General features: G+C 42.7%; 3 protein-coding genes across 9 annotated transcripts in view; 2 read left to right on the forward strand and 1 right to left on the reverse strand.

Moving 5' to 3' along the window:
• Positions 1 to 9,789: 9,789 nt before the first annotated feature.
• LOC135111753 (U5 small nuclear ribonucleoprotein 200 kDa helicase-like) lies at positions 9,790 to 23,580 on the forward strand. Its single transcript, XM_064025442.1, has 3 exons — positions 9,790 to 9,938; positions 11,468 to 11,619; positions 15,674 to 23,580. Exons 2-3 carry the CDS (start codon positions 11,575 to 11,577, stop codon positions 22,028 to 22,030), a joined length of 6,402 nt encoding a protein of 2,133 aa, XP_063881512.1. The 5' UTR covers positions 9,790 to 9,938; positions 11,468 to 11,574; the 3' UTR covers positions 22,031 to 23,580.
• A 2,181-nt stretch (positions 23,581 to 25,761) lies between these two features.
• LOC135111754 (myotubularin-related protein 10-B-like) lies at positions 25,762 to 43,891 on the forward strand. Of its 6 annotated transcripts, none has more exons than XM_064025443.1 (15): positions 25,762 to 25,950; positions 28,771 to 28,812; positions 29,724 to 29,790; positions 34,692 to 34,828; positions 35,148 to 35,321; positions 35,479 to 35,636; positions 36,388 to 36,480; positions 37,043 to 37,204; positions 37,913 to 38,041; positions 38,363 to 38,434; positions 40,133 to 40,278; positions 40,494 to 40,643; positions 40,787 to 40,959; positions 41,684 to 41,854; positions 42,066 to 43,891. In XM_064025443.1, exons 1-15 carry the CDS (start codon positions 25,888 to 25,890, stop codon positions 42,609 to 42,611), a joined length of 2,283 nt encoding a protein of 760 aa, XP_063881513.1. In that variant the 5' UTR covers positions 25,762 to 25,887; the 3' UTR covers positions 42,612 to 43,891. The 6 variants fall into 6 exon arrangements, with proteins under 6 accessions (XP_063881513.1, XP_063881514.1, XP_063881517.1 ...); XM_064025444.1 differs by having other exon boundaries at positions 38,369 to 38,434; XM_064025447.1 differs by lacking the exon at positions 38,363 to 38,434.
• A 10,297-nt stretch (positions 43,892 to 54,188) lies between these two features.
• The window catches only part of LOC135111755 (mucin-2-like), a 19,078-nt gene continuing 1,177 nt past the window's right edge, over positions 54,189 to 72,089 (reverse strand). For both annotated transcript variants that reach the window (XM_064025451.1, XM_064025450.1), the window contains 4 exons: positions 62,487 to 62,746; positions 56,670 to 56,804; positions 54,579 to 55,749; positions 54,189 to 54,340 (listed from right to left, as the gene is read on the reverse strand). In XM_064025451.1, coding sequence (XP_063881521.1) covers positions 54,709 to 55,749; positions 56,670 to 56,804; positions 62,487 to 62,690 — 1,380 coding nt within the window. In that variant the 5' untranslated portion in view covers positions 62,691 to 62,746 and the 3' untranslated portion in view covers positions 54,189 to 54,340; positions 54,579 to 54,708. The remainder of the gene's footprint in view (positions 54,341 to 54,578; positions 55,750 to 56,669; positions 56,805 to 62,486; positions 62,747 to 72,089) is intronic.

Genomic DNA, 72,089 nt, shown 5'->3' on the forward strand with positions numbered 1-72,089 from the left:
GCACTACGCGTGACCATGCACACAGGCGATACCTTGGGTGGCATAGGGTCAGGTGGGTTCCCATGGTTGGTCGAGGGAGCTGTTTGGCCTGGCATATTTTCCACCGTCACATTCCCTAACACCAGAGATACTCCATCCACTGGGATCTCGTCCACTATACCGGCAGTGATGTAACCAGACACCACAGGTGACTGCAGGTAAATCCGACACAGGGGTACCTCACCCTGAGAGAAGAGCCCTTTGACCCGTAAGGAACCTCCTACCTGGCACTGTGAGAGAGGAGGGACTACCTTCCGCAAAACAAAATTATGGAGAGCACCCGAATCCCTGAGTAGAGTAATAGGTATGGAAGGTTGGGAATCACCATGCAGAGACACTGAACCACTAAAACAGTATGGTTTATAATATTCATGAACATCAGAGGGGACATTATTACAAATATTCTGAAAATTATGGACCTTGCCCAAAGCAGGAATATCACCCGATGGGGACACCGGCTCCACCAAAGGATCATTAGTCTTGCTAACCAAGAGAGCGGGGCTGGCATTATACTTTCCTCTTTTGGGGCATTTATCTTTAAGGTGACCTGTCTGCTTGCAATAGGCGCAGCGGCTCACAAGAAAACATGTGGCAAGAGTATGATTGGGCTTCTTGCAGTAGGTGCAGCCAAGTTGATTGGTAGGGAGTTTGTTAGAAGTGGAACCAGCCGTATGCACATCTCGGTTAGCAGACTCACCTGAAGCAGATGGGGTGAACCTGGGTCGTCCGGACAGATGAGACGTGGAGGCCGATTCCCTGGATCCCATGACAGTGGAGTTAGGCTGGAGGGCTGACTGACTGAGGGGCACCTTGCGGCTGAAATGAACATTTGGGTTTAATATGAGATAGTGGTCAGAAGCTGGTCCAGCAGACTCCAGGTCATGCTTTCCCAGCCCCTCCAGATAAGATTGTAATTGAGGAGGCATGCTGGATTTCACTTCTTCATACACAAATAGCTCTAAAAGTTTCTTATAACTTCCCCCAACCCCCTCACTGTCTACCCAGCGTTTTGCTTGGGCCATTTTCTCCCTGAAGAATTCTACGCAAGTCTGGTTGGGTTGTTTGAGAGTGGATCTGAAGATTTTCCTGTAGTGCGAGGGGACACGCTCATAGGCCCTCAAAACAGTGGACTTGATTGTAGAGTAGTCACGGGATTCTTCGGCTGTCAATGCAGTGTACGCCTGTCTAGCTGCCCCGGTGAAGACATTGCTGAGGAGTGGGGCCCAGCGATGGAGAGGCCACTGATGTATGGAGGCATTCTTCTCGAATTGCGAAAAAAAATCCTCTGGGTCTTTCTCACAGAAGGGAGGGACGTACTTCTCAGCTTTATCATCCCGGGACATCTCCCGAGCCCTATTTTGCTCTCTCAGGAGTTCCAGACGGATCCGATCCCTCTCGATGCTGAGCTTGGCCCCCTCAGTATCCCCAATGAATGCAGGGAAGGCTTCTTCTACCTCCTCTTGGCTAAATATGTTTTCATCGACTAGATGCTCGAGGACGATATTTTGAAGATGAGCCTTGTTGAACGAAGCCCTGACTTCCAGCTGGAAGTGGGTAGCCAAGCGGGCCCACTGACTCTTTGGAAGGGGCACAAGAGCTCCAACTGAGGGATTCTCTATAAACTCCTCCAGATCCAACATGTTTGCTAATAAAGAATAGAATTCTAGAACAACTAACTAGCTAGCTAATGGAACAGCCACAAAGAAAGGAACACAAGTAGAAATCACGAAATGGTATCAATATGAAGTGATTTGGTCCCTAAAGGGATAAAACTTAAGCTGCACAGCCACCAGATGAGAGAAGCAGAATGATACAGCTAAAAAGTAAAATGCCAACAATACTAGAATACAGTTACTGAAAAACACTGGAGAACACAGATAAAGGAGCACTGCACCAAGTAGACTACCCCCCCAAAACACGTGGGATGATACAGTACAGCAACTCACAAAATCAGGAACAAGAAGACACTGATTTATATTATTCATCCATCAAGAAAATCACATCCCGGACAGGCCCCCATTTGTTGCGCCCCTACTCCTCCTCTAAGTCGACGAGACTTACCACTTGCTGTGTCGGGAGCTGACCTACCCTGACACCCTCCTTCTCCACCGTTCTATAGCTGATCTCCGTGGTAAATAAGGGGAAGAGACGAACAAGGATCACCACGATCTTCCACGCAGTGACAAGAAAAAATGTGTAGTTGGGAATGGATGATTGATGAGAAAAAACAACGACGATAGCTTAAGCAACACCGTCTATTCAGGGTAAAAGACACACAGATAACACAACACGATTAACACAACTGAAGGATGTCCTAAGAGGAGGAATTCGTCAAGAACACGAACCCACCTTCCTGACTATCACTATTAACCACGTGGTTACCAAAGCGGCTCTCTCGGCAAGCACAGGGAGGATGAGAGAGGAACGTCCTGCCCCGGCCGCAGCGAGTGAGAGAGAGAAGGAGCAAGCGCCCAGCCGCGCCTTTCCCGGGTCGGCGGCCACCCCACGTGACCCAGTTTAGTCCCGGCCAGAGTAGTCGAGAACTCAATGCAGTACAAGGGGAGAATATTATTACATATATATAAATACTATAGAACCAAGGATGATGTTACAATCGTTTTAAGGTCACAAGAAGTGAAGTGACATATAACTAGGTATGGGAATAGCAAACATGTAAAATAGTTGACTCTTCCGTGGGAGTGGGGATAGTCTCGGCTGCTCTTGCCTTAATGACTCATAACCTAGCTAGCTAACTTAAACTACTAACTTAACAATATATAGATACATTTTCACAATATATACAAGGTAAAATAATAAGGATTAATTTGAGATATACGTCTAGCTCAAAATAGGACTGCATCAAATAAGATATTATTAATATTATAGATGTCTCACGTGTCTGGCCAGGAGGGTATTGTCTATTAGAAAGTGGCGCGTAGGCCTATAAGAAGGGGTGACTAATTAAGTACATATATACACGTGACAGTTACCTAGTACATAAAAATGGTGGCCGCAGTGAAAGGAGTCGATGCTGCCAGTCCTCCACGCTCACGTGCCCTGCTCATCACCAGCTACTCCAGCTACCTTCATCGCCTCCGGGTTACCTGCTAAGCGGTCACCGATGCATTTCTGCTAAGCCGTCACCGACGCAAACTGCTACGCTACTATACGTCTGTGGAGCTTTCTTCAGCTACTTTCCAGGCCTCTTTTAAGCCTCTTATGCCAAGCCTGCCCCACCACCCCATTCCCGTACAACTTCAAGCCATCAATGACATTGTTTCTGTTTTAAGTCTGGACTTTTCAAGCTGTCACCGACGCAACTCGACTGCTTTGCTGCTGATCCTTTCGTTCCAAGACTTTGGATTTCTCAGCCATCAGTCTTCTGCTGCAAACTGTGGTATCTTCTTGTGGCCATCTCTTTACCCAATGTGGACCACTCATCCACCACACTCGACGAAGATTGTCGCCATCATGTGTTGACGTCACAGCTATGTGAGCTTTGTGATTGGCCACTGTGCACTCTCTTCTGATGCCACTGCTATGTGAGTTTTGTGATTCGCCAGTGCCATTCGCAGTGGTTCATACTGCCATTCGCTCAAACCCTCGCTAAAATCTCTACCTTAGACGATTCAGGGTTTGTTCCTCCCTCTCCTACACCCTCTGACTACTTCATGCTACCTATTAAAATTCTTCGCAATGATTTTTTTCCATGCCCTCGCTGGCCTTAACCCTTGGAAGGCTTATGGACCTGATGGGGTCCCTCCTACTGTTCTCCGAAACCTTGCCTCCGTGCTTGCACCTTGCCTAGTCAAACTCTTTCAACTCTGTGAACATCTACCTTTCCTTCTTGCTGGAAGTTTGCCTACATTCAGCCTGTTCCTAAAAAGGGTGACCGTTCTAATCCCTCAAACTACCATCCTATTGTTTTAATTTCCTGCCTATCTGAAGTTTCTGAATCTATCCTCAACAGGAATATTCTTAAACATCTATCACTTCACAACCTTCTATCTGATCGCCAGTATGGGTTTCGTCAAGGCCGCTCTACTGGTGATCTTCTGGTTTTCCTTAATGAGTCTTGGTCATCCTCTTTTAGAAATTTTGGTGAAACTCTTGGTGTTGCCTTAGACATATCAAAAGCTTTTGATAGAGTCTGGCACAAAGCTTTGATTTCCAAACTGCCCTCCTACAGCTTCTATCCTTCTCTCTGTAACTTATCTCAAGTTTCCTTTCTGACCGTTCTATTGCTGTTGTAGTAGACGGTCACTGTTCTTTTCCTAAATCTATTAACAGTGGTGTTCCTCAGGGTTCTGCCCTGTCACCCACTTCCTTCCTATTATTCATCAATGACCTAAACCAAACTTCTTGTCCTCTCCACTATTACGCTGATGATACCACCCTGAACTTTTCCACGTCTTTTCATAGACGTCCAACACTTCAGGAAGTAAACATTTCACGTAATGGAGCCACAGAACGCCTGACTTCTGATCTTTATAAAATTTCTGATTGGGGCAGAGCAAACTTGGTACAGTTCAATGCCTCAAAAACTCAATTCCTCCATCTATCAACTCGACACAACCTTCCAGACAACTATCCCATCTTCAATGACACTCAACTGTCCCTCTCTTCTACACTGAACATCCTCGGTCTGTCCTTTACTCATAATCTAAACTTGAAATTTCACATCTCATCTTCAGCTAAAACAGCTTCTATGAAGTTGGGTATTCTGAGACGTCTCCACCAGTTTTTCTCATTCTCCCCAGCTGCTAACTTTGTACAAGGGCCTTATCCGTCCATGCATGGAGTATGTATGGACATGCTTCACATGTCTGATGGGGTTCTCCTCATAACGCTCTTCTAGACATGTTGGAATCAAAAGCCTTTCGTTTCATCAACTCCTCTTCTCTAACTGACTGTCTTCAGCCTCTCTCTCATCGCCGCAGTGTTGCATCTCTAGCTGTCTTCTACCACTATTTTCATACTGCTCTGGCGAATAGATAGATAGATGTGATAGCAGTGGTGCCATCTAGATAAAATGAAGGAGGGAAAGAAAAAGAAGCAAAATTATTGGATATATTTTTGGCTAAATGTCAGAAGTCACGAGGGGAGTTAGATCTTGAAAGATTTTGATACTTTCTATTAATGAAGGAGTTTTTGGCTAGTTGGAGAACAGACTTGGCATGGTTCCAGGCAGAAATATAAAGCATACAAGATTCTGGTGATGGAAGGCTTAAGTACCTTTTCTGGGCCACCTTTTGTGGCCCACAAACTTTGTAGTTTTATTTTATTATATCAATATACGGCAGTTGATTTCTACTGCTGTTTTCCTGCCACGATCCATCACCACTACACAATAATTTCCTACTACTGTTAATAAAAATAACAATAATAATAATAATAATAATAATAATAATAATAATAATAATAATAATAATAATAATAATAATGATACTAATAATAATAACAATAATTATAATAATAATAATAATTATAATATTATTATCATTATTATTATTATTATTATTATTATTATTATTATTATTATTATTATTATTATTATTATTATTATTATTATTATTATCATGAATTATACCTACCTATTTCCACCCATCATCTCCAAGTTGTTGCTCTTATAACTTTTATTTTAAATAATAGTGATAATAATGAGAATAATAATTCTAACGATACTACTACTACTACTACTACTACTACTACTACTACTACTACTACTACTACTACTACTATTACTACTACTACTACCACTACCACTATTAATAACATTAATAATAATAATAATATTTATTATAAATACAATAATGTTATTTATAATAAATATAATAATATTTATAATATAAATAATATTTTTTTGCGGACATTAATAGCATGAATGAAACTAATCCCATGGTTGAACAGAGTTTTATTAGTACTCTGTCCAGCCTCCCTGGTGAACAATCACCCTGCGAAGGCGGTCTTGGACAGAGCTCACCAACTGGTGTGGCAACTCAGGCCGTCGCCGGAGCCTCTCCCACTCCCTTTGGGCGTGCCAACATAGGTCTTCTCTCTCTCTCTCTCTCTCTCTCTCTCTCTCTCTCTCTCTCTCTCTCTCTCTCTCTCTCTCTCTCTCTCTCTCTCCTACTCCCATGAACTGACAATGTTTGCCCAGACATGCTCAATGGTATTCAAATCGCAGGTTTTGATTGGCCAAGGGAGCAGCTGCTCAGCAAACCATCTCGTGATGTGTGCTGTGTGGGTAGGGGAACTGTCCTGCATGAATAGGGTTTTCTCCAGATATGGGAAAGCCATTTGCCGAACTGTGAGGATCATTACTTCTTCCAGTATCTCAAAATACTATTCAGAAGTAAATGTTCCTTCAATCCGGGCAAGCTCCCCTACACCGGTGAGATGCAGCCATCCCCAGGTGTTGCAGGTGACGTGGCCACTGCAAGTGGCCGAGTAGATGTTAGCCTCATCATATCTGGAGAAAAGATGAGAAATGATAATCAATATTCATATACAGTTTGTACTGTACCCATGTAGATTATATCTGCAACTTGTGCTCGTAACTAACTGATAGACACTCATTATCAAGCTTTATAATACCTTCACATTAACAAACTTTTTTTCCTTAAATAAATAGTGGATGCAAACCCAAACCAACACTGTGTTCCTGTATGATCAGATGATATACGATGTAACAGTAATTTTGTATATTAAATATACTACAAATGATAACAAACTACAAATATAGTATACTATATAAATATACTACAAATGATAACAAACAGGCAGTAGGTAGGAGGCAGTAGACACCTGCCGAAACGATAATTACTCCCAGTGAGGTCTAAAGCACTGTTCAGGGGGTGCTGTGAACTTATCATTAAACCCAGCTGTGACCTCACTGAACGTTTCCCTTTGTGTCTCACAACACAAGGGGGCAGTCACAGCCTGCCCTCTAAAGACAACTCTCTTCCTCCACACAAAACTACAAGCACCTAATAACACACACACCCTACACTCAAAAATTTTAAAATCATCATGGCCACTCCTACACCAGCCTCGGAGTCCCCATCTAGGGAGGGGACCATAAATGTCCCCAGGTCGGACTGCCTTTCTGTCGACGACCCTAAGTGTCTTGACACCCCCCTCAACTTTTTTTTTCATTAACTTCTGCAACATTCACGGTCTAAGATCTAATTTTCAATCTGTAGAACACCACCTCTCCTCTTCTAAACCTCATCTTCTTTTCCTCACTGAAACTCAGGTGTCTGAGGCAACTGACAGTAGCCCCTTTTCTGTTCCCTCCTACTTTCTCTATCCTCATTTTCGATCCAAAGCTGGATGCTGCGTGTACGAGTATGTGCGCAATGACTTAACCTGCTCTCGTGCCCACGCTCTTGAATCTTCCGAGTTTTCCACCATCTGGCTACGACTACAGAGTCACTCTCATACTAAATTTATCTGTGCTGTATACCTCTCACCTAACTCCTCTGACTATAAGAAATTCTTTGACTACTTAACTTCCAAAGTGGCGCACATTCTGACCCTCTTCCCTTTTGCAGAGATCTCCATTCTTGGAGACTTCAATGTTCACCACCAGCTTTGGCTTTCCTCTCCATTCACTGACCATCCTGGTGAACTAGCCTACAACTTTGCTATCCTCCATGACCTAGAGCAATTGGTGCAACACCCTACTCGTATTCCTGACCGTCTTGGAGATACACCCAACATTCTTGACCTTTTCCTGACCTCTGATCCTTCTGCTTATGCTGTCACCCTTTCTTCTCCGTTGGGCTCCTCCGATCACAATCTCATATCTTTATCTTGTCCTATCACTCCAATCCCTCCTCAGGATCCCCCTAAGCGAAGGTGCCTCTGGCGTTTTGCCTCTGCTAGTTGGGGGGACCTGAGGATCTGATGGGGAGTCATATGAAACGTAGTTTCAGTTGACTGGGGAGTACTGTCAAACTAGATTCAATTGACTGGGGAGTGCTTTCAAACTAGTTTCAAGTAACTCCGGGATTCATGTTTAGGGGGAGTGTCCTGAAACGTCTACACCGGCCGAGGCTAAGTTTATCAGGTCGGCAAAATATCTTCTCCCCATGCCATCCACTACCATCATCAGTGTTCTCTCTCTCTCTCTCCTCTCTCTCTCTCTCTCTCTCTCTCTCTCTCTCTCTCTCTCTCTCTCTCTCTCTCTGGCAGTAACAATCGTAGCGTAGCACAAGGGGAGTGTATTGTAGACGTCTTCTTAGCTTGTCAGCACAGGCGATAAGAATGCGGCAGACGGTCGCACTCTGCCTCTCCGGCGGCCTCTATCTTCATTACCACCCACCAGCTCATTACAGCGCTGCCAACGTCCAACTTCACTAATCGGTGGTACAGTGCCACCAACGTCACCCCAGCACCGCAACAGTATTATTCCTAGTTCTGCTGCCGCCTTGCTCCATTCGATACTGTCATTTCATTTGTAGGGTGGTGGAGCAGCGTCTGATGGATCAGATGAGAAGGGATGTTTATTTGTGCTCTCTCTCTCTCTCTCTCTCTCTCTCTCTCTCTCTCTCTCTCTCTCTCTCTCTCTCTCTCTCTCTCTCGTTCACGACTCGTACTGTAGTCTAAGCAAGGTCCATCTAGATGGACCTTGAGTCTAAGATACCTGACTTTGACGATTCAGAGAACGTATGGCTAGCGTATGGAAAACGGTGGCGTTCGTGCAGCATACGCTGAATAAGTTATGGGTACGCTGTTCCATCGTTAGGGGCACGTTGAAGTACGGTGCCTTACGTTGTCATACGCAGGGAGAGCCAGAATTTTTTGAGCATGCACAAAATTCTCGACGTACGCTAGCGTATGGCCAGTGCGTTATGCATATGCTGGGGATAAGTTAGAGACTCCTTAGGCGATCGTTATCATTCGTTCTCTGATCGTTCCTCACGCGCTGTATTCGTTGCTATGATGGCCAGCGTACCCAGAACGCATTGCTGTCGTGTTTGTAACGATCACTGGACGTGTAGCGAACATGCAACGCATACCAACGCGTTGGACGTGATGGCAGCGAATGCAAAACGTACATAACGTGTTGTAAACGTTCTCATTGGGTGAATACCGTTGTTACCGCCAAGCGGGTGAAAGAAGTTGTTGTGCAAGCGAGTTTGTTAATGAGAAAGGAAAGGACCTGGAGGTCAGGGCAAGGACCAAGATGAGGCCTAAGTCAGCGAATTCCTTGTACGGTCGGTGTTGAGGTAGTGTTGATGTAAGGAGATGAAGGATGCTTGTTGTGATATGAGGCTAAGATCGCCGTCGTTAATGAATAACGATGGACAGGGTAGGAACCCAGGCAGTAACTGAGAACGATAGGGACACTTGGCTGAGGACACTCGTGCAGGGAGGACGTGTGTTGGTGCAGAGACAGAAGTAGATAGACCTACCTAGAGCACCTGTCAGAAAAGGTGTGCTTTGCTTAACGATTACCCCAAAACTCAAACACGTAAGTGTAACAACTGTCTGTGTAAGAATACATTATCCTATAAGTGACGTGCAGAATCATACCTGTATTACACAAATTATTCATATAGAATATTGTCTATGATCATTAATGTATGTCTTCAGGCTTTGACCGGATTCAATCGGATTCAATAAATAATTCGTGTCATCGTGTGGGTTTGAAACAACCTTCGCCGCCTGCTGGCGGTGATAACCGTGTCTGGAACGTTTTAGAGGGGTTGGCTTATCTATAAAAAATGCCTCTTTTTCAGAGGAAACCTTCATTCTGTAGGTAGCATCCTCTGTGAAGAGGTGGTGTCCGGAAGTGTTGAGAAGAAAGTACCAGCTTGCTGTCCTATAACATCAGAATGATCTCATAGATTTGATACTTTATCAGCTGCAAAAAATTAGAAGAAATGCAGGTAGGTAGATACGTTTGTGTTTACGTTTACGTTTATTTGGGGTGGATGGTAGGGGAAAAATAAGAAGACAATAGGGGAAAGACAATAGGTTAGGTTAAGTGACGAAGGAAAACAGGAGAAAAGATGACGGGCAGACCGTCATGCCCCTATTTCAATGTTTTTATTTAATGTATCTATGATTTATTGTTTTTCTCCAATACTGTGTCCGTAATAAATTCTCCTCGCGTCCCCTGTCTGTACCGCATGGTGCTGCCTTGCAAGGCCGACACCTGTCTAGTTCCCCTCGTGGGTTGTGGGAGGGACCTGGATCCAGGCAACAACACGACCCAGTAGTAGCCTATCCCTCTCATGTGGGTATCCCGCTTAATGAAAAGGCAGACCGCCTTGCTCAGTGTGCCCTTCAGGACGACACAGTGGACCCTGGAGCTGAGTACACTCTGGGCTATGTTAAGAGTAGCATTAAGGACTTTGTACATAGTAGCATTAGTGATCATTTGGAGCTTTGTTGCCATAGGGGCAGTGACAGTAGTCTTCACTATGTACGTGTCTCCCACAGCTGTGCTTACACCTATGGGAGACACACTGCATCACACAACAGGGTGGCACTGAGGCTCAGATTAGGCTATAAATACTTTTGGGAAGTCAGTGCTTCTACTGGTGTATGCAGTGTGCTATGTGCTGCACCGAGGGGACACACTTTACGTCATTATGTCCCGGAATGTCCTCTCATTGCTAAATTTAGGCTGCAAGGTCAACATGACTTGTATACCCTCATTGACCATTTCTTAGACTCAGCCACTCTCAGGGATATACTCAAGAAATATCCTACGTTTGCTCCCAGACTGTAGGATATTTATGCAATAAGGTGTGCAATATCTAATTATTTACTTATATTCTTGTAATGTATACTATCTGTTTTTATATTTTTGATACTCTACCCTTAAGTCTTTGCCCAGGGGGTGAGTGGCAAGGTCCGTCCTCCTCCTTTGTTGTATTTCATTATTAATGCAACAATAAATGTATCAATCAGTCAATCAGTAATGTAATTCTTGTGTAGTTTTAGTGTATGGGTTTTTTTTGCCATGTGCAAAACGGAGTACTCGATCATACTCGTACTCGATGGTACTCGATCGAAAACGGGCTGAAAAACGAAGAGTTCAGTGTACGCCAACGTTTCACATACGCTAGGGCCGCTAGGCATTCGTTGTCTTAAAATCGTCAACGTGTGACAGGCACTTAACCCGGCGCTCTCTGTCTTTGGAGTGTGAGAGGTGTGAAACAGGAAAAAGATATTCGGGTGATTCTGAGTGAGTTGTGGCATAATAAGAAAGAATGAAAGAGTGGAGAAGACAGGAAGGGAATGGATGGTGCTGTTGTTGGGACTGTGTAGAGAGATGGATGAAAGGGTGATTGAGACAGTTCTTGGAGTGTGGTGATGGTGCCAGGCGTAGGAATTAGCTGTGTGGAGGATACTAATAGTTTTATATTTGTTTTGGTTGTTTTATTCTACTGGAGTCGCCGTTGTAAAGGCGAGACTTAGGAGCAAACAAGCAATCCCGAATCACCTGCAGCATCAAGATCAGCTAACCCTGCGCCCTCTGCCTCTCTCCATCACAACAACAACAACGTTTGCATCATGGCGGACCAGACCGCCCGCCAGCTTCAATATGAATACAAAGCGGTAAGTAAAGTTTCTCATGCCCTGTAAATACACTGAGAAGATCTAATTGGAGCCGCGAGGGAAGGCTGTGACGGAGAGAGACACACTCCCTGCCTGGAGTGGTTGGGCGCAGCCACTGAGGAGGCGGCGAGGCTGTGCTGCCTCACCGCAAAGTGTTGAACAGTCAGGGACGTTGTTGAGGTTTGAAGGAAATGCAACTATCATTATTTTGGAGTTTATCGAAATGAGCTTAGTTTATTCATTACCAAACACCGACCACTTATTTTTCAGCTAAACATGATGCCCTTTTCAAACCGCAGCCTACACATGGGGTTCCCAACCCAAGTTCATGCATGTATCCGGGAGCTTTTTGAGGAATTCATGTACCCTCGCGTCTAGGACGATTAGGTGCAAAGTAATTACATAAATGTTTTACGTTTTCTTTTAGAGTGAAGAAATAATTAAAAGTAGTAAGTTTTGTGTTTTAAAGATAGTAGTTTCTGTCCTAATTAACTTATTTTGGTGTTAAATGTATATTATAACAGAATGCCATATCTCAAATCCAGAAGGTACAAGTTGTGTTAATGTTATATGCAAACATTATACATAAATTTGTAATAATGATCTGAGTTGAAAATAATTTCTTACATGACACACAGTTTCTTCATAAAAACATCTTTTTGTACTGGCCATGATATGTTCCTCCCTCTCCTCGACCCTCTTAGCAATGATATTTTCCATGCCCTCGCTGGCCTAAACCCTCAGAAGGGTTATGAACCTGATGGGGTCCCTCCTATTGTTCTCCAAAACTGTGCCTCTGTGCTTGCACCTTGCCTAGTCAAACTCCTTTAACCCTGTCCATCAACATCTACCTTTCCTTCTTGCTGGAAGTTTGTCTACATTCAGCCTGTTCCTAAAAAGGGTGACCGTTCTAATCCCTATTGCTTTAATTTCCTGTCTATCTAAAGTTTTTTAATCTATCTTCAACAGGAAGATTCTTAAAAATCTATCACTTTACAACCTTCTATCTGATTGCCAGTATGGGTTCTGCCAAGGCTACTCTACTGGTGATCTGGTTTTCCTTAATGAGTCTTGGTCTCTTTTAGAAATTTTGGTGAAACTTTTGGTGTTGCCTTAGACATATCAAAAGCTTTTGATAGAGTCTGGCACAAATCTTTAATTTTCAGACTACCCTCCTATGGCTTCTATCTTTCTCTCTAACTTCATCTCAAGTTTCCTTTCTGACCGTTCTGTTGGTGTTCTAGTAGACGGTCACTGTTCTTCTAAACCTATTAACAGAGGTGTTCCTCAGGGTTCTGCCCTGTCACCCACTCTTCCTATTATTCATCAATGATCTTTTAAACCAAACTTCTTGTCCTATCCACTCCTACGCCAGTGATACCACCCTGCACTTTTCCTCATCTTTTCATAGACGTCCAACCCTTCAGGAAGTAAACATTTCATGCAGGGAAGCCACAGAATGCCTGATTTCTGATCTCTCTAAAATTTCTGATTTGGGCAGAGCAAACTTAGTATTGTTCAATGCCTCAAAAACTCAATTCTTCCATCTATCAACTCGACACAACCTTCCAGAGAACTATCCCCTCTTCTTCAGTGACACTAATCTGTCCCCCTCTTCAACACTGAATATCCTTGGTCTGTCCTTTTCTTATAATCTAAACTGGAAATTTCACATCTCATCTTTATCTAAAACAGCTTCTATGAAGTTAGGCATTCTGAGATGTCTCCTACAGTTTTTCTCACCCCCCCCCCCACACCAGCTGCTAACTCTGTACAAGGGCCTTATCTGTCCATTTATAGAGTATGCTTCACATGCCTTGGGGTTGGGGGTGGAGTTTCCACTTGTACCGCTCTTTTAGACAGGGTGGAATCAAAAAGCTTTTCATCTCATCAGCTCCTCCCCTATAACTGACTGTCTTCAGCCTCTTTCTCGTCACCGCATTGTTGCATCTCTAGCTATCTTCTATTGCAATTTTCATGCTAACTGCTCTTCTGATCTTTTTAATTGCATGCCTCCTCTCCTCCCACAGCCTCACTGCACCGGACTTTCTTCTTTCATCCCTATCCTGTCCACCTCTCTAATGCAAGAGTTAACCAGTATTCTCAATCATTCATCCCTCTCTCTGATAAACTGGAACTCCCTGCCTCTTTCTGTATTTCTACCTTCGTATGACTTGAATTCCTTCAAGAGGGAGGTTTCAAGACACTTATTGTTCAATATTTGACTTCACTTCAGACTCTGTTTGAGGACTGGCATCTCATTGGGCTTTTTTTTTTTTTTTTTTTTTTTCCCCTCATTGTATTTTTGTTGCCCTTGGCTGGTGTGCCTCCTACATAAATAAAAAAAAAAATGTACACCTCCATTTACCCCATTGTTTTCCCTTTGAAGAAATTCATTCACCTTGCAATGCACCATGCACCCACATTGACCATCACTCATCTGCACAGTGAAAAAATATGATGTGTAATTAATTAGCTGCATCAATCTAAACCTAACCTAACCTCATCTCACTAACAACTAATGCAACTAGATAAGTTTAGGTTTAGGAAAGAGATTGGTAGTAACTGGTTCACAGAGTGGTGAATGAGGAATAGGCTTAGTAGTGTTGTGGTCTGCACTAACATGCTAGATATTTTCAAGAGGTTAGGTGATTATATGGATTGGGAAGACAGGTGGCAGTAGGAAGGCTGACCATGAGGGGAGGATAAAAGACTTTCATGGTTAGTGCAGAAGCTGCTTGGTATAGGCCAGCTGGCCTTTTGCATTCTCCTTCATTTCTTGTGTTCTTGTGTTATGTTTTAACCTAGTCATCAGATAAAGACACTGATGTTATTTCAGTATTATCATAATTGGCATACACAGTACCCTGAGCAGCAGCAGCACCAGGCCCTCTCACCTGGTGCCCCATACGGTGTGTGGGCGATGGGACCACCTTCACTTCAGCACAGCAGCACTTGTAGCATTTTAAGCAAAGTGCAGAACTCCTTGAAATCTTTCCAAGCACTCTGGGTGAAGCGAGGGTGCCTGTGGTGGAGTGTAGGGTTCAAGGAAGGGAGGGCATTGCATTGCTGCTTCATTACATAGATTCTATCCATTGTTCTGAGTCCCTAGTATGATGTATTAGTTATTATGTAGCACTACTGTGGTGATCCTCAACAAATGTTCTGCTAACAAATGTCCTGCTTTATAGACTATTTTTATCAGGATATACAGACATGGTAGTTTTGGGATGTGGAGATGCAGTGATGGAGGCACCAGGCAAGCCTGCAGCTGTGCTTCACTGGGTGACCCATTATAGACTTCCAGGTTCAGTGTTTTCTCCACCATTAGATGCAAACCACTACTTCAAGAATCAAACCTTATTGTACATTTTGATGTGTATTGAATATATCCAACACTTTTTTATTTCAGGAAAATAATTTGTTAATGGGAGATTTTTCCCACCACAAATGTATAAATGAAATAGCATGCAGTTTCTCTCTCTCTCTCTCTCTCTCTCTCTCTCTCTCTCTCTCTCTCTCTCTCTCTCTCTCTCTCTCTCTCTCTCTCTCTCTCTCTCTCTCTCTCTCTCTCTCTCTCTCTCTCTCTCTCTCTCTCTCTCTCTCTCTCTCTCTCTCTCTCTCTCTCTCTCTCTCTCTCTCTCTCTCTCTCTCTCTCTCTCTCTCTCTCTCTCTCTCTCTCTCTCTCTCTCTCTCTCTCTCTGAAATAGCACTAAGTGAACAGCACAGAACCTCACTACCTTTCCCACCCTCCTTCCCTCCACCCCCTGCCTCCCTTCCCTCCCCTCCCTCACTTGCCCTCACCCACCCTCACCTCCACCCACCATAGCCTTCCACACCCTGAAGGATCCTGATTATATGATTAAAATGCATAAAACATCTATTTTTGTAATTACCAGCTATAAGAATAATCTTTATATATTGACTACTTACTTGCCTTCAATAGCTTCATAGCTCACAGTAGCTTAAAAACCATTGCATATGATTTAGTTCATCTCTAGTCTTCATCTGTCAAGTTGCTCATCACCACTAACTCCTTCTCACCTCCCAACAGAACTCCAACCTTGTGCTTCAAGCTGATGTTCGGCTCATTGAGCGGCGCAGCAAAGATGAAGCAACAGGCGAGGTCATGTCCCTCTCTGGCAAGCTGGAGGGGACCCGCATGGGTGACCGCTACCAGCGCACCAAGCCACAGCAGCCCAAGGAGGAGCAGCGGCGCTCCAAGAAACAGAAGCGTGAGGATGCACCCACTATTGCCGTCAAGAACATGAGCATTCTGGAGTTGGACGACATGGCCGACATCTTCTACCGTCCCAAAAGCACAGAAACCAAGCAGACGTACGAGGTGATCCTGTCCTTCATCCAGGAGGCACTGGGGGACCAGCCACGCGACGTGATGTGTGGTGCTGCTGACGAGGTTCTGGCAGTGCTCAAGAATGACAAATTGAAGGACCGGGAGCGTAAGAGAGAAACTGAGGAGCTCCTTGGCAGCCTGGCAGAAGAGAGGTTTGCTGTGCTTGTCAACCTTGGCAAGAAGATAACAGACTTCGGCCACGACACCAAGACAGTTGCCAGTGAGGCAGTGCTGGATGAGACCCATGGTGTCAATGTCCAGTTTGAGGACTCAGAGGAGGAGGAGGAGGAAGATGTGGCTGGGGAGGTGGGTGAAGAAGAAGAGGAGGAGGGTGAGAATGAAGATGGAGTGACAGGATCTCATGCCATTCATGCTGAGAACCTGGCTGGCCGGGAGCAGGGCGGGTCCAAGAAGGAGCGCACGCTGTCACCCCACGACATTGGGGCGCACTGGCTGCAGCGAGAGCTGAACCGCTTCTATAATGATCCCATCCAGGCACAGACCAAGGCCAGTGATGTCCTGGAGATCCTCAAGTCAGCCAAGGATGATCGTGAGTGTGAGAACAAGCTTGTCCTCAACCTGGGATATGACAAGTTTGAGTTCATCAAGGTGCTCAACAGGAACCGCCAGATGGTCCTGTACTGCACACTGCTCGCCTCAGCCCAGTCTGAGGGGGAGAAGGAGGATGTGCGGCGCATCATGTTGGCCGAGCCAAACCTCAAGCGCATTTTGGCTCTCCTGGAGAATGAAGAGGAGGCCATGGATGTATCCAAGGATGGAGAGGACATAGGAGGCTCCAGGCCCCGCAGAGTCAACACAGAGGCCATGGAGACAGATGACAAGACAGGTCAGGTTCCAGGCCACAGGGAGTTCATTGATCTGGAGAGCCTTGTGTTTGCTACCGGCTCCCACTACAACTCCAACAAAAAGTGCCACTTGCCTGAGGGCTCCACCCGACAGATGAAGAAGGGCTATGATGAGATACACGTTCCAGCTCTCAAGCCTAAGCCCTTTGCTCCTGATGAGACATTGGTGCCCATTGCTAACCTGCCTGCCTATGCCCAGCCAGCCTTTGATGGCTTCAAAAACCTGAACCGCATCCAGAGCAAGTTGAACCGAGCAGCCATGGAGAGTGACGAGAACCTGCTGTTGTGTGCCCCAACAGGCGCTGGTAAAACTAACGTGGCTCTTCTCACCATCTTGCGGGAGGTGGGCAAGAACACCAACGCCGATGGCACCATCAATTCAGATGCCTTCAAGATAATCTATGTGGCCCCCATGCGCTCCCTCGTAACAGAGATGACCCAGAACTTCTCCAAAAGGCTGGAGCCATATGGTCTCAAGGTTGGGGAGCTGACAGGAGACCACCAGCTCACTCGGGAACAGATCATGGAGACACAGATCATCGTGTGCACCCCAGAGAAGTGGGACGTCATCACACGTCGTGGGGGAGAGCGTGCCTACACTCAGCTGGTGCGGCTCATCATTTTTGACGAAATTCACCTCCTCCACGACGAGCGTGGCCCTGTTCTTGAGGCTCTGGTTGCCCGAACATTGCGCAACGCAGAAACCACCGGGGATGCCGTCAGACTGGTGGGACTGTCTGCCACACTGCCCAACTATGAAGACGTTGCTGCCTTCCTGAGGGTCAACCTGAAGACTGGCCTCTACTTCTTTGACAACAGTTTCCGGCCAGTTCCGCTCTCCCAGCAGTACATTGGCATCACGGAGAAGAAAGCCATCAAGCGGTACCAGGTGATGAACGATATCCTGTATGAGAAAGTGATGGAGCATGCTGGCAAGAACCAGATCCTGATCTTTGTGCACTCCAGGAAGGAGACAGCCAAGACAGCGAAGGCCATCCTTGACATGTGCCTGGAGAAAGACACACTTGGAAACTTCCTGCGTGAGGGCTCAGCCTCAACAGAGGTGCTGAGGACTGAGGCAGAGCAAGTGAAGAACAATGACCTCAAGGGACTCCTGCCTTATGGGTTTGCCATCCATCACGCCGGCATGAACCGTGTGGACCGTAACCTGGTGGAGGATCTGTTTGCCGACAGACACATCCAGGTGCTGGTGTCCACAGCCACCCTGGCCTGGGGTGTCAACCTGCCAGCCCACACCGTCATCATCAAGGGCACGCAGGTGTATGATGCCAGCAAGGGCCGCTGGGTGGAGCTGGGTGCCCTGGACATCCTGCAGATGCTTGGTCGAGCCGGTCGTCCACAGTATGATACCAAGGGCGAGGGCATCCTGATCACCAACCACTCTGAGCTGCAGTACTACCTCTCCCTCATGAACCAACAGCTGCCCATTGAATCTCAGCTGCTGTCCCGGCTGCCCGATTTGCTCAATGCCGAGATAGTGCTGGGGACAGTGCAGAGCGTACGGGAGGCAGTGGCCTGGCTGGGCTACACCTACCTCTATGTGCGCATGCTGAGGAGTGGCACGCAGTATGGAGTGCAGACTGAAGGCTCTGATAAGTACATGCAGCAACACAGGGCCAACCTGGTGCACTCTGCTGCCCTCAAGCTGGAGAAGAGTAATCTTATTAAGTATGACAAGAAGTCAGGCCACTTCCAGGTGACTGAGCTTGGTCGTATTGCCAGCTACTTCTACATAACCTGTGAGACCATGAGTGTCTACAACCAGCAGCTGAAGCCCACCTTGAGTGAAATTGAGTTGTTCCGTGTGTTCTCCCAGAGCTCAGAGTTCAAGAACATCATGGTGCGAGAGGAGGAGAAGCTGGAGCTGAAGAAATTGATGGAGCGTGTCCCCATCCCCATCAAGGAGAGTGTAGAGGAGCCAAGTGCCAAGGTCAACATCCTCCTCCAAGCTTACATCTCTCAGCTCAAGCTGGACGGCTTTGCCCTCATGTCTGACATGGTGTATGTCACCCAGAGTGCTGGCCGGCTCATGAGGGCCATGTTTGAGATCGTGCTGCACAGGGGCTGGGCACAGCTGGCTGACAAGACCCTCAACTTGTGCAAAATGGTGGACAAGCGCATGTGGCAGTCCATGTCTCCCCTGCGGCAGTTCAGGAAGATCCCAGAGGAGGCCATCAGGAAGCTGGAGAAGAAGAGTGTGCCGTGGGAGCGACTCTACGACCTGGGCCCCAACGAGATCGGTGAGCTGATCCGCATGCCCAAGGGTGGCAAGATGATCCATAAGTACATCCACCAGCTGCCCAAGCTGGATCTGGAGACCCACATCCAGCCCATCACCAGACAGATGCTTAAGGTGGAGCTCACCATCACACCAGACTTCAAGTGGGACGAGAAGGTCCACGGCCGCTCCGAGGCTTTCTGGGTGATGGTGGAAGACGTGGATGCTGAGAACATCCTCCACCATGAGTACTTCCTCCTCAAGCAGAAATTTGCAGAAGACGAGCATGTCATAAAGTTCTTTGTGCCGGTGTTTGAGCCACTACACCCCCACTACTTCATCCGCATCACCTCAGACAAGTGGCTCTCCGCAGAGACTCAGTTGCCTGTGTCCTTCCGCCACCTCATCCTGCCAGAAAAGTACCCTCCCCCTACAGAACTCCTGGATCTGCAGCCACTGCCCATCACTGCTTTGCGAAACCCCCAGTATGAGGCCCTTTATCGCTCCCTCAACAAGCAGCAGCAGTTCAACCCCATCCAGACACAGGTATTCAATGCCACCTACAACTCCGATGACAGCGTGTTCGTGGCGGCTCCAACAGGCTCTGGCAAGACCCTGTGTGCCGAGTTTGCCATCCTTCGCACATTCAGTCAAGACGAGAATGCACGTTGTGTGTACGTGGCCTCCAAGGATGAGATTGTGGAGAGCATGTACGAGCACTGGCAGGAGAGGTTCAGCAACCTGGATAAGCGTGTGGTGCTGCTGACAGGCGAGACTGGTGCTGACCTCAAGCTGCTGAACAAAGCAAACATTGTGGTGAGCACAGCTGAGAAGTGGGATGTGCTGTCACGTCGCTGGAAGCAGAGGAAGAACGTGCAGAACATCAGCCTGTTCATTGTAGACGAGCTGCAGCTGATGGGTGGCTCTGACGGGCCAACACTGGAGGTGGTCTGCTCCCGCATCCGCTACATTGCTTCCAAAATCAGCCGTCACATTCGTATTGTGGCCCTCAGCTCTTCCCTGGCCAATGCACGTGATGTGGCCCAGTGGCTTGGCTGCTCATCCAACTACACCTTCAACTTCCACCCCAATGTGCGACCACTGCCCCTTGAGCTCCACATCCAAGGGTTCAACAATCCCCACAATGCCTCCCGGCTATATGCCATGGCCAAACCAGCCTACCTGGCCATCCTCAGGCATAGCCCCCACAAGCCTGCCATGGTGTTTGTCCCATCACGCAAGCAGAGTATGATAACGGCCAGTGACTTACTCACCTTCGCTGCAGCAGACAAGGAGCCCCAGCGCTTCCTCCTGGTGGGACAAGAGGAGATGGCCGAGTTCCTTCCACAGATTGGAGATGAGATGTTGAGGGAGCTGGTGGGCCAGGGCGTTGGGTACCTACACGAGGGGCTGACAGCTCGGGACCGGCGGCTGGTGGAGCGGCTGTTTGAGGCTGAGGCCATCCAGGTGGTGGTGGTGAGCCGAGCGCTGTGCTGGGGCATTACAGCTCCAGCACACCTGGTGGTCATCACAGACACTCAGAGTTACAATGGCCGGCTGCACACCTACGAGGACTACCCCATCACTGACACCCTGCAGATGGTGGGCCGAGCCAACCGTCCCACAGAGGATGATGAGGCCAAGTGTGTCCTGATGTGCCACTCCTCCAAGAAGGACTACTTCAAGAAGTTTCTGTATGAGCCGCTGCCCATTGAGAGCCACCTTGACCATGCCCTCCACGACCACTTCAACGCCGAGATTGTCACCCGGACCATCGAGAACAAGCAGGAGGCCGTGGACTACATCACCTGGACTTTCCTGTACCGCCGCATGACCCAGAACCCCAACTACTATGGCCTGCAGGGCGTGTCCCATCGCCACCTTTCTGACCACCTGTCTGACTTGGTGGAGAGTACGCTCCATGATCTAGAGGAGTCCCGCTGCATCACCATCGAGGACGACATGGACACGGCACCGCTCAACCTGGGCATCATTGCGTCCTACTACTACATCAACTACACCACCATCGAATTGTTCAACAAGTCCCTCAACAGCAAGACCAAGATCCGCGGTCTCCTTGAGATCATCTCCAGTGCAGCAGAGTATGAGAGTGTTCCCATCCGCCACGGTGAGGAGGATGCTCTGCGCCGCCTTGCCCAGAAGGTCCCCAACAAGCCTGAAGGAAAGGTGTCTGATCCCCACACCAAGACTAACCTCCTCCTGCAGGCACATCTCTCTCGCCTCACTCTCAGTGCCGAACTGCAGCAGGACACTGAGCTGGTCCTTGGCCGTGCCCTGAGGCTCATCCAGGCCTGTGTGGATGTGCTGTCGTCCAATGGCTGGCTGGCTCCTGCCCTCTCTGCCATGACCCTCGCCCAGATGGTGACACAGGCCATGTGGTCCAAGGACTCCTACCTCAAGCAGCTACCACACTTTTCAGCCGAAATCATTGAGCGCTGCGAGGCAAAGGAGGTCACTTCCGTGTTTGACATCCTGGAGCTTGAGGATGATGACCGAAACCGCCTCCTGCAACTCTCCGATGCCCAGATGACCGATGTGGCGCGCTTCTGTAATCGCTACCCAAGCATCAACTTGGACTATGAAGTGATGGAGTCCGACCAGATCACCAGCGGGTCAATGGTGAATGTGGAGGTGGTGCTGGAGCGTGAGGATGAGCCAGGGCCTGTCATCGCCCCGCTGTTCCCACACAAGCGAGAAGAGGGCTGGTGGGTGATCATTGGAGACCCAAAGCCTAACTCCCTCATCTCCATCAAGCGTCTCACCCTCCAGCAGAAGGCGAAGGTGAAGCTGGACTTTGTGGCACCCAGTGAGGGAAGCTACGAGTACCGCCTCTACTTCATGAGCGACGCATACATGGGTTGTGACCAGGAGTACAAGGTGCCTCTGAGGGTCAGGGAAGCAGAGTCAGAGTCTGAATCAGATAGTGACTAAGACTCAGAGAAGTTACTTCCAGCACAACAAACCACTTCATTCTTTCTCCATTGTGTCAGAATGTGGAGGCTTGGAGTTTTGCTGGTGGCTATAAGTGGCTCCCTCTAACTTTAGGACTCTTCACTCTCAGTGGCATAGGATGGGCTGTCCAGTTTTATGGATACTTTATGTTAAGTAAGTGACTGATGTGTATCAGCATTTACTTGATGTGTGTTTTGTGATCATGTAGTGGAGAGCCAGTGATTTTCCATGGAATTGTTAATGAACATTTTCCAGGTGCACCAAGGTATTCCTGCAGTAGTAATGTGGTAGTCATGCAGATGTCCATATGTGTGCCAAGTCATCTGTAGCTCTTTTGCAGTCTTGTAAATTATGTTATTCCTTTTATGGTGGTTATGTGTATTACTGTATATTGTACAGTATACAGCCACATGCAGTTGATGTAGGGTTCAAACCTAAATCATGACTGTGACAGTACACAAATAAATCATGAATGTATATACATTTTATACATTCATTTACTGAAAAATATGAGATATAAATAGTTTTTTTTTCTTTTTTTTTTTTCTGGAATCTATATAATGAATACAGGAATACCTTGAGGAACAACTTGAGATTGTTTTGTCAGATATGAAACCTTTAAATGTGATGTCAATTATAGCAACAATATTTTTGCAAGTAGTTTACACTCACACCAGGAGACAGTTACCCACAGAAAGGTTTGGGCACTGATACACTGATATAGCCAGGAACACAGAATCCTTGGATATAGCATAGGTAACATTAGAAAGAAGAGTATTTTAGACTGAAAACTAAGTGTTGGTTAGTCTTCTGTATTGGAGGGAAAGGTCCATTTTGTGAACTTGAAAATTACCCTGTTGACTGCTAATATCACTCTTTATTTTGAATAAATCTAGAAGACTTAAGTGAACAAAAAATATATATAATTGCAGGTTGTAGGAAGATTCAACTACACAGTTACCCATATTATCATCATTGACATCTCTAAATTGTATTCTTGCACAAGAGCATTTTGTATAACTTGAGTACCTGATATCAGTCAAAAAGGAAGTAAAGTGGTGCCTGGGAGACATTTGTTAATCTAAGTACGTACCAGAAATATGTGGTTATTTCTGAAGTCACCTGAAGCATCTGGCATTAAAACCCTTTCACTGCCACTTGTCGCATCATTCTGTAATCAATAACCACTCCGAGACATATTTTCTTGTTCTGCCATTTCTAAACATTGTACTAGCCAGAAATTGCAAAAACCTGTTCTTTTTATCCGTTTTGTTGTAGATGCTTGTAAAGACTCCATAGATTGCCTTTTGTGCTGTGAATTGTTGCATACTGCAGTGAGAGGGTTAAGTGAGGCATGTTACAGATAGTGAATCAACATTCCCAGATGCACTCTGACCCACCTTGCTGTTCGAGATCTTTTACAAGGGAATATGATTTTGTACAGTTTTAGTGCCCCTCTTTTTTTTTTTTTTTTTTTTTTTTTTTATGTATTTTTTTTTCTTTTTTCAGAGATTAAAACTAGAAAGAAAGCAACAGTAGATGTCTTCCCTTGTATTATGTTTTCAATTTATCTGTCCACACTTGATTACTTTTTAAGTTACTGTTAAAGGAAATAGGTACCAATTCACCATTATACATATATATGAGGCCCATTCCTGATATCTTGTAGAATGAGGTGGCCGCAACAGTCTGTTTATTTCATTGAAAGGAAGATAAAGAACAAAAATCTTCAAGGTCTCTCATGACTCACAATATGGATATATGGCGTCTTATCTCTACTATTCAGAGGCACATTGTTGGTTTTTAAAGGTGCTGTCATGATTCTAGTAACTATTTAACGATTCTGCGTCGTTAACAAACTAGTGAAAGTTGATGTGGAATTTCCAAGAGGGATCGATGTTCATGATTCTAATGGTAGATTAACAAATATTCTGCACTATCTAAAAAGTGAAGCCCATGTAATCGCCTGAAAATTATCCCTACGAGACCCAAGAACGTTTCCAGAGTTCAGATACATCCGTCATAGGAAGGGAAAGATTATATAATGAAAGAATAAGATGGAAATACTTCTCCATTTGCCATAAGTAACAGGCACAGATATGAAGAATGCTGTTGATGATTGTACGGGTAAGTAAACGTGTTCTGCAGCCTCATCCAAGTTGATAAGAATTTCTCTCTCTCTCTCTCTCTCTCTCTCTCTCTCTCTCTTATCATCATCATCCATGAAGTCTTCATCTCTTCTTTGGTTTGCTTCGCCTTCCTCCATTCACGTCCATGCCCACCATTCTTATGTCTACATACTGTTCATCTCATAAAGTGTCCAATCCACGGGAAACAGTTGTATATCCACATAATATTAATTTACTTAAACATTACTTTTACTTGATAAGTCAGTAACATACAAGACTCAGAAATACACTAAACCACGTGCATATTTTATTGCCAGATTTGGGTTAGTAGGCAAGCTGGCAAGTACAGGATACAGGATATGTTGCTATTTCTGTCAGTTAATCACCGCTTTAATTAGCAAATAAATGAAAAGTAGAAGAAATAAGAGTAGTAAGCAAGGGACCTAGTAAACTTATGCAAAATTACTGTATATATGCGTTGATAGATTTTTTTAAGTAACCAGCATATACAGAATGTTGCCAGCCACCGTTTCGCAAATAAGTGAAAGAGAAAAAGAAAAAAAAAAAGTAATCGTGGCTAAAGGACGTTGTAGACTTGTGCAAAATTACTGTTGATGCGTTAATAGAGGAGTTCTTTAAAAAGTAACCAGCCTAAAAAGTTTCGGTCAGTTGTGTTCGAACGCCTCTCAATGGCTTAACATTTCACACGTAACTAAAAGCTTTCGTGATAAGTGATTAATTATACGGCTTCAAGAATGCTTACAGTTTCTTTTAATGTAGGCTATAACGAAAAAGAAATATATAAGATGGATACATATGCTGGGGCAAATGACAAGAGCAATTTATATAAATTGCAAAAGATTTTCTTAAGGGAAACCAGTTGATGTCCTGTCTGTCAAAACAATTTCCTGAACAAAGTTTGGTACTACTAGAGTTATTCACATATATGTTTCAATAGACAAAAAGACAAAGTATAGAAGCTCGAGAACAATACATAAGAACAATTTTGAAATTTTGTGATATTGTAAGTGATATAATTATTTGTATATACACTTACATAGGAGAAAGGGGATAATGCATTAATAAAAGAACAATAAATTACACAAGTGATCCTGTCTGTCCATGCCTGTCTGTCTGTCCTGTCAGTTACAGTTAGTAATTAATACAGTTATTTGTATTCATATTTACATAGAAAAAAAGGCAAGGAATAAATATGAGAACAGTAATAAATCAATATCCTGTATATCTGTCTGTATGTCTATTATTATATTTCGTGATATAGTTATTTGCATACGCATTTAAATAGAAAAAAAAATAAGGCATAACACAGTGAGTGACAGAAAAGGAATATCCTGTGTTTGTTTGTCTGTCTGTTAGAGTTAGTGGTACAGTTATTCTTTATACATATTTAAATAAAAAAAAAACAAGACTAGAGTCAGTGTGCCTGTCTGTTTGTCTATCTGTCTGTTATATTTAGTGATTTAAAAATATTCAAATAAAAAAATGACAAGCCATAAATATCACAATAGAAAACACAAGACAAGAGGAATTATTAGTCTCGTCTGTCTGTATGTATGTTTGTATGTCTACCTGTCTCCCCGTACAAGGAATCGGACGCGGTGTGTTTTGGGGCAGATGTGTCAAGATGAGACACACATAGAACATCATTTTTACCCTTGATTTACCAATTCCCCAGTCTCCTGCACCATGAATTCCCACAGGAAGAGCACGCCCTCGGCCAGATTCACGACTTACATAGACTTTGAGGAGGTGAGTGTTGTAAAATAAGGAGTTTTCATTCACGGCCCAGTAGATTTTCCTTGTATTTTTGAGTTATTTATTTTTTTTAGTATATATATTTTTTTATAGTATTTCTTGTGCATGGTGTGATTTTGCGAGCTTATTTTGCGTGCTTTGGAGATGATTTTCGTGTTTTATTAATTATTTCATGCATAACTCCAGTGCCTTGTTTACCAGTATGGCTAACTCACCGATTTTGTGTTCTCACCAGTACGGAATGACTGATTTGCTAGTGTTGCTAGTTCACCAATATAACTCAACAGAATGCACTGGTTTTGGCGTATTTTGTCAGTTATTTACCTGTATAATTCCCCATTAGCAAGTTTACCAGTATTGCTAACTCACCAGTTTACTTCATTCACTAGTAGTAATGACTAACTTGCAGGGGTTGACTGTTCACCAATATAACTCAACAGGATGTAATTGTTTTGGTGTATTTTATGAGTTATTTTTGTATATACACCTCCTCCCTGTACCTAGCTTACCAGTATTGCTAACTCAGTCTTGTTCATTCAACATTAGCAATGACTAACTTACTGGGGTTGCCTGTTTATCAGTGTACCATTATAATGCGACAGGATAAGTCACTAGTATCTCGTCAGAACCTAGTTAATTTACCAGTATTGCTAACTCACCAGTATACTGCATTCACCTCTACGGAATGACTAACTCACTAGTATGGCCTGTTCATCAGTTCACTAGTATAACCTAACAGGATAAATCACCAGTTTCTCACTAGTGTAACTCATTAGTATATATCACTTGTTTCTTTTTTCCACCAGTATAACTCACTAGTAAATCTTGCTGTTCTCCATTTCACCAAGTCTGTCTCAGTAATTTTACCAGTTAAGTTCACGGATCATGGTAACACTGCCACTAAAAGACTTGCTCCCATACTGACTGATCTACATATTCCCATCTTGCTTTGAAATGTGCTGAAAATGTACTTTATTCCGACAAATGCTGTGTTTTTATGTGCATAATAAAGAATCTTGTAACTGAGATGGAGTTTTGGTAGGAATACAGAGCTGGTTCACTACATATTTCAAAGCAAGGCAGGAATACATGAACTATTTAGTGAGTGATAGCATCACTCAGTGGTGGTGTTATCTTGCTTCTGTTTCCACAGGTAGCAAAATTACTATGACAGAGTTAGTGAAAGAGAGTGTAATATAACTCACTAGTAACTCACTATATAAATCGCAAAACTGCTTTTTTTTTTTACAATATTTTTGGCTTTTTCGTTTGTTCTTTTAGTTTTTCATTGTCAGTTTTCTGAGTACATTTAGTTTTTGGCCATGGATTTGAAGCTGGTCACGGCAGCATAAGCTGGTGTGTTGTGGCTCATGACTGCTTTCTTTCACTGTAGAGCAGTGGCTATATGTTCAAGGATTCCTAAGGCTTAAACTGTAAATTGGACTTTGTACTTAATTAGGAAATAATTAACTTTAAATTAAAATGAACAAAAAGTCCCTTCACACACTGCAAGAATAAAAAAAGAATAAAGAGATGCATTCCTTTATCTTCTGCAGTTGACAGTTTTCTTAATAATCAAGAAAAGACTACCAGATTAACTCTTTCACTGCAGCACGCAACAATTCACAATACTAAAAGCACTGTACAAAATCTTTACTGGTACGTAAGAAAAAAAGTTTTTAAAGAAATGATTTTCCAATTTCTTGCCAGCATCATGTTAAGGTGGCTGTAGAATGTAAAGAAATCTCTCAGAGTGGTTTGGGATGAAGGAGACATGTGTCAAATGGCAGTGAAAGTGTTAAGGCAAATAAGAACCAGCCTTATTGCTCCTGAGTTAGTCTTAACCTTCCATGAAATGAGGCTGTCTGTCACCAAACCCATGAGTGCTAGCTGAAGACAATGTAAACTAAAAAATAACCCTGCATTCTTTTGAGTCATGCAGAGCTGATAGTATTGTTTAGAGTACATTGTTTAGGAGTGTTGTGATAAGGGATGAGAATAGTACAACACCACATGCCTTTCTCTCCCTACACACACTGACTGGTCTTTAAGGCAACACTTGATATCTGCCACAAAGCTCACACATTTGCCTCCTTTGAAGCAGTGATGGTGTGAGGGCACTGCAGAATCTTCCCACAAGGACTCAGAACTTGGCATTGTCACTAGACCACATCCTAACATCATTTTAAAAGATTTTGAGTATGTAGTGTCAACCACTTAGGGCAAGCATAGGTTGAATATCCCTCATAGCCTATTTTGTGGTGACCAGCTACAGAACCAGGTGAAATTCAAGGAGCCTTTAATCCCCATAGTAGTTTCCTCTCAGTCTTCATAGTCCTGCCCACCACCATGTCATTTGAGTCTAATGAGGTAAGGAAGGAGTGACATTTAAAATACAAGGTGACCCAAAAGTAATATTACTTTTTATTTATTTATTTATTTTTTACAAATTAAATATGAGTTTGTCAAAAGAACAAATTGACTTGGTACTAGTGAGTGGGTGTGAGGGGTGATTGTAAAGGCAAATACCTATTATTGAATAGAAAATATTAAAAGATACACTTTCTCTGTGTGTCTGGACTTTTGGATCATCCTGTAGTTTACACCATGACTATTAGACACTCTGTTGAGTTGCTGCATGTTGAAGTAGATCAGTAAATGAGTAAGTGAGGCCAGTAAAGTAAATATTGCATCATTAGTAGCTTTGTGTGGCTAACCTCCTTGAATTTCACCCAGACCACTTACGTATTTGTTAATCCTTTGAATGTTTCTATAGATCTCCTTCTTTTCCTTTGCTCTTCCATAAATATCCAGATTAACAACGGACTCACTACAGTGGGCGAAACTGTCTCGCTGGTAAGTAGCATCATGTACTTCATTGTTGTGTGTCATCACTGTTGTCATGTTTTCCGGAATGAGTGGGGCAGGCCAGGTTAGCATTACCACAGTGTTTGAAGATGCCGTGTTCTACAGGGAGTCTTGTTATTTAGGTATAGAAGTCTTGTTTATTATCAGAAAGTCTTGTTTTGTTTTCTGCTGCCACTGGTATTTGACTCTCTCTCTCTCTCTCTCTCTCTCTCTCTCTCTCTCTCTCTCTCTCTCTCTCTCTCTCTCTCTCTCTCTCTCTCTCTCTCTCTCTCTCTCTCTCTCTCTCTCTCTCTCTCTCTCTCTCTCTCTCTCTCTCTCTCTCTCTCTCTCTCTCTCTCTCTCTCTCTCTCTCTCTCTCTCTCTCTCTCTCTCTCTCTCTCTGTGTGTGTGTGGAAATATAAATGTAGATGTACCAGTTTCACTAGTTGCATATGTGTGTAGTAATAATTCTTTGACATAAATGTCTGCATTTCTCTGTCTTATTATCATGATATATATGACTATATTTTAAGAACAATTCATATACCGCCTACTGAATTCAGCTAACTGCAACCTGTGATCCAAATTATATGTGTATCATTGGTATTTTAGTGTGATGATTAAACTCTCAGTGTGAATGATGTGTGTATGAGTGTATGGTGCTTTGTCTGGGCAACCTTGTATGGGGAATAGATAGAGGTTTAAAGAGTCAGTTATTTGAGGTTGAATATTTGAGCTTTGGGATTCTGCTGTACTGAAAGAAAAGAACAAGATACATTAAATCTGGACATGAAAGAGTCAGTCATTTAAAGTGTTCAGATAATTAGGTTTAGGGATTCTGCTGTACTGAAAGTAAAAAGAACGTGATCACTGCTTGAGTACAATGTTAATGGTCGTGTGTGTTTGTGTTGCTTCCACAGAGACCGATAGATGTTCCCGAAGAGACGAATGTGGATGAGGAGAAGATAGAGCCTCAACTTCTTCCAGGTGAGTGACATCTTTGCAGTCTGCCTCGTCTGTCTTGTGTCTTGTCCTTAAGTCTCCCTCCATGTATTGCCAAGTCTGTTTTCTTGCTGTCTTCTCTCAGACTTCATATCATTCTTCTTCTTTTCATATTGCTTTTCTATTTGTATCAATGCCTCTTTTCTCTCTCTCTCTCTCTCTCTCTCTCTCTCTCTCTCTCTCTCTCTCTCTCTCTCTCTCTCTCTCTCTCTCTCTCTCTCTCTCTCTCTCTCTCTCTCTCTCTCTCTCTCTCTCTCTCTCTCTCTCTCTCTCTCTCTATGTGTGTGTGGTGTTGCAGGAGTAGTTTTTGCCCTCACTGCTACCCAAACAAGGCCATAGGGTTTGAAAACATTATGGTAGTGTACTGAGGCAGTCTGTGGGAAGTTGTGTAATGCCTCTATCCTGTATAGGGCTTATGGGATTATGGGAGACTATTATTAGAAGGAGGGGCCAGGTGCAAGTTGTATTTGTGAGGTTTCACAAGAGGCTCTAGCAGTGTACCTCCTTCCCTCACTCACCTCCACTGCTGCTCCTGCCAACCCTGTATCAACACCTTGGAGATATTAAGAATTCCAGCCAACATAAGGACAGTGTAACCTGTGGCACCAGTATTCACCATGTTCCTGCACTCTCAGGGCTGCATTCGTGTCCCAAAATGTTTTGTGTTTACACCCTGACTGCCATGATCACCACAGCCATTGCGTTTGTTGCCTTCGTCTACATTGAGTACAAGCGCTTCCATGCCTTGGAGTGGTAATGCTTCTATGATTTGTGTGCAGGGAGAGGAAGACAGTGCTGGAAGTGGTGCAACTTGAAAGAGAAGTATGATGTTTGTTGGAAAAGAGAGATGGATGGTCACAGACACACTTGTAAAACACCCTCATGGATATGGGTCAGTCAGTGCACTGCAGAGGAGGCCCGTTCACTCATTCTTGTAGAAAGATGAAAGGAGAATAGTACAAGAAAATTGCAAGTTAATATTGTCACATTAGATCTGAATAAAGTATTGACACTGTAGTATCCCAAACATGACGTCTGTGGGGGAGCAGAAGAAGGTTGCCAAGACGGTGCGGAAGACGTCCTTGGAGGCCAACATCCCAAAGCCCAGCGATGTAGAGTCCAAGACTCTGCGCAGGGTGAGGAGTGACACCATGGCCCTTGTTGTCCCAACCTTCACCACAAAGTTGCTGACAGATGACAAGGATAACTCACCCAGGAATAAGAAAGTAAACCTAGATATTCCTGGTGCTGTGTCATATCAGGCTGAGAACTCAGCAAAGGTCCAGACCAAGAAGCCTTCGAGTGGCCGGAGACGTAAGAGCTCAGCACAACAAGGAATAGTGCTGGATGTTGCTGCTCTTCACAAGCTCAAAAAAAAGCAGGAGAGTAATGACAGGATCAGCATATGCAGCTCCATGCAATCTGTTAAAACCAGCCCATCCCCTGACCTTTCACTGACCCACCAGGACAGCGAGCAGGCCCGCATGAGTCCCAGCTTCCATATCACCTGCTCTTCAGACACTGAAGACCGTGCAAGCCTTGGGGACAGTGATGCATCCTCTGTGTACCACTCCTCTTGCATGTATCCACCAGAGGAGGGCCCCATTTTACTGGGGAATCTTCTGGAGGACCCAAGAAAGAGCCGGAACCAATACAAACGCCGCATGTCTTCTCCCATCATCCAGAGCTTAAAGCAACAGCAAGCACAGGATGCTAGCAGCACCCAGGCAAGGGCACGAACATATCCTGATGAAGATCGCTGCCAGTCCTCCCAGGGCAATGCCAACTTGTCCTTTGAACTTGCTGGATTGCCGTCAAAATCAAAGTTTTATTCCACTCAGGAAGACCTTGCTGCTGCCCCCATCCCAGTCCATCCAGCTTCAGTCCCAACCCAGCGTAGGGACATTCCAAACCCCCCCACCAGAGAAGATCTGTTGACTGCACCAAAGAAGGGATTCCGTGGCAGCATTGACAGTCAGATGCAAGATACAAAAAGAAAAGACTCTAACAAGGAACTTGCTGACCAACACTGCCGTTCCAACTTTGGCATAGTGCTGAGTGTGATCTGCTTCATTTTGTTCCTTTGGTACCTAGGCATGGTGTCCAGCAAGTTTATCAAGTCGGCCCTCTCATTCCAGTACTTCAGTAAAGCACCGTCAGTTGAACTGGGTTCAGTTCGTGAGGTTACTGTGTACATCAATGCTAAAGATGGGACTGGTGGAGACACATGAGGTGTTGTCAGAGATACAGGCATGACAGAGAGGTGGTGTGTTGTGTGCAGCATGTTGGCAATCACAGATGTAAAAGATGTGTTGTGCTGAATTAAACTAAAAAATCATTTAATGAAAAGCTTATTATTATTGATTACAGAAAAAAAGGTGCTATTCTAAATTAGTGCTGAGCAAAAAAAAAGTGTCATTGTGCCCAACAGAACACTTACTACATTGCTAAGATTTGATTTCAGTATATCTTTAAAGAATGCTTGGGGTGCAGTTGTGAGAGTGAGTGTGTGCATGCAGGCACCTTATCTTGGTTACCCCTTATGTGGGAGATGTCAGCCTGGTATACAGATGTCATAATAGAAGTGGTCTTTAAACTAATCAGTGTTGTAACCACAGGTCTACCTTTTCATGTGTAAGCTGAACATTGATACTTCAGCAATACATGTGGTGCTTGTCTTATTGGGAAGATCAACAAGAACATTTTATGAATTGAACTTCCTCAAGCTCAGTGATCACTGTTACAGAAAAGGTTACATATGTGTTCATATTAACTTGATCAGGATGCTACGGGTGCTGTTGTGTGTGAAACCTTTTACATGTTTTTTTTTTTTTTTTTTTTTTTTTTTTTTTTTTTTTTTTTTTCTTCTTCTTTTTTTGCCATTCAGTGTATGATTGTGAGAGCTGTTTGCAATGCCTTATTTTATATTAATTAGAGTCAACCAGGGATTTTGTATCTCTTGGTTGTGAAGCAAGCACATTAACTACTATGTTACCAGGTCAATGCAAATAACATATACATATCTGGAAGGCTGCATATATTTTCCAAGCCGTGATGTTTGAAAGAAGACAAAGTAAATGTTGCAAATAAAGGTCCTTTCCTTAGCCGTGTTTCTGTTGCCTCATTGCAGTCCCGCATCAGCAGAAGAGTGTATTCCTTGAGATTAGTTATGATGATCATCATCATCACCACCTTCATCATCATCATCATCATCATTTTTTTTTTCAAGGCAATTACTTTCTTTTTGTAATTCAGTGATTCAAAGTGGAATTAAATTCTACATCTTTGTGGAGGCTCCTTCTTGGAACCAGCACTACATATTTTTATCACCACCACCACCACCATTAAGCAGAAGTAGGACCCAGGCATCCCTCCTCCTCTTCCCTCTCTTAAACTTTTACCCTCCACAAATGATATGTAATGAGTATTGTACACCAGTAACAATATATTGTGTGTACAAAGGTAACAATTTCAGAAATATTAAGCTTTATCCATTCATTGAAGAGACCTTGTGTACAGATAGATAACATTAGTGTTCCTATAGATAACAGAAGTGTTTATCTTATCCTGGTAATTGATAGTGATGGGGAACAATAGAGGGGTTCCCTTGTTTGTCACTGTCTTTGCCAAGTCATTGCCTTCATTCATTCATATCTTAGCATCTGTACATGAAGGGGTGTTGTTATTAGAGAGATGAAAGGGATTTGATGTAGTAAAACTTCTCACTATTAGAATTTAGGGGTATTTTAATTTATGGATATGATAAAGTTGCATTAAAGTAGATTTTAAAGTCATTGCATTGTTCTAGGTATCATAAAGTTGTGTTTAGGAGATTTAGTGGATGTTTCATGAAACTGTTTTAAAGAAGTTAAATGTTATGTTTATTTTTCTATTCTGTTCATGGATCCAATCTTCTGTCTGTTAGTCTATCTATATAAAAGTTGAGGAGGTAAAGTGAGACAAGATATCGACTTACATTCATAAGCCACTCTTGTGGGTAGAGAAAAAATGGACAAATTACCCTGGTACTTGGTGTAGTTGAATGGTGAGGAGTAGGAGGAAGAGGAGGAGGAGGTGGAAGCCCTATAAAGTGGTGGCTGATTCCATGAACTGTGTCAGTGTGCCAGAACCAGGGCTCAGGCTGTTACATCACCTCCATTTTTTAACACTACTAATACACAATAATAATACCTACACATCATTGGGTCCAGGGTCGTGATGGGAGATTGTTGGATTACTGCAGGTTCTGTGTTAGATCATTTATGCTTGGGAACTTGTACTTTTATCCCTCTGATGCAGCAGTTATTAGTATTATTATTTATTTTTTGCATCATATCTTCCTTTGCATGATTCTATTTCCCTAGACTGTCTGTTAGTTCATACCTGGTAAGGACAGGGGGCTGGAGTGTGTCAGTGATGAGACAAGAATGAGAGGATTTGACCATGCAAGGAGGGAACACAAGGCCAGGAATAAATAGAGAATTTTGCATTTCATCTATCTGTTTTTTTATTTATTTGTATATTATGATTATTTACTTATTTATTTATTTATTTATTTACTTGTTTGTTTGTTTATTTATTTTCATTTTATTTTTATTTATTTATTTTTTATTTAATTAATTTATTAATTTTTCAACATAGAATCTGAAGCAGAGTATTCAGTATTTTTGTACATTTCACTGCAGGGCAGGACCACCAGTAATAAGGAAACAGGCTGACTTCTCCCCAGTTTGATAATAAGAAAAATTTGATTAAGCTTTGTGCATTTACAGAAACTCCATCATTAATCACAAAAATGGTAAATACCAGTAGTAATGTAATGACTAGAACAGCACCCCAGTAATGCCTCCAATAATCACTGCAACTCTAATTGTTTCCCTCCACAGGGGAGATCATGATAGCGAGGGCCAACAATGTCCTCAAGTTTGCACCTCTGAAAGCCAACCGAACCGGCATCTCCGGCACCTTGTTTGTCACCAACTTTAAGGTTTCTTTTGTCACCTCACTTCCAGTGGAGGCCAAGGTAAGGCAGGATTTTCTCCACATTCTAGACACAACTTATTTTATCTCCTCCTTATTTGTTGCACTTTTCACAGAAGATTAAGAGAAAAATTAGAGATTGGATTTTTGAGTCTGTTTTGTAGTCTCTGATGTCCCTCCTCCCACTTGCACCTCTCATTTATGTGCATTATGTAATACTCCTTACAATGTAAGTTATTATCTTTGAAGTGTGTAGGTTATAGGGTGTGCAGGTATGGTTAATGGCCAGCAAGGGCTTCACAACCCCTTATGGGTCACACAGTGCAATAGGAACCACAATAAGGCTTCCCCTCTAACTGCAGGAGAGAGAAATGCACAGCAAGAGCCTTCAGAATCGCTTCCTTGGCGTGCATGACGTGTGCCTCTCAGAAGTGGACATGGTCAATCAGTTTTCAGAAGACAATACCAAGAAGAAACGTTTGCTGTACAATGCCCAGATGCCTCCCAGACTCTCAGGACTGCAGCTGGTGCTTAAGGTGAACTGCAGCTGCATCACTTTGCTTTTAGAGTGTCAGAAGAGTCACTGTGGGAGAAAGGAATATGGCTTCTTCTTTTCTTGGATTCCTGTTATTTAACTAGGAGGACAATGAAAAGACTGATGAGATTAAATAAATTGTCTATTTTTCTTTTCAGAGTCTGCGTGTCATAAACTTCAGCTTTAAGTTCACCCCGACTGGCGAGGACATCCGAGTGGCCCAGGCATTGCTGCACCATGCATTCCCTACCTCTATAGACCACCTGTTCCTCTCCTGTGGCTACCCCCCCTCCTCACCTGGCATTCCTGACTTCTGGTGAGCCAGGCAGCATCTCACCTCATCATGAGCTTGCTACTCCAACTCTGTGAATTATTGGTGCTTGCTGAGTTTTGAGAGAGGGTTTGGGATTTGTGTTTTATTGAATTACTGCACTTATCACACATTTATTCATCTACAAGCTTGTGTGTTATTTACTACAAGTGGTGTTTATAATTGTGTGTGACCGACTCCATACTTCTTTTTTAGTACTCTCACAAGTTGAATTATTGAAGTTTCCTGAGTTTCGAAAAGTTTTTGTTTTTATTGGATTTTTATGTTGCATATAATATGTTCATACAGTACATTCATTTATGCTTATGTGTATATATTTTTTGTTATCACATTGAGTATTTATAGGCTGTGTAAGACTTACTGCTTTTCCCTCTTTTTTTCTGGCATTCTCACATCCATTATAAGATTATGTTGTTTTATAATGTGAGAACAATTAAGCAATCTCAATTTATCTGTTTATCTATTTGCAGTTAAACTATATAAATAATAAAGATATACCAAAGAGAGAAGCAAGTAGTACAAACAATTCACTCTACCCAAGGCACCCCTGCTTTGTTTCTGTTATCTTTTTTTGTACTTGTATATGTGTGTGCAGTAGTGTGCTCCACAGGACTCCTTTTTCACCAGGGTCCGGTGGGGCTAAGAGTGTGAATGATGTGTATCAGTCTGTTGGGCTTTTGTTTGAGCTACCCATTGTTTAGATAGTGTGTGTTGCTGAACTGAAATGTACCCACAGCAGAGCAGTAGACTGGGAACATGAGCTTCAAAGAACTCGGTGTCCCAACTGGAGGGTTTCCAAGCACAATGAGTTCTTCAACCTCTGTGCATCGTAAGTAATTCACAAGTCTGTCTCCAGTTTGTTTCCTCACCTGCTTTCCTTTCTTCCATCCTTTTTGAAATCCATGCAATTTAGTTTGCTTCTCTCTTCTTTCTTCTTTCTTCTCTGAAACCTCCACAACTCATTCTTCCACTTGATTTCCATCCTTCCTTTCTTCCTTCTTTCCTGAAACATGTACATTTTCCTTTATTGCTCAGTTTTCCTTTCCTCTCCCCTTTTTGAAGCCCCTACAATTTAATTGATTTCCCTTCTACACCAACAACACCCAACACCCTTGCATATTGACTACCTAAGTATCATGTATTGGGATTATTTAGTTGAATATTTGTATTGGTTCATCTGAGGTGTAGTGTTTTGTTTTTTCTGTTCATAGGGCACCATACAGAGAAGAGAGTTCTAGTCCCCTCCTTCCATCCCTTTTAATTGCCTCTTACAACATGCAGGGAATACAGTGGCAATATTCTTAGCCCCTGGCACAGAGCCTATGTGGGATTTCTAGCCTGGTATATAGATGAATCTAGGATGTGGTGTTGGCAACATCCCTTCCTTCCAGCTTACCAACAGTCCTAGTTGTGCCTCGAGACCTTCTGGATGCACAACTGGAGCAGGCAGCCCAGCACTTCCAGGGGACCCGGCCACCAGTATGGTGTTGGGGCACGCCAGCTGGTGCAGCTCTTGTCCGCATGGCCCAGATATCACCTAGCATCACTGACAAGTTGGTAGTCTTAATGCTCTTGATGCAGCCCAAGCTTTCTGTTCATCCTAACTCTTTGTGTCTCACAGCACCTGTTGTGTTTCTGTCTACCTCTGGTTGCCTATAAATTTTACTTCTATCTCACCTCCTCATACCCTACTTTTCATTTTCTTCTCTGTCTTCTCTTTTTTTTTTTTCTGTAATGGACTGCTTTTTCTTTTTCTGTCGCATTTTCATGTCCACACTTGTCCCTCCTTCAGGCTCACTAGATGTTAATAGTGTAATATAATAGTTGTGTGAAATTTTCTGGTGGCTGCTATGCTTGATTTATCTTGAAGCAAGTTTGAGGAGATTCAGGGAACATAACTATTTGCTGGCCACAAGTGAAATATTACAAGATATGATTTGTTATCATATTATCAAGGCCACTGCTTTGCACAGCATCAATATAATAATGAGTGAGGTTAAACCAGGGTGCTTTGCCATTATGTAAAGCAATACACACAGATTGTTGTAGGGTAAGGGATTGGCAACATACCTTTCTGTGGTAGACCAGACCACCCTCACTTTTATGATATGCACCTTGTCAGGACATCTAGGTGGAAACAGTTGATGGGGTGCAGTGTATCTTTACAAATCTTTTAGTGTTTTTATCTTTTATGTTTTATTGCTAAATTTTGTTGCATTTTAGTTTAATTTTTAATTCTGATTCAATTGTTACATTTTTAGCAATGACAATCCGGTGGCCCGTGTCCCTGTGCTAGCCTTGCAAGCTGCCAGTGGCTTCCTAGTGGGGAGGACAGGATGGCAATGGGCGGAGAGGGGGCTACATCTCGCCCTTGAGGAGGGGAAGCCTAGGTTGTTTGAGAGTTCCATCTCTTAATATAATTGGCATTAATGTTACACAGAGAAAAGGAAGTACATTACATAGAGTATTTACAAGAAATGTGACGAACATTAGATTTTCAGGAACATTTTTCATCAGATTTCAGTCAGGAGAGAATTCATTAACAACCTAATCCATATGCATGGCACCTCATGTAATACATGTAATACACCTGTGTGTATTTTTTGCAAGGAATAGCTTAACTGTGTGAGAAGGTAACACTTATAATCTTCCCATAGAAAGAAGCTATAATAGCCAAAATGCTTACCTGATGTTTTCATGTGTTCTCTAAGCCACAGTAGGTTGTCGGTGTCAAAGTCTGTTGGCAGCAACATGAAGAAAAGGAAAGTGGATGAAGCTTCCCAGTGAGTGAGTCAGTCCTGTGACTATGTGGTGCCCCCAGCTCTTGTAACCCAGCAGTAGCAGTAGTGGCTTCACACCAGTGGGCTGGCTGGCAGGCTGGCTTGCTGGTTGTCTGTCTCAGTAACTTCTGATCTAAACTGTCTGTGCTGTAAATCCTAATGCCACTTATTTTTCTAGACATGTAATGCAACCTTCCTGCCTCTGCTGGACTAAGGTGTAATGTACATGTCCTTGTTGAATTTGCTGTGATTTGATGCTTAGTAAATAATGAGAGCATCACTGACATGTCAACATTTGTGGTTTCCTCTTGAGTCGAGCAGTATGTTGAACACTGCAGGTGCTACTAAGTAAGATCTAAGCTTTGACATGCATCTTTACCCATACATTGAATCAGGCTTTGCAGGGCATCTTGTGGCTATGAAAAACAAATTAACTACTCTTGCATTCAGAAACATTGATTTCATTCTTGGCTTGTAATTAGAGGAATGTCATAAGTAGTTTATAGTTTCTCTTGCCATATCCACAAGTGTGTGAATATAATGTTGCTTGCACTCCTTGCCGGAAAAGGGCAGAGTGAAATAATCAGGCAGCTTTGTATTCCTGCCATAACAACCTTGTGTTTCACCACAAGACAGAGAGGAGATGCAGTTTGCTTCACCAAAGAGCTTTGTTGCCTTAGGATCTGGCTGAATGATATAGTACTAGAGAGCTTAGCTTGCTGGAACACATGAGCTCAAACACACCTAATGATCCATACCTGTGGATCACTACTAATCACTGCCAGTTGCAATGACAGTCTTGGGAAATGTGACAGATTTCATTGAAGTGCCTTTATAGTAAAATATAAGAGTAATCATTTTAATTTTGTTTTGTTAAATGTAAGGAATGAACTTTGTGAGTTTCTTATGTAGGATAAAGTTACCTATGCTGTTTTTATTTAAAAATCTCAAATATTATTCACAGTAAAGTACAAGTAAATACTATTTTTATTCTGTGGATTAACATTATAGTCTATGGATTCATCATACAATCTTTCCATGGTATTACTTTTTCCCCCCAAAAAAACCTGCATTATTAACATCACCATTGTAAGTAAGACTTCATTATGCTTCTACACAGTCACATAGCTAAATTTTTGTTTCTTTAACACTCCACAAACATTCCTCTGGTTTCCTGTACTTCTGGCAAGACACAGTGTAATCATGGTGTGTTGAAATGAGCATATCAGTTTGTCTGTATGTCAGTGCAGTGAAGGCATTCATTGAGTGTGGAAATGGTGCTTGGAATAGAGTGCATCAGGATAATGATGACAACAGGTAGACTGCAAAGATTGAGTCATGTGGAAGAAGATGAGGGTGACTAAGTGAAGCTTGTTAATACCCTGCTACAGGGTGTAGAGTCAAGAGTTTGACTAAGAAGAAATATAATTAAGGTCTGAGAATGGACTTGAAACCAGAGGGAAAACTTTGGAAACAGGTGACTGTGGAGACTATAACTGATTAATTCAAGGATGTTAAGTACAAGAAGGTTAATGTACTTTGTACTCTATAAAATTAAATGTTATGACTGCATTTTGCATTTCATAGCACATTTGTGTACAAAAACAATGCGTATCATCTCTTGTTCATATTACACATCCTTCATAACCTTCATAGTCACTAGCACATTATATACCGATCTGCTTCCCTGGTGTGTTTCAGGCAACAGGAGAACAGGATGATGGGATTGGTGCATCGCTGCCACCCCATGAGGCTGCAACCAAAGATCTTTGACCTTGACCAAATACTGCCTTCCCTCAAAGAGATCCAGATCTCATACATTAAATTAAGAGAGTTGCACACACCAGGTGAGTGAAGCTTAGTGCTGCTTTGTAACAGATAATTTTTGTTTGTCTTTTTGGCCTTTATTATAAACTTTCTGTCTCTGTTAATGTTAGTGTCTATACATCTTGCTCTCTGTTACTACTTTCCATTTGACTGTTTTACTTATCTGTATGCTTTTCTATCAGTTTGTTGTTGTTTTTCATCAATATCAAACATTTTCTATCCTGTCCTTTCTCAGATGACCCAACACAATTCTGGGAGCAGGATCGCCACTACTTCAGTCGCTTAGAATCCTCTCGCTGGCTCTCCCATATCAGCAAGTGCCTAGAGGTGGCCCAGAACGCTGCCACAGCCATCCTGCACCAGAACAGCTCTGTCATCCTCCAGGGTATGTTCATTGCTGCTCACTATTTGTCTGATTATTATTGGAGTGTAGGAATCCAGGAAAGCAATAACTGGTTATTGCTGACTCTAGGTGAGTAGTTTTGTAATCCCTACAGTAACAAGATCGTTCTCCCCTTTCCATCACAGACGCCACTGGATGTGACCTGAGTGCTGTCATTTCATCCCTAGTCCAGCTGTTGCTTGACCCACACATGCGCACTATCCGGGGTTTCCACTGCCTCATCCAGAAGGAGTGGGTTGCCCTCGGCCATCCCTTCACCAAGCGCCTCGGCCACACCAGGAACCAGCTGGAAGAGCAGGTAAAGTGCACTTGAGGGATTGATCATGCAGCATATCAGGAGTTACAATCAGTTCCTTTTTCTGTGAGATCTGTATTTGTGTACATGCCAGACCCACATACCACTGAGGGAGGCTACATAAGACATACCTGAGATATACATTTTATACCAATGTATATAAGATAACTTTGTTGGAATGATGTATATTCTTTGTCTGGGCCACCCCATGTTGGATTGCCAGCTTGATATATAAATAAATATAAGATACATATTTTTTTCTGAATACCAACTGCATAATGCCAAATATATGTAGTACAAGGACACAGTACACAGTATTTCAGTATACACATAGCCCATCAGTCAGAAAAGTAATTACTTATTGAAATTGTCCATACAACCAATGAGATAACATGCAACTTCACATTGCAGACTCACAGATTTATCAGTCTCTTCATTTTGTCTTGAGTACATACAGGTTGGGCTCTATTACCTTGGCTGTTGTCTTGTAAAACATTAACTCCAGCACACTTTCCCATCAGCACAACTATCACTTAAACTTGAAAATGTGGAGTAATAATAACAGGAGCCTAGAATGGAGAGATGGTACAGTTGTTAACCTTTCATGCAGAGTAATATTAACCAAAGCTTAGAATGGAGAGATGGTACATTTGTTAATCCTGAAAGTATAGAGTAATAGTAATATAAGCCTGGAATGGAGAGATGATACAGTTAACCTTACATGTAGAGTCCAGTGTGGCTGCTGTTCCTGGATTGTGTGTACCAGGTGAGCCTGCAGCACCACACAGCCCTGGAGTTCACCTCAGAGTACCTGGTGGCCCTGTGGCATGCTGCTCACTGCTCACTACACTCCAGCTTCATGTTCAACTCTGTCAATGCCAAATATAGTGCAAGTGATGTTAGTATTGATTGGTTTGTTTCTTGTGTTTGATAATAGAGCAGTTACATTTTAATAGAAAGAATTTATGAGATATGCATGTTGTATTGATTCTCATCTACATACATAAGTTATTTTTTTGGCATAAAATCTTTGCAGCAACTTGAAAGTCCTAATAATATTTGTATCCCTAAGGCATGATTATTGATTATTGATATGTATTGATTTACAGGTCCTTCAGCGAGAGAACCCACAGCAGCCAATCTACCTGAGACCGGTGTGGAGCTGGTGGGCAGAAGACAAAAGTATTATTGAGAATGAGCAGAATGGATCTGATGAGGAACCTTTGGATAGTAAAATCTCAGCCAGGGAGGCTTTTCTCAATGTCCATTACATTCAGAAACTGTTCAAGTCACTGGCTATCAGTGGGGCAGTGAGGCGCATCAGTGACCCGCTGTCCAGCGCCTACCACACCTGGCAGCACATTGACTGCCTCATGGGAGAAACCAGGCAGCTGCCGTATGACCCATCCACACCCATCGTTCCCTTACAGCTGGATGGAAGCTTGAGGCTGGATATCAGTCTAAGTAACCTCAGGCCTTGGCTGGGCTGCTTCTGTGCCTGGCTGTCTGAGCCGGCCATGCTGACGCTCAATGACTCAGAGTCTTTGCTGAAGGATTCCTCTCCAGCCTCCCACCACTGGTCACACATCCATGAAATGTACAACACTATGAAGGATCTCTTGTCACAGAGCCTAGCTAATGGAGCTGCTCAGTAGCTTGTCTGGTGGTGCAGTTGCTTGCTGTACCATAAGACTTCATACTAATCACAGAGTTGGTTAATAGAAAAGACTTGTGATAACCCACTTTTTCAGTCATGGACTGTGAAAGAGTTAACCAGGCGTGACTGTTGGCTGGTGGGTGTTAAGCTCTGAGAGCGATGCCCTTGTTGAGTATCACAGCTCGCCAAAAGGTGAATCTGTGAGAGAAATTTAACTACAGATAACATGTGATATTTCATACTGGCTCATATATCAGTATGGATATTTTGGGTTTTAAAATGGTGCATGTGTGTATGTGTGACAAGTGAAAAGGGTTGCGCTGAGAAATATACTTCCATTTTGGCCCTTAATTTATCCTGTGGGACTGTGTGTATGTGTGTGCATCATGTGTTTGTTAAATATGGGGACTAGTGATGATGAGGGGAAATTAGAACTTAAGATGGTGCAGAAGTAATAATGTTTGCAAGAGTTACAACTATGTCTTCCTTCAGCCAAAGTTTACAATCTGTGTGTGTGTGTGTGTGTGTGTGTGTGTGTGTGTGTGTGTGTGTGTGTGTGTGTGTGTGTGTGTGTGTGTGTGTGTGTGTGTGTGTGTGTGTGTGTGTAAGTTGTTGTTGGTAGACAGGGGTGTTGAGGCTTTGCTACTTGCTGGACACTGGAATCAAGAGGCAACAGTCAGAGATTATCTGAACCTTGAGTGGCATGGTATGTCCTCTAAGTGGTGCCATATGACCTCATTGTGTGGCACAAGAAACAATCTGTCAGTCAGTCTGTATTTAAGTACAGGGGTCACTGGTGAAAAAATCCCAAAGAATATGTTTGTGATTCATTATTACTCTACACAATATGGAATGGATGTCACAGTGTGAATTAAATTATTCCTCAAGGAAGTGAAAACAGGCCTAGTTAGGATAAGCCATAATTAATTGCAGATGTAGCAGGATATTGTGATGTCTTCCTAAAATGCTAATATCTTTAGTAACACTAAACACCCTTAGTAACAACATAAGTCACTCTTGTTGCAGATATGTTTACAATTTCTTTAATTAGAAAATATATCTTGATTCTTGCCTCTTGTATTCATGCATGGCAGACAAGGCAGATTTCCACTTAGTTATATTTATATTGTTTAATTTAAACAGACTTCTGTGCACCATCATACCTGAGTATATTTGCTGTCCTTCAGCTGATGTGAATGGCTTACAGGTTATCCAGTTTGTAACTCTCTCTCTCTCTCTCTCTCTCTCTCTCTCTCTCTCTCTCTCTCTCTCTCTCTCTCTCTCTCTCTCTCTCTCTCTCTCTCTCTCTCTCTCTCTCTCTCTCTCTCCTCTCTCTCTCTCTCTCTCTCTCTCTCTCTCTCTCTCCCCCCCCCCCTCCCTTCCCTCCCTTCCCTCCCTCCCCTTCCCTCCCCTCCCTCCCCCTCCCTCCCCTCCCCTCCCTCCCTCCCTCCCTCCCTCCCTCCCTCCACTTGTGGGGGTGTGACATGTTTTCCATTCCATAAGTCCAAATTCCTTAATTTCTGCCTCATGCAGGGATTAGTGTTGGCGTGAGTGTCTCTTTGTATGTTCATGTATGTTTGTCTGTCTGCCTGCCTTCCATCTACCTATTTACCTATCTATTTGCCTGCTTGCCTGTCTGCCTCCCTTTCCTATAAGTAATGTCTCAGTGCTGTTTGGTGAAGAGCACCTCAGGTATCTTCACCATATCTGTGTGTGAGACTGACTGATTGACTGAATAATGAACACACAATGGGATTGGATCATGGTGTTTAAACATAATGATCTCATGTGCAGATTTAAGTTTTGGTGGAACAACATATAATTACCCAGTATTTGCATTGTAATTATTTTCCACTCCAGAGTCACAAATATATATATATATATATATATATATATATATATATATATATATATATATATATATATATATATATATATATATATATATATATATATATATATATATATATATATATATATATATATATATATATATATATATATATATATATATATATATATATATATATATATATATATATATATATATATATATATATATATATATATATATTTATATAGTCATGCATAAGTTCCTCTTTTGGAGTTTTAAGTTTTGTGAGTAGAAGAGAATAAATTTTGCGTCGGCTTGTGTAGCATTTTACGGTGTGCTTGTCTGTCACTTGATGGTTGAGTTGTTAATGTATCGCTGACTTCGCCATTTCAACCTGTCATGTTCCCTTAGATTAAGAACATTTAGTTATGGAATTTTTACAGTGGCATTGTTTGTCACCAAAATTATATATATATATATATATATATATATATATATATATATATATATATATATATATATATATATATATATATATATATATATATATATATATATATATATATATATATATATATATATATATATATATATAAGTACCTATATAGATTTTCTTTAAGTTATGTTCCCCTATATGAATATGAAGGAATTCTTGAGTAAGGTGGGTGGAATGTGGGTTGTGCATTCCCTTTACACATAGTATGTATTTGCAAATGAGAGCTTACCTGCTTTACAACCTACCTGAAGACAGAGTGTGTAGATTCAGTCCTAGTGGTGTGCCACCTCCATGTCCGCTGGTCATTGCATGTGACTCAGTCTTCCCCGGGCCGCTGTGGGAGCCTGTCACGTCTCAGGGTGGGTGCCTGGTAATGGTGGGTCTGTAGTATTGGACCCCCTCCCTGTCCTTGGCCCCACAGCTCTTCAGTACTGAGTCTAGTTCAGCTTAACCTTGTCCTCGTGTGTATAGCGAAGTTGGAGCGCTGGAGTTTGGTGTGGGCAGCGATGTCCCCACTTTTTTTTTTTTTTTTTTTTAAACACCTTGTCTGTTTTTTTATCATTAATACTTTTTTAATAAGGAATGGTTAGGGATTAATTCCTCTTGAGATAAATTGATGTTTTGTTATGAAATAATTAGCACAAAATTACTGCTCTAACATTTTCTTTTTTATTAAATGTAATGCAGTCTCTCTCTCTCTCTCTCTCTCTCTCTCTCTCTCTCTCTCTCTCTCTCTCTCTCTCTCTCTCTCTCTCTCTCTCTCTCTCTCTCTCTCTCTCTCTCTCTCTCTCTCTCTCTCTCTCTCTCTCTCTCTCTCTCTCTCTCTCTCTCTCTCTCTCTCTCTCTCTCTCTCTCTCTCTCTCTCTCTCTCTCTCTCTCTCTCTGCTGATTATATATACATGAGCTGATAATGTTTGATTGGGAGAAAAGGTGAATTACTTGCAAAAGAAGCAGTCATATTCTCCATACATTCCCAGAACTTCCATTGCTGTTGTGTTGATATGAAACACTGAGCTGGACATGACAGTCAAGTGTGTATTTTTATTTTTTTATTTATTTCTTTTTTAGAAATAGAACAAAATATTCAAATTTTATTTATCATGTCAAGCATTCATTCAAAATTCAGGTACATAAATAATTTACTGTGATTATATAAGCAATAATTAATTGATTTTGACTTGTAAGTTTAAACACAACTTGCAGATGAAGTGCAGAAGTAAGTCAAAAGAACATAGACATGTAGTTATTGTGTAGCATGTTATATTCAATGATTATTCTACATGGAGTCCTAGACAGAGGTTGGGTTTCCAGCACATCTTTGAGGAAGGAGTGTGTTAGGGTCCAGTGGGTCATATGCAGCTTTGTGGTAATGGCTGTACACTGATGTGACTCTGCCGGCATTCATGGCACATTCCTTGCACACTTTGTAGTAATGTGTGTATAAAAAGACACCATGCTTTTATTAGAATTATTGTTATTATTTTATTTTATTTTCTTGAGAATACATATGTGTTTGATGGCTCTACTATCTTAAAGAAATAGAGGGCTACATGGGGAAGCATGCATACTTTTTGTCAGAATTCATGGAAAGGCACTGATAATGATTTACGGGGTATTTAAGATAACCATTCTGTGGGTAAACCTTTGCCACTTAGTTGGGTAACTCATGTTCACAAAGTGTTAGTAAGACTCATTGCCTCCACACCCCAACATGTGTGCTATTACCTCTGCCCAGGACCAGAGGACAAACAGAACTGATAAAACTTGAATTTGTGATTTTGTTTAGGTAACTTTTGAAAAATTCCTGTTTTGTACGATTTATGAAGTACAAATCTTGTAAAGCTGAGTACAGTTATGGATGTTTGTTCCTGAAATTCAGAATTGAAGGATTTCATGTTTTACATGATTCATATTGAAACTACATCAAAATTATGTAACCTTGGTATTGATTTTGTGGGTGTACCTGTAGGAAGTGAATACCTGCCATTGCCAAACATGGGAGAAACCAGTAAGAAGCAAGGTATTCCACAAGGGATCACAAGTTGCCTACTTACCAAAGAGACTAGAGGTGGGTGGTGTGTGAGGGAGCCAAGCACAGGCCCTCATTATATGGCATGTTACATGTTTGAATTATTAGAATGCCGTTGTCCTGTTGTCTGAAGTGTGGGTGGAGTGTGATGTCAGGTTCTTTATTGATGAGAAGATTGTCTGGGACCTCATTGTGATGCAAGGATGCCATTGTTTGTGCTCCACTGGAAGGCTGCACTTCATTCTTGTTGTTTTAACCTGTGTAAAGTCCAGACAAATTATGCACATTATTTGCTGATAATATTCATATTGAATACCATGTAAGTACCATATGTATTTGACTTCACAGGGGTTTAAACTTTAATTAGTTATATTTTATGTGTACATACTATTAAGTTTTTCAAGTTGTGTTGTGTATAGAATATTTGGTTCCATCTCCTGTGACCTTGTGGGGAGCACAGCAGTGGAAAAAAGGAGGGTTATTTTCACAGTTTGATGTGCTGTCATAACACCCAAGCCAGCCAGCAGAACTGGCATATGATATTATTACTATTCCTTGACTTTAGGCTTGGTCATGTGTGTCTTATCAGCACCCCTGCTTTTTGCAATGCAGTCCTTCTTCCACATGTTGTGTTTCTGCCATAACCAGTGTTGTGTAATGGTCCTGAGAAATGCTGTGTACTGTGCCCTGAGGAAACAAGACAGCCAGAATCCTGAGGGCCTAATGGAGGTCAGCAAAGTGAGCCTGAGCCTCTGTGTGAAGTCCAGTGGTTTGATCTTGGGCACTCTTAACCAAGGGGGACACATTTTCATCATATTCATATCAAACTGCGTAGAAAAAAAGATACTATTTTCAGAGAATAACCACTATTTTGTGTACCTTTTCCAAGGGACGGGAACAGATTTTTGTGCTTACCTTCATAGGGGGAATACTTAAAGCAGCAGCTTGGTCCAAATTGATGTCAGGGGACAAATATTTAATGTATTTAATGATGCTTGCTCATCTTGATGATGTATGAGATTCATTTAACAATAATGATTGTGAGGATGTTAAGTAGCCCTGTTAGGGAAACTACGAGGTGTGTCATTAAAGTTCCAGGACTGGTGCCACACAAGTTTTATTTCACATCCAGGCTACAAACTATAGGTTATCTCCTTCGAAGTAATCCCCCTGGCACCGCATGCACTTGTCCATCCTTCTCTGCCAGGCTTGCATGCACTGCTGGAAGGATTCTTGCGGGATGCTCCTCAGCTCCGTCGTCACGGCCTTTTTGATGTCGTCCGCATCATCAAAACGGGTCCCCTTCATGACCTCCTTGAGCTTGGGGAAGAGGAAGAAGTCGCACGGAGCGAGGTCAGGTGAGTAGGGCGGTTGCTCCAGCACGGCGATGTTCTTCTTGGCCAAGAACTCTCTGATGCTCAGGGCATTGTGAGCAGGCGCATTGTCGTGGTGAAGCAGCCACGAGTTGCCCTGCCACAACTCCCGCCTCTTCTCGCGCACTGCACGAAGCAGACGCCGCAGTACTTCTTTGTACACATGTTGGTTGACTGTCTGGCCCTGTGGCAAGAACTCGCAGTGGACGATGCCCCTCACATCGAAGAAAGCGATCAACATGACCTTGAAGCTGGACCTGGACTGCCTTGCTTTCTTCGGCCGTGGCGACGCCGGACTCTTCCATTGAAGGCTCTGGCGTTTGGTCTCCGGGTCGTACTCAAATACCCAGGACTCATCGCCGGTGATGACTCTCCTGAGCAAGTCTGGTTCAGTTTCCAGACGCTCGAGGATGTCCTGACACACCTGCATGCGTCGTCCCTTCTGGTCATCGTTCAGGAGTCTCGGCACCATCTTCGCACAGACTTTCCGCATGCCCAGATCTTCAGTGATAATCTTCCACACGCTGTTGTGGTTCATGCCAAGCTCATCTGCGATCTTTCGAACAGTCAACCGACGATCGTCACGCACCATCTGCTTGACACGCTCAACATTGGCCTCATTCCTGCTCGTTGAGGGTCTTCCACTCCTGGGGTCATCTTCCACGTCCTCCCGGCCCTCTTTGAACCTCTTGCACCACTCAAAAACACGTGAGCGTGACATTGTCTCATCCCCGTACACTTTTTGCAGCATACCCAGTGCTTCTGACGGCGTTTTCCCCAACTGCACCAAAAACTTCAAGTTTGTTCGCTGTTCAGCGCTCATTGTTAAACGACCTGCAACAGAGGACATGATTTTAAAAGCACGTAAGAAAAAGATTAGTGACTGTAGAGGGTTGGGAGCGCAGTTGTATACTCCAGAAGGATTACTTTGAAGGGGAAATATGGTGGTTTGTGGCTTGGGTTTGAAATTCATCTTTTAGGACACCAGTCCTGGAACTTTAATGACACACCTCGTACACTGTATATGCTATGTAGCTTTTCCCCATGAGAGTCAGTGCCCCCACACACCCTGTTCAGCATCACTCATTGTGAGTCAAGTCTCCTCTTATGTTGTAAGCAGATTGTACAAAGGTATCCTGAAGCTGTGGTGGATTTCATTAAAATGTTTCTCTCTCTCTCTCTCTCTCTCTCTCTCTCTCTCTCTCTCTCTCTCTCTCTCTCTCTCTCTCTCTCTCTCTCTCTCTCTCTCTCTCTCTCTCTCTCTCTCTCTCTCTCTCTCTCTCTCTCTCTCTCTCTCTCTCTCTCTCTCTCTCTCTCTCTCTCTCTCTCTCTCTCTCTCTCTCTCTCTCTCTCTCGTCTCCGTCCAATGTTACTTTTTTCACATGTGGTTGTGTCTTCCTCTGCTACACACACACACACACACACACACACACACACACACACACACACACACACACACACACACACACACACACACACACACACACACACACATCATTAATAGCTTGAAAAGTTGAAGGTTGTGATTTCTCATTTAAAATATTTAACAACAGAAACTAATTCTCTCTCTCTCTCTCTCTCTCTCTCTCTCTCTCTCTCTCTCTCTCTCTCTCTCTCTCTCTCTCTCTCTCTCTCTCTCTCTCTCTCTCTCTCTCTCTCTCTCTCTCTCTCTCTGTTATCACCATCATCGTTGTTGCTGTTACCATTGTGGTGCAGGGAGGGCAGATCAGTAAGGGCTGCTGCAGTAGAGGTTCTAGGCGCCTTTGGTATACTGTACATCCATTGACTGGCTTTATATTAGAATACTACCAGAAGTAATAATAAAGAAATGTTTAATAGAACTTGAGTTTGTTTTCAGGTCAATAAGGTAATGTCTTGTAAGGAAAAAAGTGAAGAGAATACAGAGAATAGTAAAGAGAAGATCAGGAATGAAGAGAATGTAGGAGTATAGGATGTTCTTAAGATGTTGATTTGAGAAAGACGCTGTAGGAAAGAGAGAGAGTATTTTCACAGATAGCTGCATGTGAAAGGGAGGTGAGTGTGGTGAGGATGTGGGACATGTAGTGGTAGTGAAAGTATACAAAAGTGGCAGTAGTAGTCATAGTAGTAGTATTCATTTACATGTCAGGATTTACTGCGTGTAACATGAAAGACAATTTGAGGGTTCATATTTTACTTCCATAGTCACTTTGTTCACATGTTGAGGGTTAATATAAACTAAATAGCTGGTGTCAATTCAGTCCCAGGTTACCAGTGCAGTTCAGGCTGACATGGGGGAGCAAGATTAAGAAACAGACACCCCTCGGCTTTGATGGAGTCAGGATTGAGGCAGCTCCTTGGCATACCTCAGAGAGCCTCAACACTCCAGTCAGTCCCAGGTTACAAGTGCAGTTCAGGCTGACATGGGGAGCGAGATCAACAGAGCCCTTGAACTTAGTGGAGTCTATACTGAAGCAACTCCACGTCACGCCTCAACACCCCAGCACCAGGAGACGCAGGTGAGGTATAATACTTGTCTTAGAATACTAGAGACTGGTGAAGATTGCTCAATAATCCTTTTACTGCTGAGTGTCCCATATTAACATTCAGAGCACCATTAGAAATGAGTATCAAATAATAAAACAAATATAATTGCTTGGATGGGCACACACACAAAAAAAAAGTATGATGTAAATTTTCTCGTTTTCAAGGTTGTATAATTTTCTAGAAGACTGTAGTACAAATATGAATGTGTAAAAAGTTGATGGTTTGAGGAAACATTATTTAACTGTGAAAGGGTTGTTACTATCTTCTGAATACTCAATTTGGCTTCCTTTTCCATATTCTTGCACCATCTGAGGCGCTCTGGGTTTTCGTAAGGATTGTTATCAGAGGCCATATAATGAAAAATTAGTTGGGTTTCTATGTGTGTGTGTGTGTGTGTGTGTGTGTGTGTTTTCTCATCGATGGTGTACGATTCTTGTTGAAATATCACTCGAATCATAAAAACCACCATTACTGTCCCACTCCCTCCCGTAACTTCCACTAGTGCCCAGGAGAGAGAGAGAGAGAGAGAGAGAGAGAGAGAGAGAGAGGTAGTCGAGATGAGACGCTGTAGTGTCTGACCCCTTCAATACGTAGGTGTCAAGAAGCACCAGTAGAATATACGATGATGACGTTTATGTAGTCGTCATGATTGGATTCTATTTTACTTGTTGCTGAACAGTCCTGTATCTGTTTTGACTTGTTGTTGAACAATCCAGTATCCTGTTTTGAATTGTCTTGACAGACTCCGTATATGTCGTTGAGGTTCTGTTGCTCCTCCCACCCTCCCTGTTCCCACCGGTCACGTAAATGAGCTACACCATGCCGCACCCAATGAGGAAATCTCATTGGCAGAGCCTTACATCACAGTTTCTCCCCCTATGGTCCTTTTCTTATCTTCCATATCCCTCTATCCATCTTTTCATTCTATAGCCCCTCCACAACGGAGGGGAGACGGTAAGGGGAATACAGTTCCCCCTTCCCTTGTTCATTCCTTGCCTTCTTACCTTCCTCTCCCTACCTCTCTCTCTCTCTCTCTCTCTCTCTCCCCAGGAGGGGGAGACAGTGCGGGGGTACAGTTCCCCCTCCTCCCTGGTTAATTCCTTGCTCTCTTACTCTCCTATTCTTCCCTCCTCCCTACATTCTCTCTCTCTCTCTCTCTCTCTCTCTCTCTCTCTCTGTGTGTGTGTGTGTGTGTGTGTGTGTGTGCGCTGCTGATGCGGCTGGGAAGGTCGTCCTATGACAATTACTGATGAATGATGGTAGTGGACGCGTGTCTATTACTTCCTTTTGTACGTGTGTGTGTGTGTGTGTGTGTATATATATATATATATATATATATATATATATATATATATATATATATATATATAGAGAGAGAGAGAGAGAGAGAGAGAGAGAGAGAGAGAGAGAGAGAGAGAGAGAGAGAGAGAGAGAGAGAGAGAGAGAGAGAGAGAGAGAGAGAGAGAGAATGTGACTAATTCACGTCCGTAAACACACAGCTGCCCACTAAACTCTTTCCTGATTAACTTCACCTTTCCTACCCTCTCGTTCACCCATTACCACCTCTTCTGTAATTTACTACCCTCCAAACCATCCCAAATCGTGTGTGTGTGTGTGTGTGTGTGTGTGTGTCGTACTTACACCCATAAAAACAACAACTGCCTCATATTTTTCATGACAACTGAAGGGTTGACTCAGAGAGAGAGAGAGAGAGAGAGAGAGAGAGAGAGAGAGAGAGAGAGAGAGAGAGAGATTATTTTAGATAAGTTACCGCTCTCTGGCCTACGCCGTATATGAGCAACGCGCGTTTTTTAAGCATCCGCAGCGAAGTGGTTAGGAATGTTGTCCTTTATATACCTCCTATCCCATTTCATGAAAACCATCCTTACTATCTCCACCCCTTTCATTATTTCCTTAGTGCCCAGAAAAAAAAAAAGACTTTGGTGTGTTAAGAATATTGTCCTTTATGCACCTTTCTCATTCCACCTGCTATGTTTGATTCGAAGACTTGGCTTTCCTTTTCAATATCCTCGCACTAATGAATTATGATATGCAGTGTCGAGATTTCTTTTCCTATCTCCTTGCACTGAATCATGATATGCACGTGTGGAGGCAGACACCCGGAATAATACAGCACCCTCACAACACCTTAATTACCATACATAACAACAATACACGCGATGCACAAGTATGCTGCCTGTCTGCACTCGTGATGTATACAGCAACACATACACCATACACGGCCACAAGCTAAATTATTCCCATACGTACTGAAAACCCCGTACAATTCAGTGCAGTTCAATTCAGGGCGCCATTTGTTTTATTTTATTTATTTTTTTCTAATTCTGTGAAGGATAATCTTGTGAGTGTTTAATTTGAACAAACTACAACTGAAAAAGCCGTACAATTCAATAGTTTAATTTGATTCAGTTATACTTATGGCGATTCCCTTCTGTGAAGCAGCTGAAATCTTGTTCGTTTAATTTAGAAAAACTACGAGGCTCATATTGTCAATATTTGACATTATTCCAGTATTTATTCATTCATTTATTTATTTTTTATTTTTTTCCGTTCTCCGTGTAGCTCTGGCCGGTCAACATTTTCCGTAAAACTACTAAAACTACGTAGAGAATACTTAGGAGATACTTTTATTACGTACACTAACTTGTAGAAAAAGAGATAGCTAAAAAGTTTAAGTATACAACGCACTGAAACTGCGATGCTCTTTCACGCCACCTTTTTTCAAACACCAAACGAAGATCTCTGCCTTTTTTTTTTTTTTTTTTTTTAGCCTTAGATTACTACACCAGTATTGCATGAAGTCATAAGGGCGACATTTATATATTATGTGCATGCGATGTTGATGAAAGAATGACAGCGGGATAAACTCGTCTGGTTTACTAATATTTCGTTTACTTGGCCACTCACGGAAACGACCTGCATGTGTGTGTGTGTGTGTGTGTGTGTGTGTGTGTGTGTGTGTGTGTGTGTGTGTGTGTGTGTGTGTGTGTGTGTTTATTACTTCGAACGGCCGTCCTTTTTTGACTTGCTTTATGCAGAGAGAGAGAGAGAGAGAGAGAGAGAGAGAGAGAGAGAGAGAGAGAGATGAGAGAGAGACGAGAGAGAGAGAGAGAGAGAGAGAGAGAGAAAGTTGTATCAGTCGTTGTGGTCCATATATATATATATATATATATATATATATATATATATATATATATATATATATATATATATATATATATATATATATATACATATATATATTGAGAGAGAGAGAGAGAGAGAGAGAGAGAGAGAGAGAGAGAGAGAGAAAGAGAGAGAGAGAGAGAGAGAGAGAGAGAGAGAGAGAGAGAGAGAGAGAGAGAGAGAGAGAGAGAGAGAGAGAGAGAGAGAGCTGGTGGCAGTAATCCCTGTGTTCTCCACGTTACCAGTTGTCCAAGAAGTCGAAGCCCGTCTTGGGAATGTTGCTCTGAAACCAAAGAAGAGTCCTCAGTTACTCATACATTTTCTGGAGTTAAGTTCCTAAGCAGAACAACTGTTACCCATTACGGAGAGGAAGGTTAATCGTTCCTGGATACTCTAAAGAAAGCCTAACTTTATAGAAATCCATGAGGCATACAAGTTGTGACTATGGCATGTGAAGCAGTGCGTACGGGAACAGCTGGCAGCCATTAAGGAAGCTGTGTTGGTGTCACTGCTTTACTCACGTCTCGCTTGGTGGACAGCACAGACTTGAACACCTCCTCCGTGTCGCTGGTGAGGCTCATTTCCCTCTCCCTCCCTGACGTAAGCAGCGGCTGCTCCTCCCTCGGCGTGTCCAGAGCGTCCAGGGTAGAGTCAGGCTCGGAGAATGAGCTTAGGGTGTCTTCCACCTTGGCCAGCGGCGGGCGAGGGGAGGGGCGTGTCGCTCATCTGTGAGAAGGTGACAGTGCTTGTAGGAGGCTCCTCGCTGAGCGTGGGCGTGGGGAGGGGCGTGGGCAGGGAGGTGCAGGCGGCGCTGTCCGAGGCGGTGTAAGGCGTGAGCGTGGTCTTGGGGCTGCTCTTGGTCTTGAGCGGCGAAGTCGCGCCGAACAGTAAGGAGTCGCGTGGGGCGGCAGCAGGGGCCGGGCGTGGGGCGGCGGTGTAGGGCATGTCGTCGTCGTCGTCAGGTAGCGAGCACACGTAGCCAGCCAGGGTGGGATCGGGGGACAGCCTGGAGAGTGAGGGCAGCGTGCTGGTGTCTCCCTCGCCGCCCTCCCCTGGGGTCAGGTTGGTGGTGGTGGTGGTGGTGAGGGTGGAGGTAGCGGTGTGGTCTCCGGGCCGTCCTTGCTGCTGCTGCTGCTGCTGCTGCTGCCGGGAGCCGATGCCTCGCAGGTCAGACGCCTTCAGGTCAGCCTCTTTGCCTCCCGCATCGCGGTGACTGGAGAATAGAGAGCCATGGCCCGGCGAGGCGCGCAGCGGCAGACACGTGGCCGTGAGTGCCATCACGGCGCCCCTGATCCTGGTGAGCAGTCCCGCACCCACACCGTCCTCGCCGCGCCCTCGCACCAGCATGTACTTGAGGGACGTGGGTGACTTCTTGGTCTCCGTAGTGACCTCTCGCGGCAGCGTGGAGGCGCGCGGCGCGGCCACCACCACGGAAGGCGGGTCCGGCGGGTCGTCGGGGGGGTCATAGTGCCAACGGAAGCGGGGCGGCTTGGGCAGCGACACGGGCCGCGCCGTGTACACTGCGCGCCCGCCGGGTATGACGCGCCCCTCTCCAGACACAGTGGTGGGCGGGGTCTCCACGGGCGTGCCAGGATGGGTGGGCGTGGCGGGGGGCGTGTCCAGCGTCAAGTCCATCTGGGAGCGTGTGTGCCACGAGAAGGGCGCTGAGTGCTCGTCCCGCCAACTACACGACTGTTAGAGAGAAGCGTCAGTCAACTGCTGCGCGCGCGCACACACACACACACACACACACACACACACACACACACACACACACACACCATTCTCACAGGTATAAATAAATCTAAAAAAAAAATCTTAATGCGAAGTAAAGTGAAGAAGAGACAACATTCTTGTCCTGTCTTTTCTCCCGCCTCACTTTTCATCCTTCCTCCTCTCCCTTGCTTCCTCCCTCCTGGTGTAATCACCCCCTCGCCACTCACCTAAATATATGTTCCTTCACGAATACCACAAAAATAGGAATAAGCCGAACTCCCGACTGACATTCCCCGTCCAGAAGCGGCGCGCAGATGGGGAGGAGAGGAAGGGAAGGAGAGGCAGATAGAGAGAGCAGAGAAGCAGGCAGGGAGAGAAGAGGGTTTGCAAGGATGAGGTCAGCGTGGGTACAAGGATATCCTGCACATGAAGTCATTCCTAAATTATAAATATAGTCCGAGAATTCACAAGAAGGAAGAAAGAAGAAAAATATTCACATTTGTCTCTAACAAAACATCTGCAAGTTTTGTAATGGAGGGAAAAAAGTATATACGTACTGTACCCCACACATGTATACTATCATCTTTAAACACACACACACACACACACACAAAGGCGTCGTTTCCTTCATCGTTTCGTAAACAAACAGCTAATCATCGCCCTTTTTTCCCACTTCCCCCATTCTCTCTCTCTCTCTCTCTCTCTCTCTCTCTCTCTCTCTCTCTCTCTCTCTCTCTCTCTCTCTCTCTCTCTCTCTCTCACACACACACACATTAGGACAAATCTGGACAAAGTAAATTAAGGAGACAGCACCACACGAACCTGCCTCGAATCCTGCACACCACATCCATGCAGAACACACACACACACACACACACACACACACAACTACTCACGAAGCCTCTAGCGGTGAGGTTCTCGTCACACACCACCTTCTGCCCTGTCGTCAGCTTCAGCTTGGGGAAGTACTCACACTCGGGGCCTCCTTCACCCACGCCGCCGCTGCTCTCATCGTACCGCCTCACCGTCGCCTGCGTTCACAACACCTGCGTTACTGACTTAGACTCATATTCTGAAACGCTTTGCTCTCTCACCACGACTGTTTTTAAAGGACATGAGTGAAAAGCCGGTTTCTCAAGAGTGTTTCTCCTGTTAATAATGCATGGATCTTTTTAATCTGTTACTAGAACTGTAAAAAAAAACATCCTTAAAATCCAGTGTAACTTCAACTACGTAGTCTCTTGAATGTAGTGGAGGTGTGGACCAGAATTGTTTCAGAATGGTCCTCAGTCGTATACTCAAAATCAAGTACAGTTTTCCCAAGATGTCACATACTCCAGGGAACTGAAGTGTCACGCCTCAGTCACGCCCTTCACTCCCTCCTCCTTTACGCGCGTCATGTATCCAGTAATACACCCGTATTCGAAAATGTTGTTCTTTCAAGACCATTTTTATAGACAACATAGTTAAATAGGTGGGGGTTTTCAATTTTAATTTATTTATTTATTATTATTTTTTAATAAGATAATGAATACTTCTATTAGTAAAAAAAAAAAATAGTTCTTTCGTTAAGACTATTTTGAAAGGCCATAAAGATTTTTTTTTTCTCATCGACATGTTGAATACTTGTCAAACTGTTAGTAAAAAAAAAAACATTTCATTTTTTCGCTAGGACCATTTTTCAAAGGCCATAAAATGATTAGTTAGGTTTTTCAAGCATGTTTTTGCCAATGATATGCTGAACATTTGGTAAACTATTAGTGGAGAAGCTTTGGTTTTTCGTCAGGACTGTTTTCAAGGTTGGGTTTTCAAGGATGTTTTTCGTCATAAACATGCTGAATACTTGTCAAACTACTAGTACACTCACTGAAACGCTCTTGAAAACCCCTATAAGCTCCCCCTTAAAAGGGATTACTGCAAAAATATCACGACACTTCTAATTTTGGATAATCTTTCGGCTCTGCTCTTTGGCGACTGGCGTTTTCAGTGAGCTTTTTTTTTTTATGCCTTTTTTGTAGACCTTAAGCCAGAGAGTCCCGCTTACATTAAACAATATAGTTAAGTAACTGACACAGCAGTTAGGACAGTTGGAAATTATGTGATGAAAAAAACAAAAAACAAACTTGGTTCAATATCAAAGTTGATATAACCAAAACATGTGCAAATCATCACAAAATATCAACGCTAAGATACAGAAAAGTAATTTGCACAGCAGTTAGCAAAGTTGAAATGTGATATGCAAAAAAAAAAGAGAAAAAAAAATAATGATAAATAAAAACAAAAATAATAATTAATTAATCAAATTAAAATAAATAAATAAATAAATAAATAAATAAAATAAACAGATAAATAAATAAAATAAACACTATTAGACAACATCAAAGCACGAATCGCTACACAAAACACACCAGTAAGAACGCGCAGCACACTTCACACTTCAGCCACCAGTCAGTTGGCAGTGAATGTTATGTACTAGAAATACACCTTCATTTAATAATCTTAAAGTAGAGGTTATGGTTTACGCCCCGAAGGGAGGAAGGGAGGGAGGGAGGGAGAGAGGGAGGAGAGAGGAACCAATTGCCCCTGGGTTCTCCTTCCCACACCGCCCCTCTCCTTCGCCCTCCCTCACCCAGCACACAGCCACGTCCTCATCCTTCATCGCTAAACTTCCCCCCCGTCAGGTAGTGAGAATAAACGGCGCCAACACACGAAGGCCCGCAAATGTACGCGTCGAGGAGGGGAGGAAGAAATTATTAGCCACTGAAATAGAAGGGGAAAAATGTACCCTTTACAAATTAGCCTTTACAGATATGATGTTGAAAAGCCATTCTTTGGACATGCTATGAGAGAGAGAAAAAAAAAAAAAAGATGCAGGCTGTGTTCATGCCTAAATTGATTAACTACTGAAGTAGGAGGGGAAAAAAGTACCCTTTACAAATTAGCCTCAACATATATGATGTTGAAAAGCTATTTTTTGGACATGCTATGGAAGAAAAAGAGATACAGACTGCGTTCATGCTTAAGAAAAAAAAAAATAATAATAATACGTTCATGCGTCACTGAAACAGGAAAATTAAAAACTATACTAAGAGTTTGAAATGTAACCTTTTGCAATAAGATCCCCATTGCAACATGTTATTGTGAGGGAAAGGCACCTATGTACTGTACGTGGGTGTATGCTTCCAAAGAGTAAGGAAGGGAGAAAAACCATGTTTGACACTGGAAAAAAAAAAAAAAAGGCGAAAAAAAACACCCTTAACAAAAAAGACGTCAAAAAGTTACACAACGAACACGCTACAATAAATTAATAATAGTAATACAAATGCACGCCCATGCTTTGAAGAGGGGAAACAAACTTATCAGTCACCAGGAACGAGAGGGAAAATGGAAGACGGGAAGACTACAAATGTGCGAGTTGTAGCAAAGATCTCACATTAATGTACTGGACACCACATGTTACCCTGTTTATAAGACCTTTGTTGTGCTGCGAGTGTGTTATGAGGGAGAACATAAAGAACTTCGACCAGAAATTATGTAATGTTTCAGTCTTTTGTATCCACGGAAGACGATGGTGCTTTCCTTTTCATTTCGCTCACCATATACGCACCACTATCGAAGCAATCATCTTTATCATCATCATCACCACCATCATATTTCGTTTAACCTCTTCACTTTCATTTACAGATCAGCGGACCAATTATTTTGGAATCCGAGACATAACTTCTGACCGCAACTGTACTTAACTCAAGCAAAACTTTCACGCAATAGTCACACTCACTATGATAATAAAGTGGTGTTTTATATATTTTTTATTGAATATTTGTAATTATCTTGACTTGCTAATGATCTGCTACTGTTTTTTTTTCTTATTTTTTTCTTGACTTATTAGAGGAGTAGTTAAATGTAGGGAACAGTCTCATTATGAAGGGACACGGGTAAACCAGTGTATGCTGTCTGGCCTTGCTATGGAAATATGAGGCCATCTGTGCTATGCTTAAGCTCCTCAGGTGTAGTAAGGTGGTCCACGAGACTATCCCTTTCCACGAGCAGCTGACGGGGCTAAGAGTGTGAATGATGTGTTTTATGAGTGTGTGGTGCTTTGTCTGTGTCACCCCTTGTGGGATTACCGGCCTGGTACATAGAGAGATAGATAATCTAATGATTTGCTAAGCACTTGCTGTGTTTCCTTGACTTAATAATGACTTACTAACAAGCTAACAACCTCTTACTATTTTCTTTTTCTTAACTAGCAAATGACTTATTGACGACTGATGACTCCTTTATGTTTTCTTGTTTTTATGACTTCTCAATAACTTGCTGGTGAATTATTACTGACTACACGTTTCTGGACTTGCTAATGAACTGCTAACGATTTGTAACTGACTGTTTTTTGTTTGTTTTGTTTTTTATTATTATCATTTGCAAATGGCAGTGAGTTGGATTATCTGGTGAACATTGCATCAACAGGAAACAAAGCGTTAGAACATAATTCCCCCCCACATCTCTCTCTCTCTCTCTCTCTCTCTCTCTCTCTCTCTCTCTCTCTCTCTCTCTCTCTCTCTCTCTCTCTCTCTCTCCGTTTTATCAATTAGTTTAACAGCGGCATGTCATTAGCCTTGGTAGCTTTGTTGTTGTTGTTGTTATTATTATTATTATTATTATTATTATTATTATTATTATTATTATTATTATTATTATTGTTATTATTATTTTTATCATCATCATCATCATCATCATCATCTTCACAATCATCATCAAGATCATTGCCATTTTCACTATCATTATCATAACTATGAAACTTGCAAAAATCGAAACATCACCATATTACAGTTACAGAAAAAAAAAACAATAAGTAAATAAATAAATAAACAAGCAATAATAATAATAATAGTAATAACAGTAATTAAGTAAGTAGACAGGGTGGAATCAAAAGCTCTTCGTTTTATCAACTCTTCTCCTCTAACTGACTCTTCAGCCTCTCTCTCATCGCCGCAATGTTGCATCTCTTGCTATCTTCTACCGCTATTTTCATGCCACATGCTCCTCTGATCTTGCTAACTGCATGTCTCCCCTCCTCCTGCGGCCTTGCTGCACAAGATTTTCTTCTTACTTTCACCCCTATTCTGTTCACCTCTCTAATGCAAGAGTTAACCAGTATCCCTTTCTCTGGTAAACTCTGGAACTCCCTGCCTGCTTCTGTATTTCCACCTTCCTATGACTTGAATTCCTTCAAGAGGGAGGTTTCAAGACACTTATCCTTGTATTTTTTTTTTTTTTTTGTTGCTCTTGGCCGGTGCCCCTCCTACATAAAAAAAAAGTAAATAAAAAAATAATAACAACAACAACAACAACAACAACAACAACAACAACAACAATAATAATAATAATAATAATAATAATAATAATAATAATAATAATAACATCAACAACAACAATAAAAATAATCGTAATAATAATAACTATAAATAAACGCTAAACTCGAATGCAGCAAAACATTCAAATCAAAATCTCGCGTTAAAAATATTCCCGCTCGATTCTTCCGCGTCGGCTTCCCAAGACACTCGTGGCGGGCATTCCTGGAACAGCGACACACTGCGCACCACTATAAACAGACTTTTTTTTTTTTTTCATAGAACCAAGACTCTCTCTCTCTCTCTCTCTCTCTCTCTCTCTCTCTCTCTCTCTCTCTCTCTCTCTCTCTCTCTCTCTCATAGCGTCTGTTATCTTTCCACTTCCTGTTTCCCTTAACTCTTTCCCTCTCTCACCCTCTCCCTCTGCCTTTGCCTTTATCATCTCTCTCTCTCTCTCTCTCTCTCTCTCTCTCTCTCTCTCTCTCTCTCTCTCTCTCTCTCTCTCTCTCTCTCAGCGGTTACTAAGACGAGAGGAAACAGAACAGCCGGAGAAACAGACTTCATATATGTATGAGCACCCCAGCTATTTAAAGTATCAGTGGCGCGGAGCAAATCTCTCTATCATACCACTACCACCACAGGAACTCATACACATCCCTCGTGAAGGTAGATTGGCGAAATACACGCCTTGTATCTCTCTCACACGTATTGTAAACTGAATCGGCAGAAGCATGAAGTAAGTATTATGCTTTTGAGCGTGATCAGTGTTGTTTTCCTAATGACAATGCATATAACCAGTATTCTGAAACGCTGTGCTCTCTCACTACGATTATTTTCAGAGGCCACAAAGATGATTAGCCGGGTTCTCAAGGAGTTTATCCTCTGAATAATGTAGAAATTTTGTTAACCTGCCACTAGAACTGTAAAAACATCCTTAAAATACAGTAGTACTTCAACTAAAGCCTTTTGAATGTAGTGGAGGTGCGGCGGGCGCAGATGTGTTTCACAATATGGTCCAATATTTGTAACCGCTTGTTGGAGCTCCAGTTTGCCAGCTTTATTTCTCAAGGTTGTTATTGATTGTGTGGAATTATTGCCACTCGTGATAGGGGTGTAGGTGCAGGGCGGTGCTTCTGGAAAACGTGTGTGTGTGTGTGTGTATAAGCGTGCCACGGATTGTTACTATTACTAATGCTACGGCAACTTATATTGTTGCAACTGCTGTTACTATTATTATTATTACTACAACTACTACTACTACTACTATACTACTATTACTACTAGAACACTCAAACACAACGCCAAGTGCACAACATCAATAACAAAAACATCAACAACACCGATAACAATGCCTTCGGTCACCTCGTCCACGATGGCCTGGTCGATCACGCGGCACTGCTGCTGGTATGACAGTTGGTGCCAGTTCTCCCCCCACGACTCCCGCACAGCCTTCATGTCGTCCAAGAGGCGGCGGCACAGCGGCGACACCCCTCGGAAATACTCCTCCGGCGGGGACACCTCAGTAGGCAGCGCGCGGCCTCTGCCCGTGCTGGTTTGTGCGGGCATGGTGGTGGCGTGGTGCTTGGGCGGCCCTCACAGCCCTCAGCCTCTCACGCGACCAGCTGGCGGAGGGACGAAAGGACTTGACTTCCTAAAGCGTGTTCCAGAACAGACTTGTTTGTTGGTGTGATGAAAACTTGATAAAAAGGAAGGGGAAACATGTTTAAAGGCGCCGTCACACTAGCACATTTTCCGTTTTTTTTTTTTTTTTTTTCCTTTTTATCCGGTTTCCGTCAACTTTACCTCATTCCGTCGTCTTTTTCCGTCTGCATTTTTAAACGGAAGTGATCGTCTTCACGGAGGAGAGTTGTCGTCAACTTTTATTGACAAATGAAAATCCATTGAAGAATAATGCTAAGTAATCCTGCTAAAAAAATAAATTAATTAATAAATAAATTAATTAATTAATTAATCAATTTAATTGACTATAAATAAAAATAAATAAATAAATGAGGATAAATATAAAACCGCTTAATTTCACATGTCGTTACATTTAATGTGTGGATATTTAACAACAAACAGTGGCCCGCGTGACTCGATAGATGTTTACACTTTTGGAAGGTCTCTATTTCTCTACTCCTGCACACTGGATAACATTTTATCTCGTTTGGCTCGTCTACGATTTGCAAAACTTTTATTAAGTGCAGAGCAGCGACTGCTTGCCTGTGCCATGTTTGTTTGCTGTCGAAGGCGCAGACGAACAGCTGTGCGTGTGTGACGGGGCGCGCTCAAGAAATTGTCGAATTTAAGAGAGTTAACAGAAAACGAACTTGTGTGACGGCGCTTTAAGTTGACTTTCAAACGCGTATTTTAGAATGGACTTGTTTGCTGGTATGATAAAAATAAAATAGACAAATAAATGAAATCGTGATGAAAACTCCACTTCCAAGCGCGTATTTCAGAATGGACTTGTTTGCTGGTGTGATGACAATTTAATAAAAAGAAAGGGGAACACACATCTAACTTGACAGAACGTGTATTTCAGTCCGCTAGGTAGAGCAAACTAGCACTTACTCAGAAACTCATAGACGCGTATTTCACACGACTAGGTATAGCAAACTAGCACTTACTCAGAAACTCATAGATGTGATTGTTCCTTACAGATTTTGAGTGGAAGAGGAAGGATTAATCTTATATGTCATCCTGGCCCTTATTTTGAAACGATTTGTTTCAAAGGACGCAGAGATAGTCACTCAGGTTATCAAGGGAATTTTTCGTATTGGTGAGGTAGAATCCTTGTCAAACTATTACTAGAGTTATGAAAACCAATTGAAAATCCCACTAATCTCTATAAAGTGTACATGAGATGACATTCCGAAAAATTTCACGATTCCTGGTTTATCAGGTTATTCGTATACATAAATACTTCACAACTCCACTTAACATAAAAAAAAAAAAAATGAACGTTAGCATTATGTTTTCCATCTGCAATCACTTAATTTCCTAGTGTGTGTGTGTGTGTGTGTGTGTGTGTGTGTGTGTGTGTGTGTGTGTGTGTGTGTGTCAGTACGAAAAAACTCATTCAGACCCGGAGCAGGACAACAAGGAAAGGGAGCGAGTTTAGAGTTTAGTGGTGGAAAATGTCACCACGAGGACCCCTGATTTATGACGTTATATTTCATCACCACTTACTACACGGGTGCTGGGAAGCAGTGATGGCGCTACTCGATGGGGGAGAGAGGGCTTGGGGAGGTGAAAGAATGGGGGACGTGCAGGAGAGAGGCAGACAGAGGAATAGGAACGAAAGAGGAGGAGAGAGGGATAAGAGAGAGAAAGAAGGAGAAAGCGAAACAGCAACGAAGGGGAAAGGAAAATAAGAAAAAATAAGAGAGATGAAGAAGAAGAACAGGAGGGAGGCACGTGCAGGAGAGAGGAAGGAGAAAAAAAAAAGGGGGGAAAAGTAAAGAAAAAAATGAGGAGGAAAGGAGAACCATAGAAGCAGGGAAGAGAAAGGAGAATAAAAAAGACGGGGAGAAAGCAAAAAAGGAAAGAGGGAGGAGGAAAGGGGAACAGAAGCAGGGAGGAGGAAAAAGGAAAACAGGGAAGAGAAAATGAAGAAAGGAAAACAATAGAAGCAGGGAGGAGTAAAAATGGGAACAGGAAAGAGGAAGAAGAAAAGGAGGAACAGGAGAAGCAGAGAGGAGGAGAAAGGAGGAAGAAAAAAAAAAAAACCGGGAGGAGGAAAAGAAAGGAGGCCAGGAGAGACAGAAAGAGAGGAGATGAACATGGAACGAGAAAGACAGAATCGAGGGACAAAGAGGAGAGGGGAACAGGGAACAGAAGAGAGAGAGAGACAAGGAGGTATAGCCAGCCATCATAATACCAAGGTCGATGGCTGAGCGCCCCCTCTCCTGCCTGGCCGCGTGCCGCTCCTTCATGCACGGCTCGGGGCGGCGCGCGGAGAAGGAAGCCCACCGAGTGAAGGTTAAAGGGCTCAGGAGGAAGGGAGAGGGAGACGAGGGACTGGCGCTGTGTTTGTGTGTGTTAGTGTGTGTTTGTGTCCCTCCCCGCGGCGGCCACCATGAGGAACGCCCCTTGTTTTTTTACGAGAGAGAGAGAGAGAGAGAGAGAGAGAGAGAGAGAGAGAGAGAGAGAGAGAGAGAGAGAGAGAGAGAGAGAGAGAGAGAGAGAGAGAGAGTTGAACTTTTTTCCGTTACTGATCTATTTCCGGCGCGATGTAAAAATAAAAAAAAACGCCACCAATAATAATAATAATAATAATAATAATAATAATAATAATAGTAATAATAATAATCTATATACGTATACCCGATGGGGTGGTCCAGACAAGGCACCTCACACTCATGCACACATAATTCACACTCCTATCACAGACAAAGCAAAACACAGAATAATAATAGTAATAATAATAATAATAATAATAATAATAATAATAATAATAATAATAATAATAATCCATCTATATGAGGCCGGCAATCCAATATATCCATATACCAAAAAAGGAAAAACTGCCAATGATAATAATAAAAATCCCACACGCCTTGCCCTCACTGCCTTGGAAATCCCCCCGCCAAACAAAAGAGCAACACGAGGCGCCATCTATGAACCTACCCACAAAACATTACCAGAAAAAGAAAAGAAGGAAAAGAAATTTGATACAGGATAAATAAACAGGTAAAACTCGCATCACCAACTCGTCATATTAAAAAAATATAGATAATTAGATCGAATAAAAAAAGTTTTGTTCATTTCTTTATAATTACGTATACCTATAAAAACTAAGGAAAAGAAACTTCAAACAAATAAATAAACAATAAAACACCACAACAAACACACGCATAAAAAAATAAATAATAAATCGAACCAAAAATATGAAATAGATCAAATGAGTCCTTTTCTATTTCATTATCATTATGTATATCAAAGTTTTCGAGTAGTAATAGTAGTAGTAGTAGTAGTAGTAGTAGTAGTAGTAGTAGTAGTAGTAGTAGTAGTAACAGTAGTAGTAGTGACACTAGATACCATAATGCATTGCTTTAAATAGCTCTAAATAACCTTTTCCTCTTACTAGCCGTGATAACCTAACACGTCTTGGCAACTATGACGAGGAGGAGGCTGTATATCAAATTGTTCAGGAAATGTTTACAAGACGATATGAGTGTTAGTATACTCTCTCTCTCTCTCTCTCTCTCTCTCTCTCTCTCTCTCTCTCTCTCTCTCTCTCTCTCTCTCTCTCTCTCATGCAGTAGGAGTGCGCGCCGGAGAGTTTCAATATAGAGCGAGGCAAGTGTAGGTGGCAGGGCAGCCCGTGAGTGGCGCGAGATGAGGCGGGTGTCAAGAGATGCATCCTGGTGGAGAGTCGAGAGTAGCGGTGACTGCCTGGCTGAGTGGCTGAGTGGCTGAGTGGGTGCAGAGAAGAGCATGTGGAGGCGCCGGTCTGGTCTGTGTGTGTGTGTGTGTGTGTGTGTGTGTGTGTGTGTGCGTGCGCGTATGTGTTAGTATTTAATTGTATTCTCATAGGACATGATTTTTTTTTTTCTGTATTAAGTTTATTGAGTTTTTGCTTTTAGATTTCTTATTCAGTTTTTTTTTTTTTTTGTCAGCTTTCCTCTATAGGATTGTTGATGATCTTGTGTGTGTGTGTGTGTGTGTGTGTGTGTGTGTGTGTGTGTGTGTGTGTGTGTGTGTGTGTGTGCCTACTTTTACTTGCCTATTTACGTATATGTATATAGATTATTTTTAATAACTGTGTTAAACTTGTTGCATCCCCCTCTCTCTCTCTCATCTCTCTCCTCTCTCTCTCTCTCTCTCTCTCTCTCTCTCTCTCTCTCTAAACTAAATTATTTACCTTTCTACATGTATGTGTGCAAACTATACACTGTCATTCCATCACGGTTTAGTCCTATAGAGATGAAGTATTTTTTTCCAATCTCCCCAGAAAAAATGTCATAACCCTAAATAATTCAACAGCCAAGCGCCACTCCACTATATTACGATCTGATATTAAAGCCAAGGTTTATTTCTTCCCTTTACTGACAGAAAACGTAACGCGAGAAATATTTTAATGGGCAAGCTCTTAAGGAGGTGCGTCATGTTTCCCGCTCAGGTGAAGTGTCTGTTTGTCCGTCTGCCTGTCCGTCTGTCTCTCAGGAAAGAAAGTTGTATCATACTGAGGCCCGTATTCTGAAACGCTTTGCTCTCTCACCATGACTAATTTCAAAGGCCACAGGAATAATTAGCAGTATTCTCAAGAGTGTTTCTCCTGTTAACTGTGTATAAATCTTGTTAATCTGTCACTAATAACATAAAACACCCTAGAAAATCCGTGTCACTTCAACTAGAGCCTTTTGAAAGCAGTTGAGGTGCGGAGCAGAAGCGTATCAGAACATGGTCCTCACTCACTCATGAACACGGCTGAAATAAAATGAAATAAAAAAAAATGTTGACTCTTGCCTCTTGCATTATCGCTATTCTAAACCTCTAATGTCTTTTCGTGTTTCCTTCCTTGTTTACTCAGCGGTGTCATATGACCGTGGTGTTGCAGTGCTTTAAATAAGTCAGTAAGTTAATTATTTAGTCGATCAGTCAGTCTGTCAATCGCCTCTCTTCTCTAATCGCTGCTCTCTTCTCTTCTTCCATCTTCTCTCGTTGTTAATTCTTCATTTCGCATTATTTCGTCGGTTTATTTCTTCTGTGATCTCCATTGTGTTCGCTCATATTCTCTCTTATTCATAAATCATTTATCTTTCCTTCATCTGTCTCTTCTTCACCACGCATTTTCTTGCTTACTCATCGGTCACTTCACTTTCATCGTCATTCATTCTTGAAAGGCTTCTTTACGCCTTTTCTTCTTTCCTTTTCCTGCGTTTCGTATTGTTTCATCTGCACTTCTTTAAACGTTACTGTCATTTTTTCTCATCTTTATTGCTCACCCGTCAGTTGTTACTTTTTAAGGTCACATTAACACATTTTCCGTCAACTTTTTTTTTGCCAACTGTCTGAGAAATCGACAATTTCTTGAGCGTGCCCCGTCACACACGCACAGCTGTTCGTCTGCACTTTCGTCGACAGCAAACAAACATGGCACAGGCAAGCAGTCGCTGCTCTGCACTTATTAAAAGTTTTGCAAATCGTAGACGAGCCAAACGAGATAAAATGTTATCCAGTGTGCAGGAGTAGAGAAAGAGACCTTCCAAAAGTGCAAACATCTATCGAGTCACGCGGGCCATTTTGTTGTAATGTAACGACATAAAAAAATTAAGCGATTTTTTTTATTTTTCTTCACTTATTCTTTTTCCAAAACTATAAGATTTACTTAGTATATCTTTTTATTATAAACAATCGATTTTCACTTGATTACAAAAGTTGACGATAGCTCTCCTCCGTGAAGACGATCACTTTCGTTTGAACATGCAGACGGAAGAAGACAATGAATGAGGTTAAAGTTGACAAAAACCGGAGTTGACGAAAAAAAAAAAAAAAGACGGAAAATGTGCTAATGTGAGATCCTTTAGTCGCCTTTTCTTCTCCAAATCTTACTGTCTTCTCTCGTTTTCTTGTTTACTCTTCCTTCGTTTCATACTCCCTCGCCTTTCTTTAATCAGTTAACAGCATCAGTCACGCTCGATTACAATACACCAAACTTTAATTACATTGGTTGGTTAATTAACGAAGACTATTAACTCGTCTCTCTCTCTCTCTCTCTCTCTCTCTCTCTCTCTCTCTCTCTCTCTCTCTCTCTCTCTCTCTCTCTCTCTCTCTCTCTCTCTCTCTCTCTCATAATTGCTTGCCTGCTAAACAAAGGAGGCCCATATTAAACAAACTATGGCCTGAGGAACGCCTTGTCGGGTAGAAAATAGTAGCCTTTCTTGAGAAACTCGTAGAGATGGTTATTCCTTGCACTGCGCTGAGTGGAAGGTGAAAAGTTTACAATGATAATTTGGTTTCTTTTCATCCTGGCTACTTGTAAACATTTATGGCAAGTGTAATCTCGTGTGGGGCTGCGAGGCTCTGATGACTGGGAAGAAGGGAGGTAAAGGGCGCGCATCGTACTCCCAAACACTGCAGCATCTTGGTTTGGTCTGTATATGTACTTTCTTCTTCTCGGCTTAATCCTTTTCACTGCTAGACGATTTTTACCATGATTATCTGTAAAATTATCGACCCTTAATTTTTATACTTGTCTCTAAAATAGTTTCCTAGCCTCGAAGAAACAAAATTAACTTTATATTCTTTCGTTCCTCTTTCTTTTCCTGTCCTTGCAAAAATATCTTTTCACACTTTTGGATGTTAAAGGGTGACCATACCAGTGATAGGGTTGAATCGTTCTTCGGGGTAATTGTTTTCAATGAGCCTTTTCGACGTGCTTCTGTGTGGCGTTGTTTCTAGGCCGGTACGCAGTCTTCTTCCCTTCAGATTGTTTCCAGGATTCGAGAGGTAGGTCAAGGAAGATACGGCATCAGTAAGAATAGTAAAAATAAATAAATAAACACTCATGAGAACTCGGCACTTTTTTCAGTAGTTCTAATGAAATTCTAATGGGTACATAAATAAAGACATAAATTGTAAAACCATTAGATAAGAACAATAAATAGAATAATAAAATAAACTGACGAATAAATATATCGACAAAATTGATAACCTAACAAATAGATAAATCGATCAATAGATAAATAAAAAATGTAATAACATTCTTTCCAAAGCAGCATATGTTCACCAAAGTACAACAACAGTACAAAACGTTACGAATTTCTATTTTGGTTCGTCGTCGGGCTCGCGCGCTGGGGGGACTAAAAAACAAACAAACAAAAAACAACTCCAAATAGAAAAGAAAAAAGACTGAAGGAAGAGAGAGAGGAGAGAGAGAGAGAGAGAGAGAGGAGAGAGAGAGAGAGAGAGAGAGAGAGAGAGAGAGAGAGAGAGAGAGAGAGAGAGAGAGAAAGGTTAAATTTAAACCATCAAAGTCTTATTTTTATCCACACGTTAACAATTTGGATGACGTGCCCCACAACTTTGCGTGCATGATTACTCTATTTCAGTTTTTCCTTTTCCACCAAGCTCGTTATTCGTGAGTTTATTGTCAGGTGATGTCAATTTGGCTTCGTGTGGACGTGCTTGTGTGTGTGTGTGTGTGTGTGTGTGTGTGTGTGTGTGTGTGTGTGTGTGTGTGTGTGTGTGTGTGTGTGTTCCATGACGTTAGTTGCTCTTATCTTAATGTTGTGAGTGATTGACAGCCTCTCACCCTCCATGCACACACACACACACACACACACACACACACACACACACACACACACACACACACACACACACACACGGTCCAGCTGTTCAAAGTGTTTTTAATTAACTTCAAACTCCTTCTCTCTCTCTCTCTCTCTCTCTCTCTCTCTCTCTCTCTCTCTCTCTCTCTCTCTCTCTCTCTCTCTCTCTTCCTGTTTGCTCCCCCTTCCTCCTTCTCCTCCTCCTCCTCCTCCTTCACTCCCTTCTCTCGTTTCCCTTTCTCATCCTTCTCCCCTCCTTTCTCTTTCCTCTTTTCCTCTCCCTAATCCTCTTTTTTCCTTCCCCTTCATTTCAATCCCGCCTTCTTCCTCTCTTTCTCCTTCTCCTTCATTTTCTCCATCCTTTTCCTCTCACTTCCTTCTCTTATGTCCCTTCCTTCTTTTCTGCCCCTCTTCCTCCTCCTCCTCCTCCTCTTTCATTTCCTCACGTCCGCCCTCACGCAAACCGGAAGGAAAGTGAGGAAAAATGCAAGAAGAAATAAGGGGAGGAAGGAAAGAGAACACCAACTCTCTCTCTCTCTCTCTCTCTCTCTCTCTCTCTCTCTCTCTCTCTCTCTCTCTCTCTCTCTCTCTCTCTCTCTCTCTCTCTCTCTCAGTCTATCTATCTTAGATTATTGTTAGGAAAGTTACATTAAATTATCTCGTTTAAATTTTGCGAGCGCGCGCACACACACACACACACACACACACACACACACACACACACACACACACACACACACACACACACACACACTTAAGTAGTAGTAGTAGTAGTAGTAGTAGTAGTAGTAGTAGTATAATAGTAGCAGTAGTAGTAGATGATGATGATGTTGAAAATATTGTTATAAGCATGAACATTATTGAAAACAAATAAATAGGTAAATAAACAACAGTAACATCAGTAGTAGTAATAACTGTTGTAGTAGTAGTAGTAGTAGTAGTAGTAGTAGTAGTTGTTGTTGTAGTAGTAGTTGTTGTTGTTGTTGTATTAGTAGCAACAACAACAACAACAACAACATCAAATAATAATAATAATACGAGTAATAATAATAATAATAATAATAATAATAATAATAATAATGACCGTAGACCAAAAATCTTCACCTCGTCACAATTCACGTTTAGTCTTCACGCTCAAGTTTTCACGCAGAAGTCCTCATGTCATGTCTTCACGTCACTGACAGGGCAAGAAGAACTCGCGCGGTCTTGACGTGGACAGCGCCGTAGCCCCCAACTTGGCCGAGAGCTGGGATGAGTGTCCGGCCTAAAGGGGTCTAGAGGGGCCAAAGACGGAGGAAAGAAGAGGAGGAAAAGGGGAAAGGGACCTCACTGGTCAATACAGCCCCGTTATTACCCACCCCCTTTTCCCTCAGCCGATTTGAATCACTCTAAAATATATACGAGTCAGCTTAAGGTTAGGCCGGATTGACTTACGGTTAAGACACGATGAGTGTACTTTAAAAGATGTTCTGGTAGTCTTAAAGTTATACGTGTGTGCGGGTGTGTAATGACAGGGCTGCTTTACTCTCGTATTTATGGATCTGTACTAGCAGCTTTATTATTCACGAAGCGTTGGAGAGGTCGTACTGTCAGGAGGAAGGGAAAGTGTTACATCTTCCTCGTAAGTAACAAAGGAAGAGGATGTGCGTGATTTCGTCTCGTGTTCTATCGCCTTAATCTGACA

This window comes from Scylla paramamosain, chromosome 22, assembly GCF_035594125.1.
Source record: "Scylla paramamosain isolate STU-SP2022 chromosome 22, ASM3559412v1, whole genome shotgun sequence".
Taxonomy (NCBI): domain Eukaryota; kingdom Metazoa; phylum Arthropoda; class Malacostraca; order Decapoda; family Portunidae; genus Scylla; species Scylla paramamosain.

Coding starts and splice junctions, on each gene's coding strand:
- LOC135111753 (XM_064025442.1), top strand. CDS start 11,575: ATGGCGGACCAGACCGCCCGCCAGCTTCAATATGAATACAAAGCG. Junction 11,620..15,673: donor TTCAATATGAATACAAAGCG/GTAAGTAAAGTT, acceptor ACCTCCCAACAG/AACTCCAACCTTGTGCTTCA.
- LOC135111754 (XM_064025443.1), top strand. CDS start 25,888: ATGAATTCCCACAGGAAGAGCACGCCCTCGGCCAGATTCACGACTTAC. Junction 28,813..29,723: donor TGGGCGAAACTGTCTCGCTG/GTAAGTAGCATC, acceptor TTGCTTCCACAG/AGACCGATAGATGTTCCCGA. Junction 40,279..40,493: donor AAGAGAGTTGCACACACCAG/GTGAGTGAAGCT, acceptor GTCCTTTCTCAG/ATGACCCAACACAATTCTGG.